General features: G+C 41.6%; 1 protein-coding gene, 1 long non-coding RNA gene and 1 pseudogene across 2 annotated transcripts; all 3 read right to left on the bottom strand.

The window, feature by feature from the left end:
• Positions 1-20,779: 20,779 nt before the first annotated feature.
• On the bottom strand, positions 20,780-25,390 carry PPP1R3C (protein phosphatase 1 regulatory subunit 3C). The gene is made up of 2 exons (XM_057737517.1): positions 25,291-25,390; positions 20,780-23,248 (listed from the first exon to the last, which is right to left on the bottom strand). The coding sequence occupies exons 1-2, from the start codon at positions 25,302-25,304 to the stop codon at positions 22,309-22,311; spliced, it is 954 nt and encodes a 317-aa protein (XP_057593500.1). The 5' UTR covers positions 25,305-25,390; the 3' UTR covers positions 20,780-22,308.
• An 18,270-nt stretch (positions 25,391-43,660) lies between these two features.
• LOC130854376 (la-related protein 1B-like) lies at positions 43,661-44,802 on the bottom strand (annotated as a pseudogene).
• A 7,782-nt stretch (positions 44,803-52,584) lies between these two features.
• Positions 52,585-71,569, bottom strand: LOC130853930 (uncharacterized). Its single transcript, XR_009053912.1, has 4 exons — positions 71,437-71,569; positions 70,094-70,175; positions 66,432-66,539; positions 52,585-52,688 (listed from the first exon to the last, which is right to left on the bottom strand). It is a non-coding gene; the product is annotated as an uncharacterized LOC130853930 (long non-coding RNA).
• Positions 71,570-72,089: the final 520 nt, after the last annotated feature.

Here is a 72,089-nt window from a genome sequence, read left to right as displayed (position 1 = left end):
ATATTTTTTGTATTATTTTCCATTATAGTTTATTACAAAATATTGAATATAGTTCCCTGTGCTATACAGTGGGACTCTGTTATCTATTTTGTATATAGCACTGTGTATCGGCGATTCCCAAACTCCTAATTTATCCCTCCCCAACCCCTTTACCCCTTGGGTAACCATAAGTTTGTTTCCTAAGTCTGTGAATCTGTTTCTGTTTCATAAATAAGCTCATTTGTATCATATTTTAGATTCCACATGTAAGTGATATCATATATTTGTCTTTCTCTTTCTGACTTCTTTCACTTAGTATGATAAAGTCTAGGTCCATCCATGTTGCTGCAAATGGCATTATTTGATTCTTTTCTATGGCTGAGTAATAGTCCATTATATACGTACATATAATCACATCTTCTTTATCCATTCCTCTGTTGATGGACATTTAGGTTGCTTCCATGTCTTGGCTATTGTAAATTGTGCTGCTATGAACATTGAAGTGCATGTATCTTTTTGAATTAGTTTTCTCTGGATATATGCTCAGGAGTAGGACTGCTGGATCATATTGTAGCTCTCTTTTTAGTTTTTTAAGGAACCTCCATACAGTTTTCCATAATGGCTGCACCAATTTACATTTCCACCAAGAGCGTAGGAGGGTTCCTTTTCTCCACACCCTCTCCAGCATTTACTGTTTGTAGGCTTTCTGATGATGGCCATTCTAACCAGTGTGAGGTGATACCTCATTGTAGTTTTGATTTGCATTTCTCTAATAATTAGTGATGTTGAGCAGCTTTGCATGCGCCTATTGGCCAGCTGTATGTCTTCTTTGGATAAATGTCTATTTAGGCCTTCTGCCCATTTTTTATTAGATTGATTTTTTTTTGTTGCTGAGTTGTATGAGCTGTTTGTATATTTTGGAAATTAAGCCTCATCAGTTGCATTGTTTGCAAATATCTTCTTCCAGTCTGTAGGTTGTCTTTTTACTTTGCTTATGGTTTCCTTTGCTGTGCAAAAGCTTATATGTTTTAAGTCCCATTTGTTTATTTTTGTCATAGTCTGTACTTCTAATTGAATCATGCGACAACATTTTGATCTTGTTTTCTTTTTCAGTGGTCTCTGTTTCCCTCATCTCAAGTTTCCCGTTGGTCTCAGTGCCTTTGATCTCTTTGTTGCTGAAAGTTCTCCTGCAATTCTTCTAGAGTTCTTATACACAGTTCAGCCATTTTTATAGTTCCTAAAACTTATCAACTTTCTCATTAATTATGCAAAGGAAAAATTCTTTAAGGCAGTCACAAGCTGATGTAATCTGCCAGCCTTAATCAATAAACACAGTTTTGTCACCATAACTAGACATGCCATGAGAACTTAGGGGAAGTATAAAAGCATTTTACATGTATGTAGACTAACAACTCATTTACCTGCATCTAGGAAGCAAACTTCCTCATTCAGGAATTTCCAAAAACCTTCTAGCACTAAAACTGAAATTTGGGCTTCCCTGATGGAACAGTGGTTAAGAATCCACCTGCCAATGCCGGGGACACAGATTCGATCCCTGGTCCGGGAAGATCCCACATGCCGAGGAAAAACTAAGCCCGTGTGCCACAACTACTGAGCCTGCACTCTAGAGCCCTCGAGCCACAACTGTTGAGGCCACATGCCACAACTACTGAAGCCCACACGCCCGGAGCCTATGTTCCACAACAAGAGAAGCCACTGCAATGAGAAGCCCCCGCACCACAATGAAGAGTCGCCCCCGCTCCCCGCAACTAGAGAAAGCCCGCACACAGCAACGAAGACCCAATGCAGCCAATAAATAAATAAATAAAATATAAAAACAAAAGTTTAAAAAAAAACCCTGAAATTTAACCACTTAGATCAGGAATCTCACAGTGGTAGCTGGCTGGCTAATTTAGCTGACATGTGTTTTAATTGGCACTGACAGCATTTTTTATTGAGATGTAATTGACACACAACACTGCAATAGTTTTAGGTGTACAACATAGTGATTTGATATATAAGTACGCTGCGAAATGCTCAGCACACTGTTTAGTCAACATTTATCACCACACACCCAGCTACAAATTCTTTTTGTGTGGGACGACCACCACTTCTCCCCACACACACATACACAAACACAAAAAACTCTTTGGACATACACAAACCATTTCTAACCCTCACTGTTCTGTGGGCTAATATCCAAGAAGGTAATTTAATTAGAACTGCGTGCAAAGTAGTAATAAATAGGCTTGAGTCAGGACGTCTTTAAGGAAGATGCCTTTTTATAATAGATAAACTTCAGTGCAAGCTCTTCATTCTGACTGTTCAGAAATCATCAGCATTCAGTTACAGGCTCTTTAAAGAAGGCTGATAAATATATGTCTCCTGTCTAGCGGAAGAGTTTGCAATGGAAATTCTAAGAATTGGCTTTCCCATGAAGAATCAAAAACTCACTAAGTCAAATAGAAAGCATGCCCACTGACCTTCAACTCTTGACATTCACTGCCAACTACAAAACAAACAACTAGAAACAAACAGCTGCAGATGTCACGCCCCTCCTTGAGTTGATTAGTGGCACCAAGAGCGTTTTTGCACTGCAGCATATGTCACTTGTGTGAGCAGAAAGCCATTCGTCATTAACTAGACAGTGATGGCCAAGACAGCCCACCCGAGAGTCTCTTCTCGTTCTGCACTCAGAGGCCACAGAAACAGCTCTCTCAGACGGGCTGGGGCTGCCTCGCTCCCCTCACATCCAATCAGGCTCACCGCCCACCCTAGCCTAGGTTTTTGTCCCTCCTCGCCTGGGCTGTTACAATGACTCCCCCAACTACACTTCTGCTTCCCATCTCTCTGCCTGAGCCACCCTCATCAGACTTTGTAACCTTCTACTCTCATCACATTGTTTCCAAGTAAAGACAAACTTCAGTCTATCTTCCTCTTACCTGAAGGAAAAAAGATGACTTTCTTCAGTCTCCATCATTCACTATACCTCACCTTACCGCAGCGCCTAGCCCTGTGACCCAGCACGTTTATCTCTTTGCTTTCCCACCAGCCCATGTTATTACCACTTCCTGCCTCTGCTCTTGGTGTGCTTCCAGAACACCATCTCTATTCCTCTCTGTCTGTCTAAATTCCAGCCAGACTTCATGTCTCTATTCAAGAAGCCATTCCCAACCACTCCACTCCTTCGGGGTTTCATTTCGCTTTCATTCAACTCCATGCAATTCCCAATATTTTAAGCCTTTCTCTTTTTCTCCCACTGTCCTGGGCATAAGCCCTGAAGTAGAGCAGAGGTCCTAACCTGAAACTTCTTTGGTGGCTCCTGATCAATTTCCATCTCTCTAAACATAACACGTTCAATGAACACAACTGACCTTGTAAATAAAGACCCTGAGAAGGGGTAGGTTTCTGTTTGGAGAAACTGCAGCATCTCTCGCACAATGATACACTGCCCTTCAAGTTTCATGGAGAAAGTGCAGATGGGCTAGGTTCCCAGATAGCTGGCAAAGAAAGGGCAAGTCAACCTCCTTCCCTCCCCCAACTACCCCACTCTTGCCAAACAGCGTTTACAATGCACTTCAGGGTGTCCATCTTTTCATTTGGAAAGGAAACAAGTCGATGTTCTGTTTCTCCCATTTCATTAAGGACAGAGGTCATCCCAGGGAGGAGAAGAGTAGTTTCCAAAACAGAGCTTGTGAGGGAGCGGGGAGGGATCTCCCTCATCCCTTCTCTTTAGCCTGCTTCACCCTTTGAAGAGAACAAGCCTAGCTTTCAGAGTGAATTATTTTCAACACAGCCTCTGCCAGGACCAGGCTCTCCCTGGCTGGCTGAGGCAATACCCGGAAGGATTGAGTGATAGCTCAAGGTCAGACAGGGTGTCCAGACAGGACTGGCTGGAGGAGATGGCAATGAGACAGCTGGGAGAAGAGGGATTGCAGAGGGGACAAGGGAGAAGGCAGAGTGAACGTGTTAAATGAAAGCCCAGAAGTTTCCCTTCTCTCTTTCTCTCTCTCTCTCTCACACACACACACACACTCCTGCACAGAAACACATTCTTTGCTTTCCCTCCCTTCCTCTCCCTCCCCAAGGCATTTCTATAAATAAATAATAAGCCCCTGAGCCTGCCCGGGGCCCATTATTAGCTCTTGCTGTGTTCAGACTGTAAGTGTATAAATCCTCACACTTTTCCCCACTTCAGGGTGTGCAAAGCCCTTTCCCACATGTAATCTTCACCTGATTCCTGCATCACACACCTTAAAGGGTCCCATAAGCCCTGTGCACAGAAACATGGGCACCCAACACGCCCACTCTCCAAGTTCTGAGCCCTAATACGACAAGCTTCAGGTTGTGCTACTCAAAAGAATCCTACGGTTCAGCCCACATATTTCTTACACCATTATTTGCACACCCCTAATCATCACAGCCATGATCTATTAAACATCTGCTCTGTTGCAGGCCCTGCACTAAGTGGTTGACATGCACGATCTCCTTTAAATTCTATAGATCCTGAGTTGTCAATACGACGGGGCATTTTGTCGATGAGCGAAGGGAAGCGCTGTTATGTTCCTTGCCTGAGATCGTAACTGGAGAGTGTGGGTGCTGAGTTCTGAACCCAGATTTCTATGACTATAACTCACATGTTCTCAGTCCCTGCCCTGAGGTCCTCTTGTTAAGAGTCCTTTTGCATCTAAGCTTTCAGAGCATCTACTGGGGGAGTCTAGTCAGTCATCTGGAATGCCAGGATCAATAACCAATTAAACTGCCCCAGGCCTCCAGTGACATCTTTTACGTTTCACTTCAACGCACATTTCTTTGCCAGACTCTGTCCTAGGTATGGTGAATAGAGCAGTGATTACAACAGACAGTCCTACCCTCATAAAGCTTACAGTCTAGTTAGGGGAGACAGTCCATAGATGAGCACACAGTTAAATGCATATACTAGTTCACCAGGAAGTCCCAAACCAACAAAGAAGAAACACGATGTAGTTTTCATTTTTTCCAAACACTGTTCTCAACTGTGCCAAATGATCTCCCTCCACCTTTGCTCCCCTTAAAACATCTCAGACAGATTCCACTACTTCCTCTCATTTTCAGTTACTGAAATTTAGTCCGGGTGAATTGATACTCCCATATCATATCTGATCTAAAGCGCTCTGCCCTCCCTGAGTGACCAAGACTTGCTGCTGGAGGAGGGCAGGGGGCCTTGAGCTTGTCCTCCCCGCACCCTGGCCCTTGCCACCTATAGGCCACCTCACAGACCCTTGTTGCTAGAGGTGCCCCCATCCAGAGGGTGGCCTTCTTGGCTTCCTGGTGTCCTTCTGACCCATGGGAATGTCCAGCATCCTGCCAAGCCCTGGGAGAGACTCTGCGCATTGCCATCCTTTCTTTCAGCCCTGCCTTCTTCCTTCAATGGTTTTTTTCCACTGGGACACAAACAGACACAGGGAGCAGTGCTGCGGCCCGAGCGGAGGTCCAGCCAGGAAATGTGACACTAGTGATTCCCAAAGCACAGCCCCATCTCTCTCTTGGCTCTGAGGAGGGAGGAGGCACCCTCTTGCTTGACCCAGGAAGGGATTTTCTCAGCAGGAGCTCTGCTTTCCCTCAAGCTGGCTTTGAGTTTGCCTACCCCTCCTCCAGCTCAGCCTTCTCCTCGTAGACCTGGGATAGGGGCAGAGTGGGTGGTGCTGGGGCTAGTTCTGCCACCTCAATTCATGAAGACTGGTTGGGAGTTCTCTTCAGAAACAGACAGAGCTTAGGACCTTTGGTGTCACCTGTGGGCCTTGGCAGCCCTTCCAAGACAACAGTAAAGGTCTCACTCAACATCCTGTTACAGGTAAAATCATAATTGTGAGACATGCGATGAAGGAAGAGAAGAGGGTACCATAAGAGGAAATGTACATGTGCTAGAATCAGACTTCTTGGGTTCAAATCCCAGCTCTGCCCCTTACTAACTGTGTGCCCTTGGGCAGGTTACTTAACCTCTCTGTGCCTCAGCTTCTTTACATGCAAAATGATGATGCTAGTAGTACCCACCTCACAGGGTTAGGTAAGAAAATGTAAGTAACATTCTTAACAGTGCCTGGCACATTAATAAGTGCTCAATAAATATAAATTCCATAAGGGCATGGATCAAGGGATGCAAACACTTCACAGACACTCCACAGCAGCTGATGAAGTAATGAATGTGGGAGAATACACGGGAATACCTATCTGAGACTGGGTAGTCAGAGAGACCACACAGGAGGGGACGCTTAAACATTGACACGAAGGATGAGGGGGCCATCAACCAAAAAGCCAATGGAAAGCAAAAGGAACAATGGGATTAGTTACTTTATCCTCCTTATGGTAAAATTTCTCCCAAGTCCAATTTAGGCAGGTTGTACTTGTATCACATCACATAACAGACCTAGAAAAGTTGCCTTAGACGTTTAATACACTGCATGCATATAGAGTTATAAGATGCTAATTCCCTCAGAATCAAAAGTTGTCATTAACTCTCAGGAGCTAAAGCCCTCCAGGCGCTCTGTCCCCGTCACAGCAGCTCTAACAGTGCGGTTAGTAGTGCCAGCTTTCCCTCTACAGGTGTCTGGTCAGGAGTCTTCCAGGAGCCCCCAGCTTCTCCAGGACACACTGCTTGTCTGCCAAGGACTCTGAGACCAAAGGTCTCCACTTTCTCTGCAATATCACCCGAGGACAGGGTCCCTGCTCCCCAGCCAAGGCAAACCTGTAAAACTCCATGGAGGTTGGCCTTGATCCACGGCCCCATGACTTCCTTCCTGCTCCCCCGCATAACTGACAGCATCCTGCCCAACCCCACCTCCTAAGAGATAAGTTGGAGGGCATCTGGAACAAAGAACCAGGGTGAGGAAGGGAGTGGGAGCAAAGACAGGTAGAAAAGACATGACTGGGTTTGCCCTGTCACAGGGCACACAGCTGAGCACTCTCTCCGCAGCAGGCACACAGGAAAAGAGCAGTGAATAAACGTCAAAAGGAGGTTGCAGACAGTTCTCAAGGAACTGAAGGGCTGTGGAAGAGTAGGTGGAGTTAAAGTCTTTCAAGATTCACAGGGCCCTGGGGCAAGGATGCAATTGGAGACCCCTTCTCTTCCCATCCTGACTTCATCCTGTAACTGGGGACCTCGTCCTCAGGCAGTGGACACTCCAACCTGCAAGCCTTGTTCACATGAACTCCCCCACCCCATCTTCCAAACAGCCACCTCCCAGGACCAAGGGTGCAGCCACTGGTGGTGTAGACCACCCTCAGAAAGACACACTCAGAGCAGAGGCCAGCACGGGCCCTGGAGATGGGCTAAGTTGGGGAAGCCATTCTAGGGTCCAGGGGTGCCATGAGCATAGTCTGGAAGGAGCGTGTGCAAAGGCTCCAGGTGGGCACATCCCCTTGGCCTCATCGATTCCTCACTCCACGGGAAGAGGTATAGCTAGAAGAGGCTCAGAGAAGGACCTTCTAAGGTACAGGGGCTGAGGGCAGACGGGCCGAAGGTGGTATCATGCACTTGTTAGTGGAGAACCAGAAAGTAGACCTGGGACAAGTGGATAGGAGTTAGAAGGAAGATATTCCCTAGGGAACTTGCTTCCTTTCTCCACAAACTTGTGTGTCCAGCTCTAAACTCCTCCATAAAATAATTTTCCGTGGATTCACTGTCACCTCTAACTCAGTAAATGCAAAAATACAATCCTCACAAAATTCCCCACCGGGCCGGGGGGTACCATCATTTTCCCATGTTCTAGTAAGCTAAAATAACAGAATCTTCTTCTCTGCCCTCTCCACCTTCCTCAGTACCTGGTTTGTCTCTGTCTGAGGCTTCTAAGCTAAAATTTAATAATAATAATAATAATAATTATATATATGTGTAAAAATGAAACCTGTTTTGGGATGAGAGGTCAGACTTTGGAAACTGGAAAAACGAGAAGAGCATTTGAGAAATAAGAGAATCTACCTTCCTGTTGTTTCTTAAATCACAGGCATCCAATGACAGCACCCACCTGCAGTGGCCCCATAAGCATAATGACAGCTCAAAGGGCGTTTAAATAACACACTTCCAACAGAAAGCTCTAAGAAGAAAAGCAATTTTATGACAATGACAGTTGTCATGAAAAGAGTTTAAATGTGCACGTAGAATATTTGTTGTCTGCTACCAACACGGTTGCTTTTGGGATTTATTTCCACTTTTTTCAGTTGCCAGCCAAGACTTTGGTAGCAACAAAATGACGATTCCAGCTCTATGCGAGGCTTGATTCCATGTGACCTAAATGGTCAGAGCCCAGAGTATCAGGTTCCCCAGGGAAGGGAGTGCATCATAAATCTCCAAATGGACGTGTGAACAAGCAGTTTATAGACTATTAACTGGGGTATACCCAAAGATTAATTTTGAAAGTTGCATCATCTAACAGTGTACACACTGAACATTTACGTCTTTGCGTGTCTCTGGTTGCAGTCATTTTTAGTTACTGTGAATCTGGTCAGCATTATAAATGGCCAGGATAAAATATCTGCTGGAGAAGCAGGTATAAGCATATGACTCACCAGTTCCTCTAACTCAGTGGACACATGCCAGTCAGGAGCTGTAGATCCAGTAACAGAGCCTGAGTGGGGCAAAGGGGCTATGAGAAGTTTTAACAGCAAATAGCCAGGAGCCCCTGCGGCTATCTTAATGACTGTATCCTTAAGTGATATGTAGCACCTGTATCTTCTGTTGCTATAATGGTAAGTTTGGGGTATAGGTGATCATTGTTTCCAAGCACACTGAAACTAGATGGTGATATAACACAGTCGGAATGTATCCCAAGATGGGAGTTGCCTCTCTCTACCAGAGTTTGACGCACTCTTAACATAGATAAATAAGGGCTGGGAGACTGTGCAAGGAATCAGAAAGGCACAGTGGTGCAGGTGCCTATAGTTGCAGGTGGTGGTACCAGCAAGGGTGCCATTGAGAATGTTAAGGGAGGGTGGTTACCATGTTAAATAGGACCGGCCTTTCTGTCACCTAGAAGCCCAGGTGTGAGCACCTGTAACCTAGAGAATAGCTGGTCCTTAACAGAAACGCCTAAGGATTTAGCTTTTATTTTCATTTCTGCAGCAGCAATGAGAAGGCAAAGAAAACTTCTACTCAACTTGACACAATCTGGCATCTCAAAAGTTTAGGAAAAAATATATAAAAATGGCCCTTTGTCATGGATTCAAACCACACCCTAAAGGCTGACAGAACAATGCTTTCAAAGCCCAGATGTTCCCAAACAATTTATTATTCTCAAGGGTTACGTAGGGAAGAGATCATCATTAACCCCCCCCCAAAACTGAAAAGAAAATAAAAGTTCTATTTAGCATACAAATGCGAAAGTTCCTAGTGTGCTTATAGGTGCTAACAAACCTTGTTTACAGTGTTTATTATAAAGTATTATTTACATATGAAATAGGTAATGTGTATACAAGAAATTTTTGCTTAAGAAATAAAACATTAACAATATTTTTGAATCCTTCTTTGTACACCACCCCAACTCCTATTAACTTCCTCCCCAAGAAGTAACCACTATGTCAAATTCTACTTATTATTCCTATGCTTTCCCTTATTAGATATAGGTATCAATTTGATATGGATTTGTAAAACATCCATATATTCAGTTGTGTGTAGTCTTGAAACTTATGTACATGAATCAGACTGCAGGTATTTTTTGTAACCTGCTTTTTTGCTCAACTTCATGTTTGTGGGATTCATTTGTGTTGGTAGGGGTAGCTGCCATTCATTTTCACCTAAATAATAGAATTTATTTATCCAGGCTACCCTCAATGGATATTTGTGTTGGTTTTAATTTTTGCTTTTACGAATAATACTGTTATAAGCATACTTAACTATCTCCTGATACACTCAAGAGTTTCTCTGTAGGATATGTACACATAGAAGTGGAATTGCTATGCATCGCCGACTTTACAATCCTAACTTGTTTCCCAAGTGGTCATACCAGTTTATAATCTCGCCAGCAGGGTAAAGAAGTCCACCGTCCACAAGCTCACCAACATTTGCTGTTTACAATGTTTTCATTTTTGCCATTCAGGTGGATATGAAATAATATCTTGGTTTTAATTCGCATTTTCCTGATCATTAATGAAGTTGATTATCTTTTCATATGTTTACTGACCATTCATGTTTCCTTCTCTGTGAAATACCTATTCAAGTCTTTTTGCCTGATTTTCCTATAGGTTTTTTTCCTTACTAGGTATCAGAGTTCTGTGCGTATTCTAGATATTAATCCTTTGTCAGTTACACCTTCTCCCACTTGGTAGCCCATCTTTTCACTTTTATTATGTTGTCTTTGGACTTTAAAAATTCTAAACTTTAATGTGGTTAAATTTATCAGTTGTTTCCTTTGGGTTTGTGTTTCTTTATCTTAGAAATATTTTCCAACTCCAAGGCCCTAAAAGCCTTCTATATTTTCTTCAAAAAATTTTAAAAGCTTTTCCTTTCCCTTTTAATTATTTAACCCCCTGGAACTGCTTTTGGTGCAGGGCATGAGGAAGGGTCCTACTTTCATGTTTTTCCATGTGATTAACCATTTGTTCCAGCATCATTTATTGTGAAGCCCATTCTCTTCCCACTTAGCATCATTCCCAGCTCTGTCCTGAGTCAAGTCTTCACATATGTGTGGGCTGATTTCTAGGTGCTCTATTTTGTTCCACTGGAAATTTGTCCATCCCTGAGCTTATACCCCTCACTGTTAGTTACTATAATCTTATAAGACAACTAGGCATTTGCTGCAGCAAGTTCCCCACCCACTCCCCCATCATATTCTTTTTCTTCAGGACATTCTTGACTCTCCTCGAGGCTCTTTTACTTCCACACAAATTTTAAAAGCAATTTGTCTATTTCCTTAAAAAAAACAAAAAAACAAAAAACTATTGGTATCTTGTTTTTGATTGGCATTGCTTAAAATAGTAGACAAATATCTTCTTGGTATTACGCATTCCTAACAAAGAATATGGAATAGTTACTCACTTGTACATCTCTTTACTGCCTTTCAAAATATATTTCTAATTTTCTCCATGAACATGCAGAAACTTCTGTTATGTTTACTCCAAGGAATTCCAAGGAATTTTTTATATTATTGCTGCTATTGTAAAATATTCCTTTTTTAAGAATTGCATTTTCTTTTTATTGCTTTATCTGTAGATATTCAGTTCACTTTTAGATGTTGATCATTGCTGAGTAACAAATTACCCCACGCTTAATGGCTTAAAACCGCAAACATTTATTATCTAGTAGTTTCTGTAAGTCAATAATTTAGGAGGAACTTAGCTGGGCAGCTTTGGCTCAGGGTCTCTCATAAACAAGATGTCAGCCAGGAGTGCAGTCCCCTGAAGCTTGGGACTGCAGGATCCGTTTCCAAGGTCACTCACATGGCTGTTATTCAAAGACCTCTGTTCTCTACCATGTGGGCCTACCCAGGAAGGATGTCCACAACAAGGCAACTGGCTTCTTCCAGCACAAGTTATTCAAGGGGGGGGGGGGGGGGGAGGAGAGGGGAGAAAGAGAGAGAAGAGGGGAAGAGGGAGGAGAAGGGGGGGAGAGGGAGGCAAAGAGGGAAGGAGAGAAAGGGGAGGCAAAGAAAGGGAAGAGGAAGGGGAAGAGGGAGAAGGAAGGAGAGAAAGGGGAAGGGGAGGGAGAGAAAGGGAGAGAAAGAGAGAGAGAGAGAGAGGATAGCTAAGATGAAACCGACAGTGTCTTTTATAACCTAATCTTGGAAGTAACATACCATAATTTCTGCGATGTTCTATTGGTCACACAGAGCAACTCTGGCACAATGTGGGAGGAGACTACCAGAGTGTGCATCTCAGAAGGCAAGAATCACTGGCGCTGTCTTGTAGGCTAACTACCACAATCTTATATCCAACAACTGCTAAATTCTCATACTTATTCTAATAATTTATTAGTAGATTCTCTGAATTGTCTATGCAGGCAAACACAGCATCTGTAAATAATGACACTTTTCTTTCTTTCCTTCCAATCCCATTTTTATTTTTTGTTTTATTTCACTGACTCACATTTCTGGCACAATGTTTGAAAGAAGTGGTGATAGAGGATCTTACCTTAAAAGTAGTGTCAACATTTGCCATAGTGTGATGTTTGTGATAGGTTTTAATTGTTTTTATTTTTAGTCAATATCCTTTTTTCAAATTAAGGAAGTTTCCCTTTATTCCTAGTTTGCATAGCTTTTTTTTTCACTAATGGTATAAAATTTTATAAACACTTTTTGGTATCTATTGAGTTGATCATGTTTTTATTCCTTTAATTTGTTTATGTGGCAAATTATACCAATTTTCGTTCTACTGTTGAACCAGTCTTACATTCTTAGAATATCCCCAACTTGCTATAACACATTACCTTCTTATATTTTTTGGATTTATTTTAATAATTTATTGTCTACAAATTTTTGCATCTATTCAAGATCTATAAGTGAAATTAGTATCCTATTCTATATTGTCTTTGTAAGGTTTAAGTGTCAAGGTTATGCTAACTTATATAGGAGTCAGGGAATGTTCATTCTTTTTTTATATACTGCATAATATTTTATATACGATTAGAAATATTTGATCCTTGAATGTTTGATACAACCCACCTATAAAAAATATCTGGGCCAGTTATTTTGCTTATGAGTGGATTTTAAACTATCAATTTTAAACTTCTAATCGTAAATGTTTATAGGACTAGCCAGGTTTTCTATTTCTTCTTGAGATCATTTTGAAATAATACATTTTTCTAGAAATGCATCTATTTAATCTGTTTTAAGATTTATTAGTATAATGCCCTTATATTAATTTTTTAATTATGCATTACCTATTCTTATGACATTTTTTTAAGTCCCAAATTTTTCTAGTTTTCTCAATTTTATCTTCATGAATCTTGTCAAACATTTGTCTTTTTATTTCACTGGGTATGAACCCATGTTTGATGAAAAGTCTTTGAGGCTTTATGTTGAAGGTACACTCTTTCACAGAGCATTTATATTTGTTTCTACCAAAAACCTGTGGGTACTGCAACCAGGAGGCATTTTAAATAAATTTTCTGCTTGAGGTTTTTCAGAACACGGAAATGTGAATCCAGATTGCAAATCCATGTGAGGGCCAGATTGTGGTTATGAGTTTTAAGAGGAGGTTTTTTCCCCTCTACCCAGAGGTGGAGGCATCTTTCTTAGTTAAATTTCTTTGTAAGAGGGTTTTATCCTTTTCTTACCAAGGGTGTATCTTTTCTTGGTTCTGTTTATGCTAGATATTTGCTGTGACCCCACCCCCACCACAACTTTAATGCATCTTCTGTTCTCATAGCAGTCGTAAATGTTAAAAAAACAATGTTGGTCACCTGGGAATTAACAAGCGACTTCAGCACAGGTACCAACCATTTACCTCGCTAGAGTTCTGCTTTTGCTTTAAGGCCAGCCTTACTTTCTTCCCAGCTTAGCAATGCTTTTATAAATATAACTAGAAAATATTTTATCTAGCAATTTTAGGTTTTTTGTACTGGGAGAGTTTTGGTGGGGAATAATCTAGGCTTTATATTTATTTTTTACATTTTCAAGGCCATTATCACCTTGGCATGTTGTACAGGGTATAACTTTGGGGCTGCTATGAAGTACTTCTTTAGGTATTAGAACAATCCCTGAAATGCTGCTAGAGGACAAAGGTGAAATAGCTTTCTATCCAGGCTAGGATCCTGGTTATACTCTTTAATTTTCACAATAACAAAGTATATTTATGCCTTCTCCTTAGACTTCTAGAAGAAATTCACATAGGATGAGTCAATGAACTATATAAAGTTAGGAGAGAAGAGCTTGCAGTAAACTAATACTCCTGATGAGAACAACTAGAAAAGCCATATAAAATACATGACAACAAAAAGTTTGAAAGCATTCAGCTGTTGCTGAGACAACCAGGGACTTGAAATAAGGAGAGCCTGTACAAAGAGAATCAAAGATCAGATAGATCACCACTCCTGAATATGATAGAGTAGCTTGAGGCAGACCAGTACTAACATGAAGATCAACAAAAAAATCTAGGGGAAAATACCAACAAATTGTTTAAAAGCATTGGAAAGTTACTAAAACAACCAGACTTTATGGCTAAGGTGAGCTAACACACTGCAGCTGTTTGTACCTGGATGTGTTTGCTGATTCTGGACAAGGACAAGAAGTTGAAAATCTGAACTTTGCCTTGGAAGAAGACCAATGGCATTGACAGAGGTACTGATGGCCTCAAGAAATCGGAAAAAAAGAAAATTTAAGAGTTCAGACGTCAATATTCTGGTAAGAGGGTGTGCAGAAAACTGAACCTGACATTCAGTTCATTTTCCACTCAAGATATTTGCCAGATTTCAAAGCTGCAAAAGGCAGGAGGCTAAACAACTTACCAAAAGAGCAGAGTGGAGATTTTGGCAGTCTAGGGGTGCTGAGAAAACAAGGATTAGAGTTTAAAACCTGCCAGGAGGAGGAATCCTGGTGTATACACCAAACTCTCAGCCTCGGAGGGCCACAACTTAAGAGTAGGGGTGAACAAAAGATAAAAAAGCTTTAACACAACTGCAGCCCTGCCTTCATTCAGCTCAGTTCCTGAATGGATTGAGATGATTGGTCCTAACCCTATATGTCTAGCGGAGGAAAGGGTGAATACTCTCTGGAGGAAGATTATATATCCAGTGAAATTCCCTTTCATCTAATTTCTCCACCTTTTCCTCTATGTTTAAAAAACTATTAATAATATCTATTTTTTGTACTCAATACTTGTCAGTCAATCCAAAGTTACTAGGAAGTCAAAAGAAAAGACCACATGAATAAAAACCAAGATGAAAGTAGATAATAATATCAGACCCACAGGAGACTCAGATATTAGAATTAGCAGACAGGTACTTTAAAGTAACTGTCAATATTTTCAAGAAAAATAGAGGAATGGGTAGAAAAATAAATGAAAAGATGGAGAAGTTCACAGGGAATTGGAAACTATCAACAATAATTAAATGGAAATTTTAGAACTGAAAAATATAATAACTGAAATAAAAATGTAAGAATGGATTTAAAAGCAGGGTTTAACACAGCAAAAGAAGGCTTAAGTGAATTAGGGAATAGAAAATATGTGGAGTAAGACCCAGAGAGAAAAATAGTGGGAAATAGAGAAAAGAGGATGAAACACATGGGGCAGAGTGAAAAGGTATAACATAAGTGCAATTGGAGTCCCAGAAAGAGAAGAGATAGCAAACAAGACAGAAGAAATATTTAAAGAGATAATTAGAAGATGATTTTCTAAACCCTACCTAGACCCCTGGCTAGAAGTCTACACATAGTGAAACTATCTTTCAAAAATGAAAGCTAAAGATGTTTTCAACAAACAAAAAGAGAGAATTCTTCACCAATAAATATACTAAAAGAAATACTAAAAGGGCTTTCCCCAAGCCTGAAGGAGAAGTGATCCAAGTTGGAAACACAGAAATACAAGAAGAGAAGAACATCAGCAAGTGTAAGTAAATGGACAAATATAAAATAACTGAACAAAACAATGATGATAAAATCTCATGGGGTTTAAAATATATTTAGAATTAAAATGCATAATAGCAATGCAAAGCTATTAGGATGGCAAAGTATTTTAAGGTCCTAGCTTTATTTTTTTTTTAAAGTGGTAAAAATAATAATGTGTGTTGTAGTTACCAGGGTAACCACCAAAAGAACAATAAACATATTATTAACCGTTTCCAGTTAATAAACTGGCGAAAAAATGGAATCATTAAAAAATAAATTAGGGAATTTCCCAGCAGTCCAGTGGTTAGGACTCTGCTCTTCCACTGCAGGGGACATAGGTTCGATCCCTGGTCAGGGAACTAAGGTTCCACCTGCCACATGGTGCAGCCAAAAAACAAATAAATAAAATAAATTATAAATTAATTAATTAATTAATTAATTAATAGATTAATCCCAAAAAAGATAATAAATAAATGAAAAATAACATAAAACAAGAGGGTCTAATAGAAAACAATAAAATGGTAGACATAAACTCAACTTTATCAAAAGTTGTATTAAATAGAAATGGACAAAATAACTAAAAGTCATATTGTGAATAAAAAGTTTTGAGAAGCAGTATAGTGTAGAAATGATGACCATGGACTCAAGTCTAGGCTCCAATCTTAGCTTCAGTACTTACTATTTGACTTTGGGAAAGTCACAAACCTTGTCTGTGCCTCAGTTTCCTCCTCTGTAAAATGAAACTAAGGAGAAAACCACCTGATACAACAGTTGTGAAAATTAAATGAGTTAATATATATGTAAAGTACCCAGAACAATGTTTGGCATACAGTAACCGCTATATAAGTGTTGGCCATTATTATTATTATTTGTCTCACTACAACACTGCAAATAGTTAATTCATTTCACACAGAATTCAGTTGAGGCTAGGATGATAGTGCAACGTGCCCAAGACTACCCAGCCGGGGTGTCACTGCAAAATTATAGAGTCGAGATGTGTAAATGTCTCCAGCACTCAGGCTCTGTGAAAGCAGCAGTCGTGTCGGTCACGTTCATCAGTGTATACTCCATGCCAAGCTCATAGTCTGTGCTCTAGAAGTATTTTTTGGATGGGGAGTGACTCTTACTACTTACTATACCAAGCTCTTTCAGATACTCTCAACCAGGAACACAGAATACTGATGTTAGTACCAGCAGCCCTTATGCGAGAAAAGAATCTCAAAACCCTGATATTTCCATCTTCAGTAACAAACACACTGTGAACGAATATTTGTGAGAAAACGTTTTACCATTGGGCATTGATTTTAGTAACAACTTACATTTATTTACCACATATCACTATTAAGTACTTCATCCGTATGATCTCATTTTATTCTCACCACCACTTTGTGAGGTTTGAATGTTATCCCCATTTTAAAGATGAGGACGATGACACCTGGAGATAAGTTGCCACTGAAACACTGGGCCTCAACCATTTAGGAAAGGCTGTGCCAAGGGGACCCATGTGTGGAAGTTCCAGTATCCCCTTCCTCTGTACAGCTTCGAGTTTCAGAAGCTGCACCTCCTCCCGTTCCTGGTTGGAAGGGGTCGGGGGAGGGGGTTGAAAGATGGGGAGGATTCCTCACTTCTCTGAGCCAGTCACAGAATCCCATTCCCCTGTCCAGGGACTGGCTTCTGCACAGGCCTGTGCCTTACTTCTAGTCAGTGAAACACAGGGGACGGGAGCCTTTGGTGGAGGGTGAGATGAACTCCTGGGAAAAGTTTATTTGCTCATAAAAAAAATTGACACGAGAAAGAGATGGGCTGCTGCTTCTACTCAGTGGGGTTGTGTCTGCATATGATGCCTGGAAACTGTGGCAGCCTTCTTATAATCAAGAAGCAAGTTAGCACAGGCACAATCAAAAGTAACGAGGGTAGGAGGACAAAAAAGAAAATAGAAATAAGCTGAGTTTAAAGCTACTAAATTAACCAACGTTGAAAACACCCTACCTTGAGACTCGTATTACAAGATCATAAATTTTCTTTATTGTTTTTTTTTATTGGAATATCATTGCTTTACACTCTTGTACCAGTTTTTGAGGTACACCAAGGTCACTCATCTGTATTTATACACATATCCCCGTATCCCCTCCCTCCCTCGACTCCCCCCCACCCTCCCCATCCCAGTCCTCCAAGGCATCATCCATCCTCAAGTTGAACTCCCTTTGTTATACAGCAACTTCCCACTGGCTGTCTATTTTACAGTTGGTAGTATATATATGTCTTTGCTACTCTCTCACTTCATCCCAGCTTCCCCTTCACCCCCCGGCCCCCCAAACCTCGTTCTTTATTGTTTAAGCTTGACTCAGAGGATCACGTCCCTTGCAACCAAGGCCTCCTCGTTAACATACCACCACGTACAAAAGATCAAAGACGAGAAAAGAGAGAGGAAAGTTTGGTAAAACTAAAAAGTTCAGGGTGTTGGCAGGAGAGGATATGGGCAGGGGTGAGGGTGTTGGGAGAAGGGGTCAGGGGGTCAGGCTGTACTATTTCTGTAACTGTCAGCAAGTCTGAACCACTCTAGGCCTCCATTTCATCATCTGTAAATAGAGTGAGTGGACGAATCCTCTGAAACACATATGACTTTCTCTGAAATGGAGAAGTTGGAGACACTTCACGTCTTGATGCATATCGGAAACACCTGGGAAGCCCTCAAAACTATCCAAGACCGAGGCCACAACCCAGACTGATGAACACAGAATCTGGGATGGGCGGAGGGAGGCAGACATATCTTCGTAAAGCTCTCTAGGTGATTCTGATAGGAAGCCAAGGTTGAGGACCACAGGCGTAGAGGGATCCTGTAAACCCAGTAGTGGGTGTCTGCTGATTAGCAGAAAGAGGGGCAGGTCTAGAGGCAGGAAATCAGCAAAACTGCACACAAGGTACTGCTCTGACTTTGGGATGCTTGCCCATGATCAAGAGGGTCTGTTCAGGCCACAACACCCAGAAGCTGCTAAAACAAAACAAACAAAAAACCTCTATGAGGAACCTGGCAATGAAAGCTGAGAAGGAGACACTCACTTTGGGGATTGGAGGACCACCCAGACTTGGGCAGCTCTTTGGGACTCAGAATGGTGAAGATGCACAGTCTGCTAACTGCACTAAGGATTTCCAGCCCTTCAGTGTGGAGATAAACTAAAAGGAAAGCCATAAATCTAGAAGAGAACAGAGTCCTTCCTTAAATAACTAAAATAAGCCTTATTTCTTTGGAATAAAATATCATGCACCCCAAATTCAAGCCATTCTCCATGCTAAATTTTAAAAGCAGTGTTGCTTCTGCTGTTAGGTGAGGTATCAGGATGTGAAATATGGATGATTCTGTTCAATAGGAAACACTCAGGACCAGCTTGCTCTTTGACCAGGCTTTCCTCCTTCAGTTCACGTGCAACCCAGGGATGAGCCAGTGTTGGGTGGAGTTGGCATAGGTGACCAGAAAAAGCTGACCAGAGTCATGCCTGCCTGGCAGTCCCTCCCTCTTTAAGAAAGACAAATATCATATGATATTGCTTATATGCGGAATCTAAAATAATTGTACAAAAGAACTTATTTATAAAACAGAAATAGAGTCAAATATGTAAAAAACAAACATGGTTACCAGGTGGGAAAGGGGTGGGGAGGGATAAATTGGGAGATTAGGATTGGCATATATACACTGCAATATATAAAACAGATAACTAATAAGGACCTACTGTATAGCACAGGAACTCTACTCAATACTCTCTAATGACCTATATTGGAAAAGAATCTAAAAAAGAGTGAATATGTGTATATATAGAACTGATTCACTTTGCTGCACAGCAGAAACTAACACAACATTGTAAACCAGCTATACTTCAATAACATTTTTTTAAATTTTTTTAAAAAGGGGGGCAGCTAGGAAAGGAAGCTCACCAAGGGAGACTTCAAGGAAGAAGTGGGAAGGAAAACACTAGGTAAAAAGTCACTGTCCACAAAAACAAAAACTTTTATTTAAAAAAAGCAAAAGAATAAAAAATAATTTTAAAAAGAAAAAAAAAACAGTCACTGTCCAGCCTGGAGGTCACTGTTGCACGCCAACTCAGTCTGCCACGGGACCTTGAAAAAGTCACTTTCCCTCTCTGAATGTGAGTTTCTTTTATAAAGGTAGACATTTGCATCCTACGGTCTTCAAGGTCCCCGTCAGACCCATATTTAATCTTCTCCATCCTATGGGAAGAGGGTTCTCTTCACCCAACCATCGGCATGAATAGAGAGCCAGGGGAAATAAAATAAGGGTAATGAACTCCCACGCCTACAGAGGTCGGGCAGACTGCACAAGAGAATGAAGCAGGGGTGACAAAACAAGCAAGTACAGCCCATCTAAAGGAGGCAGCTGCTACTCAACTCCAGATAACTGTAACCATGAGGAAAGACCTTGAAAGCTTTTGAGGAAAAAGGAAATCTAGATTTTTTTTTAATGTAGCCTGCTGATGATCTGCTCTTGGCAACAAAAGAAGAAAGGAAGGAAGGAAGGGAGGGAGGAAAGAGAAAGGAAGAGAAGAAAAGAAAAGAAAAGGAAAGGAAAAGGAAAGGGAGAGAGAAACAAACAAAAAAAAAGTATCCAAAAAAAGAAAAAAGAAAATCTGCAGCCAGATACAGCCTGTAGGTGTGCAGTTTACAACGTCTCATGAAGAGGATGTTATATGGTAAAATTTGTTTTTCATAATTGGTCCTTTCTAGAACGTTGGTTATTTCCCCTTAAGTTACACTGTACAGAAGCCCTTTCTGGAATTTTAGGCAAGACCTGAAACTACGACTTTGGTTCCTAGCCCTGTTGCCTTTCATCCCGAGGAGCTGAGCTTTCCCTCCGTCTGGGACCGATGCCTGCTGCCCCCTCCCTATGCCCTCCTCCAGCTCCTTTGGGAAGGAGGGAGCTTAGAAGGTAGGAGCCACTCCAGCAGAGCCCACACCATCCCCTCCCCCATTTCGAGCCAAGAAGTGGCCCCCAAGATAAACCTGACCCAGCAGAGAGTGTGTGTGATGAGCAGCCAGCACAGGTGCGGACAGCCAGAGGTACAGTCTCAGCAGCTCAAGTCACTGCCCGCGGACCCCAGCCCCAGGGGTCAGGAGGTAGAAATTCTCACTAATGAGACTGGGACCATGTGAATACCTTCAGGTGGATCCAATTCTTAATCCAGATGAACCTTGCTCAGTTTTTCTTAAAACAGGAGAATCTCAGTTGATGGTTTCTTATTTACCTAACTGTGGCTTTAAGAAAACATACTCAGATCTTATATCAAACACTTTTATTTTTAAAGTGAGAAGTTCACAGAGGACAGCTATAGGATAGTGAAATATTTAGAGTAGAAAAATCGTGGGTGCTAGCCAAACCTCAAATACTGTCATAGCAGAGTTATTCCAATACTACTCTTCCAGCATGGCAGATCACACGTGTTAAAATTAACTGCATTCTCAGAACACCTCTCAATGGACATGCACAATGACAGAAGCGCACATTCACAGGCTCCTATTCTGAAGACCTTACAGGATGGATTTATGAACACTTGAAAATAAGTATATTACAACACACCCAAAACAATTCACATCCATTAAAATAAAGTGTTGACCTTAGAGAGATTGGTAGAAAGACTAAAAATAACAAGAAGAATGTAGGCAAGAGACAGAAATGGCTACTTTTACGTGCAAGGTACTGGATTCTTGAATTGAGAATCAGTGTCAGTCCTCACTTCCAACATCACATCGAGAAAGTATGGCAGAAAAATGAGTCACCTTCAATATGAAGGATGCGAGTTGTGCACACTGACAACACTCTTGAAGATACAACAGTGTTGCAGGAGGAATGCCAGCATACATAGTGGGCCTTCTTTTGAGGCCAAACTTTCATGAGTTATCAGATGACCCTTCAGACACCTGGGTTAAGCAACTATAACATTCTTGTTTAATCAAAGCACTTGCAAAGAGTGACCCCTGACATGACATAGAGTCCCTACAAGTTGTTGGCTAATGATGATGGCATGGTTTTTTTGGTCAGGCAGCATCTATACTGAGAACCCAAGCATGATACCTTGATCACAAGCAAGGTCACTTATCCCATTAGGGCTGCAAAGCCAGATTTGCTTAAGCTTTTCCCAAATCATGATTTTTTGATAAGTCACGTTTGAACAGAAAGGCGTCATGTAAAACCTTGATTCTCCAGAGTTATAATTCACCTTTCCCCAATACCACCCAACACTCCTATAGTTTGTTTGGGTTTTCCACCACAAGAATACACAGAATGGATTTTTTTCTCCTGGCTACAAATTACTTCCCCAGGAGAGAACTATAAAACCAACTGAAAAGCACAAAATAACCTTACATTTTCTCACCGACAGTTAAGTATCAGACCTCTCACTCCCACTCTGACCTGAGCTGCAGAGCCCTTTGTGAATACTTCTCAGACATTCCTCGTACCATTAACACAGCTTTCCGTCATCATCCACTGTCCTTCCTCAACCTTTCCTTGCCCAATGTGAAAGTCAGTGAATTGAGAGGGAAGGAGAAAAGGGCACTGACAACCTATGACTTCTATAAAAATAGGGTTTCCAGGCTTTCACTTGATCCTCCACAGCAAAACTGGGCAGCAGCATCCACAGAGACCCCCACACTAAATTCTCAAGGGGCTATCTTTTTTTGTAGCCAGGTCTCAAAAGCTCCAGCCTAAACCTACTGAAGGAAAGTAGCAACACCTTCCTAATACTGAGCAACACAGACCCAGAATTACACGGGGAGTAAGGTCAAGACCAGCCGCCAGGTTGCTTCTTCATCGGTAAGAGGCCAAGTTCTCCATCCTCCCCCAGCTCTGCCACTCTGGGAACAGCCCGCTGGCCAGCCTCGGGCTGCCAAAGACTGTCGACTCCAGCTCAGCCTTGGGGGGCGCCTGGCGGAAGGTACAGTCCTGGGCTGTCATCTGCGTCTGCACTCCATCAGGTTTCCACTGCGCGTGGACAATTCTGTAATTCTGACCCTCATTGTTGTCCCAGAAGACCTGCCCATTAGCGTGGTACGAGATGCAGAACTCAATTTTCTCCTTCGTTGGGATGACGGAGGGTAGGTCAATGGCAAACGAGAAGGTGTCACTGTCCGAGCCGCCGTACACGTTTTTCATGTAGACACAGTCCACATCCGTGTAGCTCTGCCAGGTATCAAAAGTGATCCGGATCTGAACCTTCTTCTCAAAGCTCATGTTTTTCACCTTCACAGTCCCTGACACCGTTCGCTCCTGCAAAGAGCAGCTCTCCAGGCAGACAGAGTTCTTCTGGAAGTGGTTCCGAAAACCTAAGTAATCAGCTGAAGGCTGAGGGAAATCTAAAATCAAGTTTTTCTCCTCGTGGAGTTTTAAGCCTGAGGAGATATCATTCAGGTCCAAGAGGTCAAACTGGAGGTCCCACACTGGCTCTTCCGGAAGGTCTGAGAAGACATGTATGGCGGTGAGGGAGAGCCCCTTGGAGTCCGCGAACACCACCCGCTTCTTGGCTTGGTTGTGGGAAGGTTCCCAGTCATTCTGTGTTTTGGCTTCCTGTTTTATATTAAGACATGGTTTCAGAGGCTTTAATTTGTTCACGAAATTTCTTCGTTGGAAGTCATCGTAAGGGCCCAGGAAGCTCTTCAGAGGTGGGGAGTGAGCCAAGCAGAGCCTCACAGCCACATCCACCGGCATGACTGAACTTGTCAAAGGCCGTGGATCTAAAACCTGGATCATTCTGGAATACAAAAAGAGGACGGGTTATCATCTGCACCTGCAATGCACTTCCCCTGGTCCCAAATGTATCTGTACTGTTTTTGTTGGCTAAGCTATAGCCAGCACAGTACATTTCAAGGAGATGCTCTCACATGTAGTAAAGGAATACAATAATAGGTTACAAGAGCTGCATCTTATGTTTGGCTCTACCCTTGACTGGCTAAAGGCCATGGGTTAAAACACTTGGGGGTCTCAGTTTCTCCATCTGAGAATAAAAGATTTGGATAGGATCATCTCTAATACAGCTTTAAAGTAATTTGTTCTGTTCTGGACCAGTGGTTCTCAAACCTGTCTGTTCACAAGGGCCTAGGGAGTTGGTTTTCTTCCTTTTTCTTTAGTGCAGAATCCTAGGACTTAGAGGCACTAATGCAGGACCTCTGGGGATGGGGACAAGGAGGTATAGATGTCCTTAAAGCTTCCCAGCTGATCTAATGACCAGACAGGGTCTAGAACCAAAGTTCCAGATGGTGTTCCCTCAACTGTGCTCCCTCAGCTGCTTTGATGATTTTCTCATTGAACTGACTATACTTCTCTGGAACAGTAACCCACTAGAAAAGAAAAAAACAGCAATAAAAATTCTCATGGAATGACTTTGAGAGTGAGAGACTAGAAAGAGTGAATCAGAGGATTATCTTTGCATGTTCATTTTCATGCTCTTCCTCATTTTATACAAACGAGCCACTGAAGTGCAAGTCAACAGTCCGTGAACGTAAAAAAAAAAAAAAACAACTTCGATCTGTATTTCACAAAGAAAGACATCTGTGTCAAGTCCATGTTTAAGTGGGAAAAGTTGATGACCTGAAAATGGGGCTGTTTTCAATATATGCTATATATATGAACTTATAAATGTTGAAAAGTTAATAGGAAACACAACAAAAAGTTAACAATTATCTCTGGGTGATAGCTGATCTATTTTTGCCTTTGTACTTTTTTGGTATTTTCTAGTGTTTTGGCCATGGATATTTATAACCAGAAAGATAATAAAGCTGTTTAAAATTTAAACATAACTGTGCTCCACAATATGAAATCAAGAAGTGTCCATCAAGGATATTTTTTCTGGCCTTTAGCCCTGGGTATATACTGCCAAGCTTATGGACATTTTTCCCCTATCCTAGCCTTCAGATAAGAGGTGTGTGTATACTGTAAGTGACATTTCTCAGTCTGGCTTTAGTAAGTGTCTTCCCAGCGGCTCGAAGCACATAGCCAAACGGTCATTATCATAAGATGGATAATAAAAGAACATTCAGAGAATTTACTTTAATAGCCCTGGGATTTTTCTGGAAGATCTACAAACTTAGAACAAACAAATGAAAGAGAAAGCTATATTTGTGGGTCTAATAATAGTTAACAGGCAGGATTTTTAGAGACGTCTTCTGCTAAGTTATGTCTAGAGAAGCTATTTAAGTAGTTTTGTGGGAGGTTTTTTGTTTGGGGGTGTTGTTTTGTATGTTCAGATTTTGCACTTATAGAAAGACAGTTTTAGGATATGGCGATCTCCCTGGAATTTTAAGTCCCGCTAGAGTTTTAAAATAGTCATTTGCTCAAACTCTGAGACTGCGTTTGCTATGGCAAACCGTCATAAGAAGAATGGAAGAAGACCAAGGAATGCGAACATCGTCCTGCAGTTTTCCCAAAGCTAAACTACCTAACCAGCCATCTCAGAGTGCTGTTCCCAAGAGTTAAGCGGCCCGAGTCCTTGAGACATTTGTGCAGGACCAAGAGATACGGCCGGAATCCACGAGGGAATCAGAACTAAAGCTGACTCACGTTAAGACAGTTTCTGGTTTAAGATGCCGTTTACCAAAATCAGCTCTGCCTAAGAAGCACAAAGCAAATCTCCACACCTCCGAGGCCTCCCCAGTGCCAGATTCAAGTCAGCAGCCAGTCAACCCGCCCTCCCCTGGGGTCTTCATGTGCGGTGACGACAGAAGGAACGTGCAGCCCAACCTCCCGGCCGCTGCGCGCTCCCTGTGCTCCGGGGCGGAGGGTCTGCAGGGAACCTACCTGGTGCAGCTCATCGGGCAGAGGGGCGGCGGCGCTCGGCTGCCCGCGCGACTTCCCACCCGGATCCCTGCAGTCCCGGCTTGGCGACAGCCCGGGCCGATTGCGGGTGCGGCGCCGGAGAGACCGCTTATCTGTTTGGGAACCACGTGAGCCGAGGGCTGGGACCAATCGCCGGGCCGCGGGCTCGACGGCGCGACCAACCGGCGCTCAGCTGGGGCGCGAGCCCTCGCGGAGGACGTGACTGCCGTGTTGCGGGATGCGCGGGGCGCCGGGGGCGCTCGGGGACCCCCGGCCAGCTGGCCTGAGTCGCGTAACGCGAACCCCGGGCGAGGGGCAGTGGAAGCAGCACCGTAGCGCAAGTCGGGGTGCGGGCCAGGAGGGAAAGCAGCAGACCTGCCCTAGGCCGGGCGCCGACACAGCGGGGCTGCTGGGAAGGAGATGCCTTTCACTTCTGGAGGCTTCTGGACACAGTTAATCTGAGAGCAGAACGTTGTGGCTCGTTCCAAGTGTGTGTGTATGTATATACACAAAGATACACAAATATATTTCAAATATATGCATTTTAAATGTTTATCTTGTTCAGTGCTTGGTGCATCGGCTCATATCCTCCCTTTCCTTTCCCTGAGCAATCAGAAGTCGGCTGCGTCCTATTTTGGAGTTAGGGTGAACCCACAAATGCACCACACAGCAGACTACTTCTCTAATGTTGTTAAGAAACCATGTTAGCCCTATTGTAAGACAGTGAGAAGGCATTTAATTAAAAGGCACTTTGTATTTCGATCTATTCTTTAGTTTTTCTCTCTAGAAGAGAAAACTTAAAGCCAGAAATGAAATGGCGTTTTTTTGTTTGTGTGGCAGGTCAGCCACAGAGCCAGTGGTCAACCCAAATCCCTCGACTCAGTTCTGACGTCCTCTGGCAGTGATGTGAAAACCAAAATGTTAAAATATCACTATAAGTTTCATGACTCTCCGGGGCCAGTTACCCTTGCTGAGGTTTTGTAATTTTGTTCAGTTTGGGGAGTTTTTAGACCATCAGTTACAACCATAAAATTAAATTTCTAAGTCGAGTATAAATTATTTTTGTAAAACCCATGTGCTTGTTCTGCTCTCAACTTAGTTATCCAGTAGTCCATTAAAATGTACAAAATGTATAATGTAAAATGTACAAAAATCCCCGTGTCTTTTAAATCACTGTCAAACAGTGGAATTGTTAAAATGGTGTGATTAAAGAAAAAGAAACTCACACTGAATATCACTGGGGAAGGTACTTAACATTGGGCTTGGTTTTTTTAAAGGAAACATCCAACTAAAAGCAAATCTTCTAGTCTCTCAGCCCAACCAAAACTAGCTAAAAGGGTTCTGACACTTTCAAATTTAGGCAAGTTCTAGCCTCAACTTCCTCATCTGTGAAAAGGAGATAGTGAAGTTGTTCTGCGGACTAAATGAAATTGCGCAGATGAGAAAACTCAGCGTAGTGCCCAGTATGTGTTCAACGATCCTATGTTGAGCTAAAGAATGGATATTGCTAATTAAAGTTGTGGAGAAACATAAAATAAGAAGAATACATTGTGACCCCATTTTAGGGGTAAGATGTGCATGCACAGAAAAAAAGAATATGCTCGACCAAAATGTTAACAGCGCTTAATTTTGGATGGTGATACTGTGAGTAATTAAAATTTTGTCTGTCTTTTTGCTTCTCTGTATTTTTTACTTTTTCTACAAAGAACATGGACTTTTTCTGTCATTGAGAAATCATCTTTAAATGACTTAAGACTTTCAGATTCAACTAACATGTATAGCCTACCTACTACGTGCCAAGAACTGTGTTGGAGTCTGACATGCTTGTGCTAGTCACAGTCCTTTTGAGTTTGGACTTCTTTCCATTCAATCTGCTTTCTCTTCTGCCCCCTGGTGCTGACTGATGCCATAAAAGCCAACTCTCTGAACTCCTTAAAATAGAAATCACGATATAGGGCTCTCTCCAAAGAGTCAACCCTCCATAAACTTCTCAACTGGATGATTCAGGCCTCCCACTTCCTTCCCCACCCCCACCCCCAATTTATTGAGATGTAATTAATATATAATATTATGTAGGTTTAGCGTGTACAAGGTATTGATTTGATATATTGCAAAATGACTCCCATCATAGCACTAGCTAAAGCCTCCATCAAGTCACAATTACCATTTCCTTTTTATGGTGAGAACATTTAAGATATATTCTTAGCAACTTTCAAGTGTATAATAATACAGTATTATTAACCATGTTGTACATTAGGTCCCTAGAAGTTTATACTCTTTGACCATCTCCCCATTTTCCCCACACCATTCTACTCTTTCTTTCTGCAAGTCCAGCTTTTTTAGATTCCATACATATGTGAGATCATATAGTATTTGTCTTTCTCTGTCTGATTTATTTCACCTAGCAGAAGCAGGCCCCTCGTTTCTATCTCCTTCCTGACATACTGCCTTCAGTATGGGATGAGAGGGACTGGAATGGAATCAGGGTTATTAGTCATGAGTTGCACGAATGAAGACAAAGTAGATTAGGAATCGTGGGGAGTTTTATTACTATTTGTAGGCTTTCTCCAACTGTGGTTTAACAGCATTCAAGCATTGCTTTGTCCTACCCATCTTAACAATAAATCTACCAATGAGGGATTCGTGATCTGCGCGGTGTTTCTAGCCATGCCAAGAGTTACAAGGACTCAGAAACCACAGCCCCTTGACCTTGAGAATGCTACAATATTTATAATAGAAAACCAAATTTAAACTCATGAAATACCCAGGGAACATTTTAAGGTGCTACAAAGCCAGGGGCTGATGATGTGTGGCTTACACAAATGGGTCTCTTCCAGCATCTGTCCAACACATTCCCACCACATATGCCCTTGTGGGAAAAATACCCTGGGGGCAGGGAGTCCCAGCTTGTCAACTCATTTTCTCCAACCTTGCCCTTTTTTTCAGCACCCAACCAAGAAAGTGCTTGAATATTTAACTTTACAGTTATTAATATTAAAATGTCAGTACCCAGTAGTAACAGGATAAACCTCATAACTGATCTTCAAGCCCTGCCCTGTAGAGATAGTGAGGTTGAGAACTGCTCATTTTGACGAAAAGAACTGATATTTCTATTTTTGAAATAAAGAGAGGAGCCAGTTCACATATCTCCATGAATACTAAGCTCTCTCTTATAATAACTCCTCTGCCTTCTTTAGCCACGTTGGATGGGAACACCAATATTAGATGGAATGTAATTTTTTTTAAAAACAAAGACACTTGTATAAGCTTTCTTTGGGTCAGGCGCTGTTTTAAGCACTTTACAAATAAATATTAACTCACGGTATATTTATAAGAATCCAAGGAGGTCGAAACCATGATGATTATCCACATTTCACGATGAGGAAACTGAGGAGGTCTGGGGAGTTTCAGTAACTTGTCCAAGATCATGTAGCTAGTAGATGGCAAAACCAGGTTTCAAAACCCTCTAGAGTCCACACTCCAAGTGTATGTGTTGCTCTGAAAAAGACAAGCACCACACTGGTACCAAGACCAAAAAGGTGATCTGCAGAAGGTCAGGGAGATTCAGAAAGGGGAGGACTCCCTGAGGAATGTCTGTGGAAGCTTGAAGGAGGAAGTGAGACTTGGGAAATGGGGCAAATTTAGCTGTGGTGGAGTATCATCTTTACGGCATTTAGATGATGAGAATCCAGCTGTGCAGCTCAACCAAGTAAATGAGATCACAATTGAAATGGTACCAGTAGCCCACCATTCTGTTCAAAGAACCGTATTCCCAGAGGCTAAGAGAAGGAATTAAAACTGTTGCTGAGTAGACTATTCTATTGGCCATTCTGTTTGCACTAAAAGGATTTTCAAGTATCATTTTCACTGCCTGGATTTTTTTAGTTTAAAAAATCTCTGCTTTTAAAACATCCATATAAGAGAACAATCGGACACAGTTGTGATTGCACAGTTGTTGCTACCAAGAATAAGAGGTTAAAGAAAGTGCAAGACGGCACCTGAGACATGTGGGGTATCAGGTGAGGTGAAGAAGAAGGAGAGGGGAAGGGGAACAAAAGAGGATGATGCACTTAACCTCTCTAATAATCTACTGGGAAGAAGGAGATAGAGGTAAAAAGGCCAGTAACCACACCAGGTTGGCTGAGTGGCAAATGGGTAGAGTGAACGTAATGCACCTTTGCAACGTGTGCTTTGGGACTTTAGAGAAAGGAGAGGCCTCCAGGGTCCAGGATGGCCAACGAGGACCAGGACATGCAGGGTAACAGCAAAGAGAGCAATTTGCTCAAGGTGAGGATTCTAGCTGGGGGAATTGTGAGGAAGCATCAAAGGAGAGACACCCGTTAAGATTACATTTTTTTTTAATCCCCTGGACTATCTTGAACAAAATTGGAGATCTGAGTGGTACAAAATGAAATTAGCAAAGAATTAAATAATAATCTGACTGTGCGGAGACAAATCATTTTCTCACATTGCTAGTTACATCTTCAAGTTTCTGAAGTTTCTCCACATTCATTGAAGGATTAGGGTGAAGAAAAATAGAAGCTAGAAAGGACTTATAGGGACTTCCCTGGTGGTGCAGTGGTTAAGAATCCACCTGCCAATGCAGGGGACACAGTTTCGAGCCCTAGTCCAGGAAGATCCCACATGCCTTGCAGAGCCTGTATGCCACAACTACTGAGCCTGCGCTCTAGAGCCCATGAGCCACAACTGTTGAGCCTGCGAGCCACAATTACCAAAGCCCACATGCCTAGAGCCCCTGCTCTACAACAAAAGAAGCCACCTCAATGAGAAGCCCGCACACCACAACAAAGAGTAGCCCCCGCTCGCTGCAACTAGAGAAAGCCCATGTGCAGCAACGAAGACCCAAGGCAGCCAATAAATAAATAAATAGAATTTTTTAAATTTCTTATAAAAAATTAAAAAAATAAAATTCACAGGAAATATCAGCATAGGAAACATCAAATTGGGAAAAAGGAATCTTTTGAAAAATAATAATGAGGATGTAGTAGCCCTATCAGCTTAAAATTTATTATAAATTTAGAGTGTTTAACAAAATTAGTATTGGTGTATGGATAAAGAATCAGATCAGCGAGATCAGAGTCCATGCATAGACCTACTTACATACGAGATTTTAATATATGATATAGGTGGGCATGTCTAATAAGGGAAGAGGAAAAAATGGATTATTTAATAAATGGGCAACTGGCTGTCCACAGAGGGTGTGGAATGGAAAGATGTGTACAAGAAATGTTTTCAATTCATGCCTCTGTGGAGAGGGATGAAAGTGCATTGATGACATGGCAACGTACACCAATAGGCACCTCCATTGGGAATTCTGCAGGGGGACTGCTGGTTCAACATGCTCTGGGCACTGTAATTCTTGTGACTTGGAGAGTTTTCTTTTTAACTTGGGGCTTATGGGGAAGACAAAAAGTATTGGGACAATCAGTAAACTCAGTCACTAAGAGAGAAATGACACAACAAACACTCTAAAATTCTGTCCTTCTCCATCTCCAGTTCCTCCTCTCTGGAGAAGACCTTCCTGGGCGTGGCTGACCGGGTTTGTTGTGTCAGGTTGGTCTGATGCTGTGTGCTTATTCTCATTGAAATATGTGGGCCAAAATATCCTCCTTTAGCTTCAGTCCCATATTTGGCTAAATCTTAGCATACTGAATCATTGTGAGTTTGCCTTCTGATACTTTGTTGCAAACTTAAAGCCTATGAGATGCAGCTACTCTCTATCTAACGGCTCAACTCACCAGGCTAATTGGTCTAAAGACAGGTATTTTTCTACTCTGTAAACTGGTTTTTGGACTCCACTGCCATCTATGGCTATTAGAGGAGTTTTGGCAGAAAGAAACCAAACTGAAAACAGATCCCTCATTTAAAAGGTACCACAACACTTCCTTTCTTAGGTGACAAAATTAAATTTCTCTACCCATCCACTCCCCACGCATACACACAAACACATCACATCACCCCCACCCCCAACTCTGAACATAATTATTCATAACTACTTGTTCCAATAGATGTCCAAAACTCTTCAGACCCCCTTTTTTTTAATTGGGATATAGTTGTTTTACAATGTTGTATTAGTTTCTACTGTACAGCAAAGTGGAGTTCCCTATGCTACACAGCAGGTTCTCATTATTTATCCATTTTATACACATTAGTGTACATATGTTAATCCCACTCTCCCAATTCATCCCACCCTCCCAATTCATCCCACCACCACCCTTTCCCCTCTTGGGGTCCATACGTTTGTTCTCTATATCTGTGTCTCTATTTCTGCCTTGCAAACCCAGTTCATCTGCACCAGTTTTCTACATTTCACAAATATGTGTTAATATATGATACTTGTTTTTCTCTTTCTACTTACCTCATTCTGTATGACAGTCTCTAGGTCTATCCTCATCTCTGCAAATGACCCAATTTCATTCCTTTTTATGGCTGAGTAATATTCCATTGTGTATATGTAACACATCTTCTTTATCCATTCATCTGTCAATGGACATTTAGGTTGCTTCCATGACCTGGCTATCATAAATAGTGCTGCTATGAAATTGAGGTGCATGTGTCTTTTTGAATTATGGTTTTCTCTAGGCATATGCCCAATAGTGGGATTGCTGGGTCATATGATAACTATTTTTAGTTTTTTAGGGAACCTCCATACTGTTCTCCATAGTGCCTACATCAATTTACATTCCCACCAACAGTGCAAGAGGTTTCCCTTTTCTCCACACCCTCTCCAGACCCTTCTTTTAAGCCATGCTGTATTATCTCCTTGAACCACAGAGAGAAAAAGCAGATTCAGTCTAAGACACAGATGACTTGTGTCTATCAGAGAACTCTTTCTGTTTAGCTGCTACGTGCCCTCTCGGACTTGGTGGAAAGTCCCAACTGGGGGAAGTTGGGGAAGATGAATAATTTCCTACATCCTACTGAGACAACTTATTTCACTTAGGGCTTTAATGTTTTGCCTGAAGTATAGTAAATCCTCTAGAATGCCAACCACAGCTTTAAAAACACATTTCAAAGCCAACTCTCCAATCCTTGTTTACTCTCTGTTAGTAAGGTATTAACATTTTTTAAATGAACAGCTGTGAAACATTTAAGTCACTCAGTAAAATTGGCAATTATTTGAGATCATCAATAGGAGGACAAAAGACTTCAAAATTCCCTCATTTCTCCTATCAATAAACCACCTCCTGTAGTGGAAAGTGATAATGTTGGGCAAGAAAGCATCAGGTCTTGCTTTCCTGCACACAAAACTGAGCTCTTGTGTCAACGAGTTTTGGAGCCCAGACAATTCATGATTAAAAGAGAAGTTTTTTCTTTCAGAAGTGACAGAAAAAAAGAAAATCAAGGTTATTAAGAAGAGGGACTTCCTCGGTGGTGCAGTAGTTAAGAATCCGCCTGTCAATGCAGGGGACGTGGGTTCGACCCCTGGTCCAGGAAGATCCCACATGCCACAGAGCAACTAAGCCCGTGCGCCACAACTACTGAAGCCTGCAGCCTAGAGCCCATGCTCCACAACAAGAGAAGCCACTGCAATGAGAATCCTACGCACTGCAACGAAGAGTAGCCCCTGCTCGCAGCAACTAGAGAAAGCCGGCGCTCCACAGCAAAGACCAAATGCAGCCAATAAATAAATAAATAAATTTATTTATTTTTAAAAAAAGATTATTAAGAACAAACTATGTATTCAATACTCTTAGATCCATTCATATGTTTTATGGTATGATCACTGGCTACAATATTGTTACAATATAATGCATCTTTTTTTTTTAAAAGAATAAGCACTTATTTATTTATTTATTTAGCTGCGCCATGCAGCTTGCAGAATGTTAGTTCCCTGACCAGCAATCAAACCTATGCTCCCTGCACAGAGTTCTAACCACTGGAAGGCCAGGAATTCCCTATAAGGCATCTTTTAAATTAAGTGCTATTAAAAAGAAAAACAGAGGACTATGGCTTAAAAGAGGACAAAAGATGATTGCTTCCCTCCTGCCCTAACCCCAAATCCAAAGTTTTGACACTATTTATGGAATTAGTCTTCTCTATGGTTGATTTTGGAAGAGGTTCTAAATTTGCGAACTACAAACAGAAATCCAAGATTTGATTGGTAAAGATCACAGGGGCAGCATTTGAGCAATAACATTTTGCATGTGAGTCATCCTTTCAACTTTTTAAATGCCTTCACATCCTTTATGTCATTTAATCCTCATTAAAACCCTGTGAAGCCAACCTTATTATTATTCTATCTAACAGACGGGGAAACTGAGACTCAGGAAGACTGAATGACTGCAGTAGGGTTCGCAGCTATCAAATCAGGCTTTAATGCCAAGATCTAGCCTTATCTGAGTCATTGGCTGGTTCATTCACAGGTGTTAAATTAACTAGGATCTGAACTTGAGAACTCTGTAGGACACTTCTCTCTTCCTCACTCATATTTCATCAGTCACCAAGTCCTGCCTGCTTTTACCTTCTCGGTGTATCTCAAGAGCCACATTCTCTTCCCCACTCCCTTGCCACCCATCATTCTCACTTGGATTGTTGTAAGAGCCTTCTAACCGACCTTTCCCACCCTATATTGTCTCTCTCAAATGCTTGTCACCCAGCAAGATGCCTACAATGGAGCTCTGATCACAAAATTCTATAATGGCCGCCTATAATCTAAATCCACCAAAAACAAACAAACTGCTGGCATTCACAGCCCTCCCTGTCCCTACCTATCTCACCCACTCTATAGCCATGCTAGGCAGCCCTGGCCTCAGGAACAGAAACTGTTTTTTAACCACACAGGCTAGTTGTGTTTTATCAACAGGATGCCTCAAAGGCGGGCAACAAAACCAGACTGAACAGGCTAGATCCAAGAAGGTGGGGAAAGTAGGCTAAAGGTCACCGATTTCCTAGCCTTGATTTATCTCTGTGTTTCCATACCAACCCCTGAGAGCTGAAGGACACTTTCCCTGATTTATTTCTGTGTTTGTTTCAAAAGTACTACCTGGTGTTTGGCAGAGATGCTTTGCAGCTGTACTTTGAGAGAGAAATGCTTTCAGAGCTGTGTAGTGGTCAATCACCCAGAACCAGCTCTGACTTGACCACGGGAACGTGCCTGTGGGCAGATGAGACCTCAAGGTGTCCAAGAGTTACCTCTGCTTCATTGCCATGCTAAGATCTCCACCCAAAGTGGGGATTTGTACTCTGCTAGGCACAACGTGTGCTGTGTGCAAAACAGCGTGGAAGGCTGCACGTGACCCGGCTGTCCCTGAAAATCTCCGCCCCTTTCCTAGAGCCCTGGTGACCTGTCTGCCTCCTGATCCTTAAAATTCCCTTACTCCCCTCCTTTCGGGGAGAAGTTTTTAGAGCTTGAGCTCCGCTTCTCCATTCTCTCTCCATTCTCTTGCTTGCACCAAACTCGGTTTCTTTATTGGCAGCACCAAGTTGAGCAGGAAGGGATTCCCTGACTGAGCCATGGAGGGCTTAGGTTCAGTGAGGGCCCCAGGAGGGGGGCCTCGCATCTAATGCAGTAACAATTCCATTCCCACTTGTCATTCCCTAGCTCTGTGCTCATACGCTGTCCATCTGCCTGGACTGCCCTCCCTCCATTCACCTTTCCTTGACAAATGTCTATTCCTCTTTTGAGGTTCAACTCAAATACCATCTCCCCAAGATACTATCCATGCCCTCCCTCCAGCCTGCCTTAGGGACCCTCCTCTGTATTCCCATAAGACCCTGTGATTATCATTTCACTTGCCATATACTTTTATTTAAAAAGTGTTTGGTCTGGTTTGGTTTGGTCTGGTTGGCAATAACCTATAGAAAGAGATCTCTAAACTGTCTGCATTATGTTGACAATGTTTATTTTTTAAGTAATGATTATTATCCTTAGAATATTAAAAATTGCCTATGGTACAAGAATCCAAGAAAGAGAAGAGATCCCATTCTTTTTCAAAATATCAGTGGAATAATGACTTCTTAATTTCTATATTTATTATCTAAGAGGAGAAACGTTGCCTATCACAGATGTCTATAGAAGACTAAGGAAGAATGATCTCATGGAAACTCTGACGGTTATTTTGAGAATGAAAAATCACCAAATCTCACAATGTTTTTAAAAGGAGAAATATGTGCTAAGTGGAAGAACATTAGGGGAGATTTTTAAAAATTAAGAAAATTTGAAACCTATAGCAAAATACCCGAAAAAATTGACATAGTTTTTCTTTTTCTTTTCTTTTCTTCTCTTGTAATTAATTTTCTTCTTTATTTTTATTGAGATGTAACTGATGTGCAGGTTTAAGGTGCACAACGTGTTGCTCTGATACATTTATATATTGTAATGTGATTACCACCATCACATTAACACCTATATCACATTACAAAATTATCGTTTCTTTTCTGTGTTAGGAACAATTAAGATCTAGGCTCTTAGTACCATAAAAATCAATTTTGCATTTGTCTCCTCTGATAGACGGTAAGCTGCTTGAAGGCCAGGAGAATTTTTTATTTATCTCTGTATCTCCTGCACTTGGCCTAATATCTGGCACAAACAACACATGCCCATTGGGTCCATTGGATACCTTAATTAAGAAAAATGGTTGCTGAGTTTGGAATTCTGCACAAATAGAGAAAATGAGAAGATGGCATTGAAACAATGTGAATTTGGTGAATCAGCAGGTGGCAAGAATATGAATCGTCAAAAGATGTTTTCAGAAACAGCCTAGAGAGAAGTTGCTGACAAAAATACTAATGAAGATAGTGTACTATTAAGTTGGTAGTCGGGGGAAATGTTATTTTAAAAGTACCAAGACCAGTGCTAACCAAATCACCCAAAGCTCCAGCCTTAGGAGCCTTAGCAAAAGCACACGTTGTCCTGGAACACGACAGATTTGTTTTCAGATCACGAGTCAGACATCAGGACAAGGATGGGCATAGACTTCAGGTTTTTAAAGCAGTAACTCCTCAGAAATTCTTTTACTATCTGTAAAACCATTTGTCATCCTTCAGTTCTCCCTCACTCCTTCTGGCTGTTGTCCAACTTGTCCTGTTCTTCATGGGCTTCCAAATCTCTCCTTCCAAATCTCTCCTTCCTCCTCTGCCTTTCAATGTCTCCTTGCTTTCGTCCCTCACTGTGTTACTTGTATAAGATGAGCATTTAATTTAAAATGTCCTGGAAAATGCTGCTGACTATGGTACGCCTCTAATCGTGGAAAGGACCTGCAAGTCCCTGCCTTGATGTGCCACATTCCCTGTTTGTTCCTGCTGTTCCCTCTACCTGGAACTCCTTCCCTTGGCCAAACCTTATTCATCCTTCAAGTTCCAGTTCAAACGTCCAATGTTAAATTTCCCCCAACCCTAAAGACAGAAACGGAAAACCCTGTTCTCTGCTCTGTGCTCTGGAGAAAAACTTGCTTAGACAGCTAGAATAGCTTTTGTAACACTATTTAATATTTATTTGTTTATAGTACTGTTTCCCCTCTTAGACTATGAACTCCTGAGGACAGGTACCAAATGTTACCCATGTCTGTACCCTTTACACTTATCAATGCTTAGAACATTGCAGCTACTTGAAAGATATTTGTTAAAATATCCTGTCATCTTATCGGTCCATTAAGATGACAGGTTCACACGTAACATTAGCAAGACTTATTCTTATCAAAATTGGGTGACATACGAGGAGAAATTTGAAGACTGGACAAGTAATCAATTATTCAACAAATTTTTATCGGGCTTCTACTGTGGAGCCCACTGTACTCAGGGCTGGAGATACTGTGAGAAAAAAAGACTTCTATTTTCTCAAGCTAACAGAGACTTCTTAACCAAATAGTTTTACAATTAATTATTATGCAATTTTAATATGCATATCAAAAGATAGCTAGAGGGTGCTATGAGAGCATGTGATAAAGGGACCTGCCCTAAACTGGTATAAATCAAGAAAGGCTTCTTCCCTGAGTAAGTGATACTCAGACTCAGAGTAGAAGGAAGAGCAGGCATTGGCTAGGTGCAGGTGTGGGCATGAGGAGACAGAAGGAAACAGCATATTTGAGTTACAACTTTCCCTAGAAAACTATACAGAGACTTCTGGTTGCCCCCCCAGGTGCACTTGCCACACTCTTGCAACCTACTTGGTGCCTAGAGAAGCTCACCTATAGGGACTACACCAATGGGCTTTGGTGCCCTCTGGCTTAAGATTGGGTTTGATCGAGGAGAGGCACTGGCAACAGAGCGGAGGGTGAGAGGAGAATGAAGTAATTTATTCCCCCAACTTCCATCCTGACAGTTGACTGTGGTTGGCGTCAACCCTCTACCTGGGGCCATGACTTCCATCAGGCCACCTTTCCATGGAGCTATTCCATCAGCTCTGCAAGGGCCCTCTCTACACCTCTCCTTCAGACCTAGAGGTGTAACAGTTCCCAAAGTTACTACCCTTAGAGGACTGCACTGTCTCTTGTTAGTTTCTTCAAATCCTGTCCACACCTTTGTAAATAGCCTCTTTATTAAACACTCATCAAATTACCCACTTTAATTTACCCATTTTTCTGCCAGAAGGCTGACTGATAGAAAGGGTAAATGAGAGGCTAGATCACACACAGGGTTTTTAATTATGATAAGGGCTTAAGATTTTGTCCTAAATGCCCTAACAGTCATTGAGGGGATTTAAGCAGCTGAGATAGGTGATCAAGTTTGCATTTTTAAAAATCACTCTACAGCTGCTGTGTAGAGAACAGATGAGAAGAGTTGCAAGAGTAGAAGCAAGGAGTCTGGTTAGGAGGCAAGTGCAGCCATGAAGAGGGCAAATGATGGGCCGCGGTGGAATAATTTGAGACTGTCTGCAGAGATAGGACACAGAACTAGGAGGAACTAGGGATTAGCAAAAGTCGAGCAAGATCTTTAACACAGTGCATGTTAATGTGACTGCATGGCCCCATTGACTAGAGGATAGACCCCAGACTCCTTATTCTGGCTGCCAAGACCACCGGGCTCTGGTCACTGATCTCCTTTCTTCCCTTCACCCACTTTCTATGGCCCAGCCGAAGTGACAGTGTACCTTGCACCTGGTATACTCTATCTGGCATGTTCTTGCTGTCACTCAAATCCTACCTATCTTGCAAAACCCAGCTCAGAAGATAATAAGTAATCACAGCTCACAATGTCTGAGAACTTACTCTTTTCCAGGCGCTATGTTACCAGCATGAGCTCATGTAATCCACCTACCTATGAAGCAGGGCTATCATTCACCCCCATTTTATAGATGAGGAACCTGAAGCTCAGAGAAATTAAGTGCCCACAGCCATATCACATTGGACTTGAACCCAGGCCTGCATGACTTCAAAACCCCTGTGTTTGATCCCAATCTAACAATGCTGCTTAAATAATAATCATTAACTTTATTAGTAACATTAAATGAAAGGCCATGGGCTAAGCACTCCTTTGAATTGTTCAATTCTTATAACAACCCTATGAGTTAAAAACCAATTTTACTATCACCTTTAGAGTGTGAAACTAAAGCAGAGAAAATAAGATACTTGCTAAAATGCAAACTTCTCCACAAAACTTTGCCAGATTCCCCACACTCTTGAAAACAATTTCTCCCTCCTCTGACATTTGAGGCACTGAAATACATCTCCAATAGCATCACTGCCCTCTGTTTCATATTATTGCTGGTTAGCACGTGTCATCTTTTTTATAATAGACTACAAGGGCAACCTGGGTCTGATTCACTGTCAATTATCCCAAAGCACCTGCCCATAGTTCCCCCACAGCCATCTCCTAACAGGTCCTTGCTCCAAGTAAGCATTTACAAAATGTTAAACAAATGAACACCAGAATGCCTACAGCCTGCCACCAAGGAACTCAGTCAGTGCTGGGGAGTGACAAAGTATCCATCAATGTTTGCTTAGACCAGGTGGCTGGGCTCTCCAGCCAGGGTAGAGCCAGTTATCTCTCAGCAAACAGACGTTCTGGATCACATTTGACTTAAAACACAGGGACTATGTACACTGCAGGACAGAAAAAAACAAAGGAATTAGATTTCTGTTTATTATAACTAGCTTTTTGGGTAGTAAAAATAATCATAGTGGTGGAGGGTCGTGCATGTGGAAGCCGTCACACTCAGCTCTGCTCGTTACTGCTCTGTAACCTTGAGTCCATTAACCATAACAGACTCCTTATCTGTAAAATAAAAGTTGTGAGAACTGTCTGCATGGGACATTGTGAGGATTAAATGAGAAGATGCATGGAAAGCATCCATAGTAAGGTGCCTGAGCAGGAAATGGCAGCTATGATTAAGTGTGGAAGTTTTAATTAAGTGTACTATATGGCACCCACTACGTTTTAGGAGGATCGTTGCCAACCAGAAAATCTAAAAGAGGACAAGAAGATTGTTCCACACGCTGTTCAAGGAGCTGGAGGCGTTTGACCTGGGAAGACTCAGAGAATGCACAAGACACATTTTTGTTTAATCTGTGAAGTTCACATGTAGAAGAGAGTGAAGACCTTTCTGTTGCTCCAAAGCTGAAATAGGACCAGTGGTGACTTTATCATATCACAGTGATAAAGTCACAAATTTTGGTTCAATATAAGAGAACCCTTTCGGACAACTATGTTATCCAACAATAGACTGGAAAACTAGTGAGAGTTTGCTCACTGGACGTGCTCAGGCAAAATCTAGAAGATGTGTCAGGGATGCTGAAGACAGCATGCTTTGTGCGGGAGGCTGGATTCAACCCAAGGAAGTTCCAATGCAAAGATTCTGTCATTCTATTGTCCAGAAACTCAAATACACGTTGGAAAACTGGATAAGGAAAGATCTCAGGATTTTGTGCACTGGATTATTAATTCTGGAATGGTACAAATTAACCCTTCAGCTGCAATGATTTTGTTCCACTCATTCATGTAAGCTTCTATCCCTGAATACCTACAAAGATGATTCGGGGCTGTCATTCTGGCATCTCTCCAGACAATAGACTCAGTTTCCTAAAGTCAGATGGAACCTGAGAGGTATTCTAATCCAACTTCTGATCAAATACCTTTGGTCAGGAGAGTAATCTCCCACTCCTTAGTCGATTAGCAATGCACACACACACGCAAAAAAATCCTAAACAGCGGAGAGAAACATGAAAGCTGATAGCCATGAACACCCAAACTTCAAGCATCCCCACACCAAGCACAAACTCTCTTTAATCCATTCATTCATAAAACATTTTAGCCCCTAATCTGGGCAGACTAAGGGCCAGGGTTGACTGTGTATTCAAAATGAGCTATACTCAGCTCCTACCCTTTAGACTCTCACAGAGCTATGTATATAAATTAATAAATTAAAAATTAGAAAGTAGGGATACCATAAGAGAGATACAGATAGAGTGATCTGAGAATATGGGGGCTTTTCCCTTTCCCTAGGCAAAGGGAAAAGCCTTCCTAAAAAGTGAGACCCAGGTCATGGAGGAAGGCTAAGACTTGGCAGAGATGGGAAAGGAGGATATTCAGGCAGAGGGACCAGAGGAATTTAAGGCACAAAGGTGGAGAATGTATGTGTTTGTATTAAGGAATTCTGTTGAAGTAAGGGAGGAGAGTGGAGGTGAAATCAGATTACCAAGGATTCTTAAAAGCTGCATAAAGAAGTGTGAACTTTCTGCTGTGGACAATAATATGCCTTGAGCAGGAAGTGTGTACATATTAACTCACATGTATATTAACTCATTTAATCCTTACAACAACCCTATGAGCAGGTGTTAACCATAGTCCCATTTTACAGGTAGGGTTCAAACTCATTCTCTATGCCAAGTACATGTCATGACGACTTGCTAAACATAAGGACAAAGTGCACCAGATCCACGAGGCCAAATCGCAAATTAAACAGCAGGATTATTTTATAGAGAACAATTTTTGACCGTACGTTTGAGATGCAGATCATGTGAAAGATCATGGTGTACATAATTCAACTAGAAATGGGGTTGGTGTTTGCGAAAAGGAGGTGGTAGTCCTTGAGGGGTTCTCCTTAGGACAGCATCTTACTTCAATACCAGCCAGTGTCCCACGTGCCCACTCCAAGGCCAGATCAAATGATCAAGGGGTCAGTTTTGCCCTCAAGTGGGCTCTCCCTCCTCACCTAAAGGATCATGTGGGCAGAATGGCCAAAGCCTTGTTTGGGATGAGTTCCAAGAACAGGATTGGTCCTTAATGGTTTTCACAACCACCTTTTGTGAGAGACTCAAGCTAATAGCCTGCATTTTGTCTTCTGATTGTCCACTTGGGGTGCCTTGCTGTATATGATCAATAAGAAGCACAGTAACCAGTTTTTCACATTTCACGTTTTGTGAATTGCCTCAGGAAAGTTTAAATAGGGACCCATCTCCTGGGCCACTCAGAGTTCACTCCTAGATGATGCCATGCCACAGCTCATGTGCCTGTGCTCAGTGAGTTCAAATTTCTACAACTGGAAGTTCTGATGAAATGTAAAGGAAGCTTGAGTCTGTGAGCTGCTTTGCCCACAGTGTCTGCTTGCATCAGTTACATTAAGTGGGACTCCCAGGAAATGAAGTCCAACCGTGTCAATGAATGGAATTCAGGTGCACGTAGGCATAGACAGTGGACATCACGGGGAGCGGGCTGAGGAGTCGCAGGGACCCACAGGGGCCAAATCACGATAAGAGAGGGGAATTGTGGGGTCCCCTGGAGAAAATCCACCGTAAGAAAAGAAAGAGTCTAGTTTCATGTGTTGGTCTTGGCGACAGGACCTGAGGGGAGAGGGGAGAAATTGTTGCAGGCATGAAATGGCTTCATCGTGGCAGCTGTTACTTGAACCCACTCCTCCCCAGCGCTATGTATGATACTAAAAGAGATGTGACACCAAGATGCCTTGCTATGCGACCCCTCTAACAGAACCTAAATCCAAAGAGAAGTCATTTCCTAGTCCATCCATCTTCAAGTGAAACTGTGAGAGCCTGCCCTGCACTAGAGAGCAAGGGTGGCCAGGCCCTGTGGGTGACCGCCTAGGGTTTCCAGAGCAAGGCTTCAGGATGCGGGCAGCAGAGACACCAGCCCCAGGAGAGCAGGCAGCAGGCCACGGGCAGGTCACATCAAGGGCATGAGTCACAGCCCAAGTGTGAGTGACGTGGACCCCTCGGGCAGTGCGTATGAATCAGAGAATACTAGGATCCAATGAGCCAGCCTGTGGGTGCTATGAGACACACTTGTAACTCCCCTAGCTTCCACAAAGGAAAGGGAATCACAAAAGAAGTGGAGAAGCAAAAACAGGTGACCTTGTCTGTACCTACATACCATTCAGTATGCAGGTTGCTGTACCTTTGTAGATGCCATGTCCTTGTTCTGAAGTCCACTTTGTCTGATAGTGATATTGATATAGCCACTCAAGCTTTCTTATGACTAGTTTTTTTCATGGTATATCTTTTTCAATCATTTTACTTTTTTTTTTTTTTTGGTACAAACGTGATTTTATTCTTGTAATTTTATTAACAATGCAAAAATGGTTAATGGGCAGGCATCACCAACTTGACTCACCTATCTTAGCTACCCTGTGGAAAAAAGTATTTTCTATTTTACAACTGACCTAATGCCTGTTCGTAAGAAGGTTAAAAATGTCATCTTGGACCCCAAGTTTACACAATAAATTAATCTAAATTATACAATCAGACATTATATTCTTTTTTAAAAAACCTTTAAAAAGGCTCCTGAAGTTCTTCAACTTTTAAAACACCTGTCCAAGTTGCTTGCTAGGTGAAGAGGCACAGAGGGCTGACATTCAAAGAAACAATAAAAATATCTGTGAGACTGTCCATCAGTGCTTTATTGATGGCAGGTCTCTATACTGGTATATCAAAAATACATTTTGAAGAGTTAAAAAAAAATACTCTTGTTCATTTCTTAAGTTTCTTATCCCTTAGTGTCCACATTAATAAAATCTTATAGTCCATGTGAAATATTATGACAAGTGAATTATACAATGTACACTATACTGAAGAGCAAATCAAATAGCCAAGGACCTAACAATCTGGGAAATTTCACTCAAGCCTATTTTTGCTTTATTGATCTGGACACAAGTACATAAGTCTGGAAGGAAAAGACAGACTCTTGCAATATTTCCAGAATGATAATTCATTCCCACCGTGAATAAAAGTAGCGCATGCAGCCCAGGCTAATTACACACAAATGGGCAGTTCCTATAAAAACAACAGCAGTCCTCTGGTCTGTCTTTCATCATCATCACAAAGGTGTTTATCTCCATTGTAGTGCTGGCTCAACCTCCTCCACAAGGAGTTGGGAGTGGACATTCTTGCACAGAAGTCTGGCCGCTTTCATTTCTGCAGCACGATTTGTTCCCATGTTTATAATGATATTTCAGTGTCACCTATTCCTCTGCATATTCCGATCAAATGACATCCAAGAATATCAGCAGATCATCACCCTGACTGCATGTGAATCAGAGGCTTGGCCTGGTACAAACTCCGGGCAATCAATCAACTGAGAGAAGTCTGTCTGGCACACTACGTGGAGGAGGGCCCGGAATTGGCCATTTTTCTGGTTCTATCTTTTTTCTCATTTTCTCGTCCACAATTTCCACTTCTGTGCTATCTTTCAGTGCCTCCAAAATGCGATTAAGGTTTGTAGTGAGAACCTGAACACGGTGGAAACCAGCAGTCAGGGAAATAGGCAAGAAACCTTGCTCATCCATCTTTCTCCTGAGAAAGAAGTCCTGTTCCAAATTTTCTATACTGAAGTAATATTCAATTTGGCGCTTAATATACTCTTTAAGCAATGCTTCTTCCACAGGATACACCTGTACGCCTGTACCATCATCATAGTAATACATCATGCTGGTATTAAGTTCTGTTTGAAATGGCTGATCAGTCCTTTCACCATGTTCTCGATAACCATAGGAATAATCAAAGTTCAATCGATTTCCTCTGCCTCGGCCTTTTCCCCGTCCTCGGCCTCTTCCTCGGCCTCTAAAGGAACCTCAGGTATTACCACCCTCACTTCTCACACTGGAAACTTCATCTTGATTATCTCTCTTTTCTCTTTCACATCTCCAACTTCGTGTGTCATTTCTCCTATTATTATGTGAGGATTTATTTGCTTCAGGTTGACATCATAAGCTATTCCGGGACCCTGGTCTTTCTCGATTGTCTGGTCTTACATCATCTAAGTGGAGTGGTACCCACTTGTGCTTATTAGCTCTCTTTCGTTGATTACTTGACTGAGCCTCATCCTCACTGACATTCTCACCAGGACCATCTACTTTTGTTTCCGGGCTTTGCTTGCTTTGCTTTCACTGTTAGTTCTCTTTTCAACCTTGTCTTCTCTTTCTTTTCTATTTTGTGGCTTCTTATTTCCTTGGCTGACGACACTCTGACATTCAGTGCTCACTAATTCACTTGGTGTTGGCCAGTTCGCCATATCACTGAAATCACCGGCCTTGTTGGACTTCTTTGTCTTGGGTTTTCCTGCTTTTATAATTTGGGGGGAACGGAGCTCGGCTCCTGCCCTGGCCAGGCCGCCGCCCGCGGTGGTTGACAGACGAGCCCGCCTGGGTACCACCCTGCTTGAGGGCCGGCCCCGCCCCAGCGGCCCGCCGAGGCGGAGGGCGACCAGGGCGGGTCCCCGGCTCGCGGGCTACGGCGGGCCCCTCTGCGAGCGCAGGGGCGGGGCGCGCACGGGGCCTCTGGGGCTCCACTCATTGTACTTTTAACCTGTGTCTTTTTTTTTTTTTTTTTAATTACTGAAGTATAATTGACCTATAGAACACTTTGTTCGTTCCAGGCACATAACATAATGATTCGATGTTTGTTTACATTACAAAATAATCCCCACGATAAATCTAGTTACCTTCTGTCACTATGCAAAGTTCTTACACGAGTATTGATTATATTCGCTATGCTGTGCATGTAGTCCCTGTGCCTCATTTATTTTGACTGGAAGTTTGTCCCTCATCTCCCTCTCCTGTTTTACTTCTCCTCCTCACCCACCTCTTTAACCACCACCTGTTTGTTCTCTGTATACACGGTCTTTTTCTGTTTCATTATGTTTCCTCACTTGTTCTGTGTTTTAGATTCTACCTATGAGTGAAATCATACGGCATTTGTCTTTCTCTCTCTGACATTTCACTCAGCATAATACCCTCAAGGTCTATCCTTGTTGTTGCAAATGCCAAGGTTTCATTCTTTTTCTTTTACGGAGAATAGTATGCAATTCATAAAAAGAATGATATCTTGGCTATTCTACATAATGTTGCAATGAACATAGGGGTGCACATATCTTTTTGAATTCGTGTTTTTGTTTTCTTCAGAAAAACACTCAGAAGTGGAATTGCTGGATTGTACAGTAGTTCTATTTTTAATTTTCCAAGGAACCTCTAAACTGTTTTCCATACTGGCTGCACTAATTTATATTCCAGCAGTGCACAAGGGTTCTCTTTTCTCCACAGCCTCACCAACACTTAATCACTTAAGTGATTATCTTTTCTTCTGCAACGTTTAACCTGTTGTTAATCCCATTTAGTGAATTTTTCATTTCAGGTATCATATTTTTCATCTCTAGAAGTTCCATTTTGGGGGGTTTATTTATTTTTTTGCACCTTCAGTTTCTCTCCTCACTGTCTTCATGTTTTCCTTTAAATATTTGAACAAAATTACAGCAGCTGTTTTAAAATCCTTGTCTGCTAATTTTATCATCTGTATCATTTCTGGATATATTTCTATTGACCTTTTTTTTTCCTGGTTACAGGTCACATTTTCCTTCTTCTTGGCATGCCTAGTAGTTTTTTATTGGATGCTAGATATTATAATTTTAAGTTTCATGTGACTAGATTTCACTGTCTTCCTTTAAAGAGTGTCAGACTTTGTTCTGATAAGCAGAATATCATGTTCTAAAGTCATACAGTTTGTAGGCTTTTGTGGTTTTATCACTCTACATAGTGCTTTTGAAATTCATCCATGTTGTTGTATATATCAGTAGTTTGTTTCTTCTTATTGCAGAATAGTATTCCATTGTATGCGTGTACCACAATCTGTTTATCCATTCACCAGAAAATGGACTTTTAGACTTTTTATTTCCAGGTTTGGTCTATCATGAGTAAATATGCTATAAAAATTTAGGTATAGGCCTTTGTGTGGACACTTTCAGTCCCTTGAGTAAATTTCTAGGTATGAAACTGCTGAATCATATGATAATTGTATGTTTAAGTCTATAAAACTGCCAAACTGTTTTCCAAAGTTGCTGTACTATTTTGCATTCCCACCAGGAATATGTGAGAGCTCCAGCTGCTCCACATCTTTGTCAGCTTTTGGTATTGCCAATGCATTCTTTGACTTATTACTGAGCTGAAAGAGTTATTTATATATTCTGGAGACAAGTTCTTTATTATATAGTTTGCAAATATTCTTCCTCCCAGTGTGTGCCTTGCTTTTCATTTTCTTAATGTTGTCTTTCAAAGGGCAGAAGTTTTTTATTTTGACAAAACCCATTTTATCAATTGTTTTCTTTTATGGTTCATGTTTTTTAAATCCTATTTAAGAAATCTTTACTTAACCCAAGATTATAAAGATTTTCTCCTATGTTTCTGTGTTTTCTTCCAGAAGTTTTATCGCTTTAGCTTACATTTTTTTGTCTATAATCCATTTCAGTTTGATATCTTTGTAGATGTGAGGTGAGGGTCAAGTTTTTGTTGTCATTATTCTTGTTACTCTTTTGGTTTTGTTTTCATATACAGACATCCAGTTGCTCCAGCCCCGTTTATTTAAAGGGTAATCCTTTCTCCACTGAATTTCCTTTGCACCTTTGTCAAAATTCAGTTGATCGTTTAGGTCTATTTCCAGAGTTCCTATTCTGTTTCATTATTCTGTAAGACTATTCTCTTGCCATTATCACACTTTCTTGATTATAGTGACTTTATGGTAAGTCTGAAATCAAGTAGTGTGAGTCATCAACTTTGTTCTTATCTTTCAAATGGATGTACTAAAGTTTTATTTAAATTTTTCATGTATAGTCATAAATTGAACTACAGAAGCATTTTGTGCTATATTTTGCAGATTTTAGTATTAAAGTTATGCTTATTTCTTATCAATTGAGGAATTTTCCGTACTCATCTGGGGTCTGAAATAATTTGATTAACATAGAAATTAACTTTTCTTTGAAGCTTAGAGGAATTCAGTTGTAAACCAATTTAAGGAGGTTTTTTTTTTTCTTAAAGGGAAAGTTTAACAATCTTTTCCATCTCTCCTATCATTTTTGGTTTTCTGTATCTTCTTGCACCAATTTTGCTCATTTATATTTTGCCAGAAAATCCTTTACATTGTTAATGTCCAAGATCACACAGGTAATAAGTAGTAGAGCCAGAATTTGAACCTAAGATGTCAGGCTCCAGAGTCCCTGCATTAACCACTAGATATCAGGAGATACTCATATATAGTGACCTTTAAATTCAGGAAATAATTTGATAAAGTCTTTCATGATATCCTTGTGAACAAAATGAAGAAACTTGAGCTACAAAACGTGCTGAACAACATTACCCTTAAAGAGTCCATCTTTAGCTCTCTTTTTCAAACCCATCAAGAAAGAAAATACTAAAGGGCTTAATATAGATCCAAAGACGTGGATGAGAACATAAAACATGATTCCTGAATTTGCAAATGATGCAAAAGAGCATCTGAGATCTTAATGGCAAAACAGAGCTCAAAAAATCTTCCCCACTGCAACCTAGTCAATCAAACAAGTATAAATTGAACAGATTGTAGGCCCCATAAGAGCAAAGACCAAATGTGTTTTATTCATCCATGTAAACAGAGCTCCCAGCAGAACTGTAGATGCTTAGTAAATATTCTTTACATTTACTGGAAGAAAAATATATACATTACTGATCTTCAACAACTACACAAGTTTGAATGAAGATGACATGATTAAACATTGAGACAAGTGGAAGATACAAGTTTTGGTTTGTGACAAACTCAGTATAACTCAATAGTGTGATGGTGCAGATTGGGCATCAGAAAATTTAAACTCATAGCAAAATAAAGCTAATAATAATCTAAAAGACTGTTTTGAGGGTAAGATCATTCATGTGAAATTTTTTTTGCAAATTAAAAATGTCCATTATTAAGTACGCATTATTATTATTAGATTATAAATCCCTACATTGTTAAGAAGCACTTTGAGCTTATCTGTAATTTTTCAATTTGGGAGAGGGGGTAAGATTAAGAGATGGTAGATATGAAGTCCTAACTAGATGTCTGAAGCGTAGTAAACATTTAATAAATCTCAGCATAAATGCGTTATCCTTTCACACATAGGAAACTGTATATAAGTATATATGTGATCATTTATACACATATATTTATATATATGGAAGGGTATATATCAAAATGTAAAGAGGTTTTCCCTAATTATCCCCGTCACTATTCTAGATACTGGAGACACAATGAAGAATTAAATAAACAAAATACTGCCCTCAATTTTTTGTTATTTACTTCTTTCCAACTTCTCTCCCATGTACAAGAATCACTTTCTTATTATAGAAGAAAAACCAAACTATAAGGACAATAAAAATATAGTGGTTGCCGGGGTTTGGTGGGGGGGGAGGAGGGGGAGGAGTAGCAGGAGCACAAGGGATTTTTAGGGCAGTGAATTATCATTTGGCAAAACCTATAGACTGTACAACACAGAGTGAACACTAATGTAAATGGTGCATTTTAGTTACTAACAATACATCAATATTGGTTCATCAATTTTTACAAATGTACCACATCAATGCAAGATGTTAGTAAAGGAAACTGAGAAGAGGGGGATGTGGGAACACCATACTTTCTGCACAATTTTTCTGTAAACCTAAAACTGCCTCCAAAAATAAAGTCTATTAATTAAAAACAAAAAAATCTCTAAAAAAAAAAGAAAAGAAAAAGAAAAATCAATGAAACCTCTGGTTTGCTTAAGTGAACACTTTCCAAATGCTGAATTGCAATTGCATTACTATTCCTGGCAGCAAAAAACTAATGGCCTTTTATCCTTTTATGGCAAGAAGTCTTCAGCTGCATTTCTCTTTTTGCCCCAAGTCTACTGAAAAATAACAATGAAGTGCCTGGTCAGGTATAGAAAAACCTCCTTGTTACCAATTTTTTCTTTATTATATGTGCTTTTATATTTTTTGATTATAAGCAATTAGCAGTTGCTTGGCCACAAAGTTTGGGGCTGTCTTCCAGGTAGAGGTGAGTCGTCTAAATAAAGCACCTATTGTCTTCAGTGCTGGGTTTCCAAAGCCACCCCCGCATAACCAGTTGTGGAATTCTTCTTTGATTGAATGACACTCACATCTGGCTCAGTTCTTTTCATATTCATTCATTCAACAAATATTTAACAAGTATCTACTGTGCTGGTCACCACGCTAGGTTCTGGAGATAGAGTGGAGAATAAAGTGGAAAATGTCCCTGTCCTCAAGTAGGTTGCATTCTAGTAGGAAGTGGGAGGATAAACAGTTAAATATAATTTTTCAGGGAATTCCCTGGTGGTCCAGCGGTTAGGACTCAGTGCTCTCACCACCAAGGACCCAGTTTCAGTCCCTGATCAGGGAACTAAAATCCCACAAGCCGTGCAACGAGGGCTAAAAAAAATTTTTTTTCCAATTATAACACAGGCAAAGCTGAAGATGAGTGCTGTGAAGAAAAGAGAAGTAGGATAAGGAGATATAAAAAGTTTGGAAGAAAGTTTCACTTTGTTCGTTTTATGAGTGGTTGGTGAAGGTCTCTCTGAGGAGGTGATAGTTGAAGACAGCTGAATGAAGTGGGGGGGGAGAGAGCATACCATAGACAGGGCATTCTCTTAGGGAGAAAGTCAGAATACCATAGAACTTGGCCTGACAGTAAAAGAAACTATGATACAGTTAATTTTCAGGATTGAGCTGCAGATGGTTTAATACTTTTCATACATTTGTCTGATGATTAATTTTATTTATTTTGAACTAGGCATAAAGTTATATGTTTTCTTAATAGAGAAGCCCCATCCTTCCAGGCCTGATTGTTTATTGATAATAAGGAACCAGCAATTAAAATTTTAACCGGAAGTAAAATGGCCCTAAGAAAAAAATCAGCCAGCCACCACTCAATTTTCCCCTCTTCTACTAAGTTTTTTACAGAGAAATTAAGCCTTAAGTTACCCTAGTCTGATCTTTGTCCCTCTTTGAAGATGAGAAACTTCCATTTTAAAGAGAGTGGGGGCTATTTTCTATTCAAAGCTAAACCTTGTTAACATTTTGGTGTTTATTATTCTGAGGGTTTTTTTCTATACATAGTATAGAAATTTTTTTAAACTTAAAATATTAGGATTATCATATACATTTTACACATGTCTTTCTTACTTATGTCTTTCTTACTTAATATGCGGTAGCCATGATTCCTTGTCATTAAATATTCCTCTAAGACATCATTTTTAATAATAGAAATATTTGAGGATCTACTGTTTCCCATTCTCACCTACACTAGATTTTATCTTTTCATTAACCCTTTGCTAATTTGGAGGATGAAAAGATATTTCCATTTTCATACTGTGATTACTAATGAAGTTGAATTTTTCATGCTAATTGGTCCTTTTTCTATTGTTTTTTCTTCTGTCTCTTCTGCCAAAGTACTTTCATTGATTTATAAAAGCTTTTTATCTGTTAGAGTTATTAACATTTTTGTCACATGTTACAAATACATTTCCCCAAATAATATTTATTCCAGATTTTTAATTTTGTTAATAAAATTTTTACTCACAAAAGTTTGACATACAATTTTGGGGGTTTTTATCTATTGTTTCTTTACCATGATGCCTTGAAAAAGGCCTAGAGAGATTGTGAGAAAAAAACAAACAAAAACAAAAAGAACCTAGCTTGACTGGAGAGGCCTGAGGAAGGGAAGGGGAAAATGTATTAAGTGTTTCAAGAAGGAGCAGACAGACCTGGTCTTAATTCCACCTCAGTATAATTGGACAAACGTAAATCTCTCAGAACTAGTCTCCTCTTTTGTAGATTGAGAATGATCCTTTCCCAGCAGAGTTATTGTGAGGACTAGATTTTTAAAATTTAAAGTACCTCCCTTGAGAGATAGTGGGTTCCCAATAAGTTGTAACTATTACTAACAGGAAAGGCGTCCCAAACCAGTACTTCTCAGATGTTAATGTCCATATGAATCACGGGGCATCTTGTTGAGTGCAGATTCTGATTCAGTACACCTGAGGCAGAGCCTGAGGGTCTGCATTTCTAATAAGCTCCCAGATGATGCTGATGCTGGTTTAAGGTTCTAGAGTCTTCCAACAACGGGAATCCCGGAAGGGGAATATTTAAGAACCAATTTAACAACTGATGTCTATTTTCAAAAGAATGGTGACTCTTAGAACTACACAGCATTTGCAAGATAGAAGAGAATGCTATCCCTTAGAGGATGAAACTTGAATCTAAAATTATCTTAACCAGTTCCATGTTTCACCAGATGAAATTTAATTACAGTCCCTGTTGCTATCCAGGGAAGCCAAATCTCAAATAGATAGAACAGTGTGCCTAAAGAATAAAGCAGGGATTTCCTAGGTGGTGCAATGGTTAAGAATTCGCCTGCCAATGTAGAGGACACAGGTTCAATCCCTGGTTGGGGAAGATGCCACATGCCGCAGAGCAACTAAGCCCATGTGCCACAACTACTGAGCCTGTGCTCTAGAGCCCATGAGCCACAACAATTGAGCCTGTGTGCTGCAACTGCTGAAGCCCATGTGCCTAGAGCCTGTGCTCCACAACGAGAAGCCACCACAATGAGGATCCCACGCACCACAACGAAAAGTAGACCCCACTCGCTGCAACTAGAGAAAGCCCGTGTGCAGCAATGAAGACCCAACGCAGCCAATAAACAAATTAAATGTTTTTTTTTTTTTTAAAGTATAAAGTAAAAGATCTAGTGGTCAAGTTCTCTCAGTGACCTCCTTCCCAAAGGCCCACCCAAAACATCCATCAAAAGGAAATGACAAAAAAAAAAAAAAAGGAAATGACAAAAAAAAATTGAGGTCTTTAGAGGAAATAGAGTATTCTGCATGCATCTTTCCACAATGCAGTGTTTTCCAGCCTCCATCAGGAGCACCACCTGGGGCATTTATTCCCACTCCCAGCACCTCAGAGAGTTCATAGAAGTGGGGGAAGAACCCCAAGCATTTGTATTTCTAAGCAGAAATGGTTTGGGAACCCCTGCATTACTGCATTCATCTCCTTTCTTTGCAGTTTAGACTTTATAGCAAAGAGGAGTTCACTGGACACAGTGAACAAAGGTTCTTCTGTGAAAAGAACTGGATGACAGTCACCGTGTAACCTTGAGCAGTTTACGCATCCTCCTTGAGTCTGAGTTTTTTCTCATCTGTAAAACAAAAATAATGAAAGCATCTACATAAGGTCATTACAGAGACCAGATAAAGTAATGGACATGACCGCCACTTATAAACTGAACGCAAGTGTGACTTCCATAAATGCATGCATTGTGTCAAATCTTCACTGAACGAAGCCGTTAAGATTGTTCCTTGAGGGTTTTAGTGTGGGATTTTATCCCCTTAGCAAGAAGTCAGTAAACTAAACGTCAAGTTGAAATAAAACCTGGCTATAAACCCAACTTTGCCTTTTCTTGTTTGAGCCACTCAGGAAAAGATGGCAAACTTCCAGATCTGTTATCTCAACTGTAAAATGGGAGGATGATTAACTCTTTGCTCCCCTCTCAAAGAGGTGGAATACTTTGTAAATGATGAAATTTGGAGGTGTCTTGTAAACTCTAAAACTCCATGCACATTGTTTGATGCCTGCCTGTGCAGGAGCTGGAAAGGGCAAAGCATCAGTTGTCAGATCCAGGAATATCCCAGCCCTGCCCCACAGGACAAGAAGATCTGCTGACAGGAGGGCCTGCATCTAAGCCATGACTTTCCATCCGCGGTTCAAGGAACACCAAGAGTTCCTGAGGCAGAGGTCAGTCCCATGATGTGGAGTTGAGGGGCCGCTGCTCCGCAAACAAAGAGGTTAGCCCACTGCCTGCGTGCCTGGCATCTTCGCAGTTTCCCAAGAGTTCCGTGACGGAAGTGGCCACACGTTCTCCTCAGTGCCGCTGGCTGAAACTGTCATTACGCCTCGGATTTCAAGAGAGAACCATAGAATCTGTGCCTTGGAAAAAGAGCGGGGTTCGGACCCTTGAAGAGTGGAGCACAGACTTCTATATGGGACTAGCAGTGGGGAAAAGCCTGACAAGGTGAAACTGCTCACAGTGATTAAAAGTGGGGAAGTGAGGACAGCTGGCTGGGAAGATAAAGCACGCCACTCAGAGATGGGAGTCAGGATGCAGGGGATGAGAAGTGGCGAGCAGAGACTGCGAGCGGGCAGGAGGACCAGGCGAGGACCAGCACTAGTAGTGGTGCGTGGACAGATCAGCTGCTCCCAGCGTGAACATTTCTGGAGAGGAATTCTAGAGAACCAAGGAGCAGGGCTCAGCAGTGAGGTTTGGAAGGGAAACTTATACCCTTAAAGAACAGCCTCCAGATGCTTATATGTTTCAGATTTTTTTTCAAAGCTCTTTTTCCTACCAAATTTTATTCACTCAGAAACCAGCAAGAAATGTGGTACCACATTTATTTACAAACACAAAGGTAGCAATTCCTGCATACTTTCCCTTTAATGACATGTTACATTAAACAGGATGAGCCTTAAAAAAAGAATAAAAAAACAATTAAAGTAATTGTTTTCTTTATTATTTGTAAGATTTTATTGCCTATTCAAGAGATTAATTCCTTTCATTTGGGCAGTACAAATATCTTCTCCCCAATTTCACTTTTTACATATATTTGTTGAATGGGTACAAAGTTTCAGTTGTGCTAGACAAGTAAGTTCTAGAGATCTGCTCTGTTAACTACAGTGTCTGTAGTTAATACAGTGTTGTGCACTTCAAAATGTGTTAAGAAGGTAGATCTCATCTCAAAACACAAAGGGACACCAGAGAACTTTGGGAGGTGTTGGGTGTCTGTCACCTTGATCATGGTGATGGTATCATGGACATTTCCATGTGTTCAAACTCATGGAATTGCACACATTAAATATGCACAGTTCTTTGTCTATCAATTATTTCTCAATAAAGCTGTTAAAAATGAAGAGAACTCATTAAAATTTATAGTTAAATTCAAAAAGGAAAAAAAAAACTACTGGGTACATCTTAGGGAGATGAAGACCTATTTGTCAAGAAAACTATCGCTTTAAATTAATGGTTCTCAAACTTTAGCTAACATCAGAATCATCTGGAGGGCTTGCTAAAACACCAAGTGCTGGGCTGCACCCCCAGTTTCTGATTCATTAGGTCTGTGGTGAGGCCTGAGAATTTACACCTCTGACAAGTTCCTAGGGGATGCCAAGGCTGCAGGTCTGAAGACCATACTTTGAGAGCCACTGCCCTAGTTAACTGGGGATCTCTGACAGGGAGAAAAATAAAAATGCAAAGTGTCTCTATTGGCAAATGCATTCCCTCATCATTATTTGCCTTCCATTCTTTTCAGCTGAAGTTCAGAAATGTCACCCCTCCCAAGCACATCACTTGGCTAACTACTCAAGTTTCTCATCATGTGGAAATAGTCATAGAAACGCTAAGGATCATCCAAAAATGGAATCACAGTGGTTCACTGAACTAGAATCATAGCATGAGGTGGAGGTCACTTGAATGCGCTTAGGGGGTGATGACATTAAGATCTACTCCCTATGGGGACAGTTTGTCAAGGGCAAGGAATACAGAACCCCCTCCCTTGGATGACGCTTCCAGGTATGGTACCAAAATCTTGCTCTCTGAACCCCATGTTAGAGAATTCATCATTCACTTAATCATTCAGGAAACAATCCCCCTCAGTACTATATAGAATCTCCTTTCTGAGGAGACTCTTAGATCTGGGACATTCCAGATCATTGCTTCCAATAGAAAAATAAATTTTAAAAGTAAAACAAAGCAGATGAGGGCAATTTTAATAATACATTTAATCAAATCACAAATATCACTTCATGTAGGCCCTGTAAAAAAAAAATTGAGATTTTTACATTCTTTTCTTACACTATCTTGGCTGTCCAGTGTGTATATTACAGCACATCTCAGTTTAGATTAGCTGCATCTCAAATGCTCAGTACTCATATATGACTGGTCGCTACCTCGTTGGACAGAGCAATTCCAGATATTTTCTTGTTAATCGGATTTGCCTTTGATCTTATCAGCACCAACTACTTTTTTTTTTTTCCACATTTTTTTTATTTTTTGGGGGGTACACCAGGTTCAATCATTTGTTTTTATACACATATCCCCGTATTCCCTCCCTTCCTTGACTCCCCCCGCCCTGAGTCCCCCCCACCCTCCCCGCCCCAGTCCTCTAAGGCATCTTCCATCCTCGAGTTGGACTCCCTTTGTTATACAACAACTTCCCACTGACTATTTTACAGTTGGTAGTATATATATGTCTGTGCTACTCTCTCGCTTCGTCTCAGTTTCCCCTTCACCCCCCGCCCCCTCCCATACCTCGAGTTCTCCAGTCCATTCTTTGGATCTGCATCCTTGTTCTGGTCACTGAGTTCATCAGTACCATTTTTAGATTCCGTATATGTGAGTTAGCATACAATATTTGTCCTTCTCTTTCTGACTTACTTCACTCTGTATGACAGATTGTAGTTCTATCCACCTCATTACATATAGCTCCATCTCATCCCTTTTTATAGCTGAGTAATATTCCATTGTATATATATGCCACATCTTCTGTATCCATTCATTTGTTGATGGGCATTTCGGTTGCTTCCATGTCCTGGCTATTGTAAATAGTGCTGCAATAAACATTATGGTACAAGTTTCTTTTGGGATTATGGTTTTCTTTGGGTATATGCCCAGGAGTGGGATTACTGGATCATATGGTAGTTCTATTTGTAGTTTTTGAAGGAACCTCCAAATTGTTTTCCATAGTGGCTGTACCAACTTACAGTCCCACCAACAGTGCAGGAGAGTTCCCTTTTCTCCACACCCCCTCCAACATTTGTGGTTTCCAGATTTTGTGATGATGGCCATTCTGATTGGTGTGAGGTGATACCTCATTGTGGCTTTGACTTGCATTTCTCTGATGATGAGTGATGTTGAGCATCTTTTCATGTGTTTGTTGGCCATCTGTATGTCTTCTTTGGAGAAATGTCTATTTAGGTCTTCTGCCCATTTGTGGATTGGGTTATTTGCTTTTTTGGTATTAAGCTTCATGAGCTGCTTGTATATTTTGGAGGTTAATCCTTTGTCCGTTGTTTCATAGGCAATTATTTTTTCCCATTCTGAGGGCTGCCTTTTAGTCTTGTTTATGGTTTCTTTTGCTGTGCAAAAGCTTTTAAGTTTCTTGAGGTCCCATTTGTTTATTCTTGATTTTATTTCCCTGATTCTAGGAGGTGGGTCAAAAAGGATGTTGCTTTGATGTATGTCAAAGAGTGTTCTGCCTATGTTTTCCTCTAGGAGTTTGATAGTGTCTGGCCTTACATGTAGGTCTTTAATCCATTTGGAGTTTATTTTTGTGTATGGTGTTAGGAAGTGTTCGAATTTCATTCTTTTACACGTTGCTGTCCAATTTTCCCAGCACCACTTATTGAAGAGGCTGTCTTTTTTCCATTGTATACTCGTGCCTCCCTTGTCAAAGATAAGGGGCCCATATGTGTTTGGGCTTACTTCTGAGTTCTCTATTCTATTCCATTGATCTTCCTTTCTATTTTTGTGCCAGTACCATACTGTCTTGATCACTATGGCCTTGTAGTATAGTTTGAAGTCAGGAAGCCTGATTCCACCAACTCCATTTTTCCTTCTCAAGATTGCTTTGGCTATTCGGGGTCTTTTGCATTTCCATACAAATCGTAAGATTTCTTGCTCTAGTTCTGTGAAAAATGCCATTGGTAATTTGATGGGGATTGCATTGAATCTGTAAATTGCTTTGGGTAGTACAGTCATTTTCACGATGTTGATTCTTCCAATCCAGGAACATGGTATGTCTCTCCATCTGTTTGTGTCATCTTTGATTTCTTTCAGCAATGTCTTAAAGTTTTCTGCATACAGATCTTTTGCCTCCTTAGGCAGGTTTATTCCTAGGTATTTTATTCTTTTTGTTGCAATGGTGAATGGGAGAGTTTCCTTAATTTCTCTTTCTGCTCTTCCGTTGTTAGTGTATAGGAATGCAAGAGATTTCTGTGCATTAATTTTGTATCCTGCTACTTTACTAAACTCATCAATGAGTGCTAGCAGTTTTCTGATAGAGTCTTTAGGGTTTTCTATATATAATATCATGTCATCTGCAAAGAGTGACAATTTTACTTCTTCTTTTCCAATTTGGATTCCTTTGATTTCTTTTTCTTCTCTGATTGCTGTGGCTAAAACTTCCAAAACTATGTTGAATAATAGTGGTGAGAGTGGACACCCTTGTCTTGTTCCTGTTCTTAGAGGGAATTCTTCCAGTTTTTCCCCATTGAGAACAATGTTGGCTTTTGGTTTTTCATATATGGCTTTTATTATGTTGAGGTAATTTCCTTCTATGCCCATTTTCTGGAGAGCTTTTATCATAAATGGATGTTGAACTTTGTCAAAAGCTTTTTCTGCATCTATTGAGATGATCATATGGTTTTTATCCTTCAATTAGCTGATATGATGTATCACGTTGATTGATTTGCGTCTATTGAAGAATCCTTGCATCCCAGGGATAAACCCCACTTGATCATGGTGTATGATGTTTTTAATGTGCTGTTGCAGTCTGTTAGCTAGTATTTTGTTGAGGATTTTTGCATCTATATTCATCAGTGATATTGGTCTATAGTTTTCTTTTTTTGTGACATCTTTGCCTGGTTTTGGTATCAGGGTGATGGTAGCCTCGTAGAATGAGTTTGGGAGTGTTCCGCCTTCTGCAATATTTTGGAAGAGTTTGAGAAGGATAGGTGTTAACTCTTCTCGAAATGTTTGATAGAATTCGCCCGTGAACCCATCTGGTCCTGGGCTTTTGTGTGTTGGGAGATTTTTAATCACTGCCTCAATTTCCGTACTTGTGATTGGTCTGTTCATGGTTTCTATTTCTTCCTGGTTCCGTCTTGGAAGATTGTATTTTTCTAAGAATGTATCCATTTCTTCCAGCTTATCCAATTGATTGGCATATAGTTGTTTGTAGTACTCTCTCATGATGTTTTGTATTTCTGAGGTGTCCGTTGTGACTTCTCCTTTTTCATTTCTAATTCTGTTGATTTGCATCTTCTCCCTTTTTTTCTTGATGAGTCTGGCTAATGGTTTATCAATTTTGTTAATCTTCTCAAAGAACCAGCTTTTAGTTTTATTTATTTTTCTTATGGTTTCTTTCCTTTCTTTTTCATTTATTTCTGCTCTGATCTTTATGATTTCTTTCCTTCTGCTCACTTTGGGGTTTCTTTGTTCTTCTTTCTCTAGTTGTTTTAGGTGTAGGGTTAGGTTGTTTATTGGATCATTTTCTTGTTTCTTAAGGTAGGACTGTATTGCTATAAACTTCCCTCTTAGAACTGCTTTTGCTGCATCCCATAGGTTTTGGGTTGTTGTGTTTTCATTGTCATTTGTTTCTAGATATTTTTTGCTTTCCACTTTGATTTCTTTAGTGATTCCTTGGTTGTTTAAGAGTGAATTGTTTAGCCTCCATGAGTTCATATTTTTTGCAGTTTTTTTCCTGTAATTGATATCTAGTCTCATGGCGTTGTGGTCTGAGAAGATGCTTGATATGATTTCAATTTTCTTGAATTTGCTGAGGTTTGATTTGTGACCCAAGATGTGATCTATCCTGGAAAATGTTCCGTGTGCACTTGAGAAGAAAGTGTAGTCTGTCATTTTTGGATGGCATGTCCTATAAATATCAATTAAGTCGAGATGGTCTAATGTGTCATTTAAAGCTTGTGTGTCTTTATTTATTTTCTGTTTGGATGATCTGTCCATTGATGTAAGTGGGGTGTTCAAGTCTCCCACTATTATTGTGTTACTGTCGATGTCCCCTTTTATGGCTGTTAGCATTTGCCTTATGTATGGAGGTGCTCCTATATTGGGGGCATAGATATTTACCATTGTGATATGTTCTTCTTGAATGGATCCCTTGATCATTATGGAGTGTCCTTCCTTGTCTCTTGTAATAGTCTTTACTTTCAAGTCTAATTTGTCTGATATGAGGATTGCTACTCCAGCTTTCTTTTGACTTCCATTTGCATGGAATATCTTTTTCCATCCCTTTACTTTCAGTCTATATGTATCCCTTGGTCTGAAGTGGGTTTCTTGTAGGCAGCATATAGAAGGGTCTTGTTTTTGTATCCATTCAGCCAGTCTGTGTCTTTAGGTTGGAGCATTTAATCCATTTACATTTAAAGTGATTATTGACATGTGTGTTCCAATTACCATTTTCTGAATTGTTTTGGGTTTGTATTTGTAGGTGTTTTCCTTTGCTTGTGTTTCCTACTTAGAGAAGTTCCTTTAGCACTTGTTGTAAGGCTGGTGTGGTGGTGCTGAATTCTCTTCACTTGTGCTTGTCTGGAAAGCTTTTGATTTCTCCCTCAAATCTGAATGAGATTCTTGCTGGGTAGAGTATTCTTGGCTGTAGGTTTCTCTCTTTCAGGACTTTCAGTATATCCTGCCATTCCCTTCTGGCCTGCAGAGTTTCTGTGGAAAGGTCAGCTGTTATCCTGATGGGTTTTCCCTTATATGTTGTTTGTTGCTTTTCTCTTGCTGCTTTTAATATTTTTTCTTTGTGTTTAATTGTCATTAGTTTGATTAATATGTGCCTTGGTGTATTTCTCCTTGGGTTTATTCTGTATGGGACTCTCTGTGCTTCTTGGACTTGGTTCATTATTTCCTTTCCCATGTTGGGGAAGTTTTCCACTAGAACCTCTTCAAATATTTTCTCAGACCCTTTCTTGTTTTCTTCTTCTCCTGGGATGCCTATAATTTGAATGTTGGTACGTTTAATGTTATCACTGAGGTCTCTGAGACTGTCTTCTATTCTTTTTATTCTTTTTTCTTTTTCCTGCTCTGTGGCGTTTATTTCCCCCATTCTATCATCCAACTCACTTATTCGTTCTTCTGCCTCAGTCATTCTGCTGGTTATAGCATCTAGAGTATTTTTAATTTCAGTTATTTTGTTATCCATTGCTGTTTGTTTTTCTGAGTTCTTATGAACTGTTTCTTGTACTTTATTTTGTTATCGAGATTTTGTATCATTTTTACTATCATTACTCTAAATTCTTTTTCAGGCATTTTTCCTATTTCCTCCTCATTTATTTGGTCTTGTGGGTTTTTTCCTGCTCCTTTGCCTGCATGGTGTTTCTTTGTTTCCTCATGGTTGTCCAAACTTTTGGGGTTGCTTGTCCTGGCGATAGAGGTGTTTATAGAAGACTGTCCAAGCCTCAGACTAATGTCCAAGTATTGGATTAAACGAATATTAAGTCTAGGAAACACATACATGTATAAGACACACAATTACTGAATCCATTAGGACATAAGGCTCTAGAAAGACCTGACAGAACCCCAGTGTGCTATCAGATATTCAAAGAGAAACCCAACAGAAATTGACAACTGAAACAGAACAAATCAGAGACAAAAGCAAAAGCAAACAAACAAACAAATAACACCCTACACGTACAAACCTTAACCCAGGGAGATTTTGGAAGCTAGGATCAAATATAGAAAAGAGCCAGAGTACCACCAGAGAGAATGGAGATTCTCAGAATGTAATTAGACAACTGTACTAAGAACTAAGATAAAGACAAAAGCCTAATATTAAATACCAAGGCAGTGCGTCATCTGGAGAATAGAGCAAGGAGTCTGAGCAGACCGATAGTGTTGCTTATAAGTATGTTAAGATAAAATAAACTTAAAATGGCTGGAAGAAAGGGGAACAGAAGAGCATAATGTGGTTGGAAATATGCAAATAAAAAGAAAGGAATAGAAATGTATAAAAGATAGGGATGAAAGGAAAGTATGAGAGATATATTGTCCGTACTACCGAAAACTTAGCTAGATATAGAAGTATATAAAAAGGCAAAAAAAAAAAAAAAAAAGAATAAAAAATATCATTAAAAAATTATGTTATAAAACTTGTAGATCCCTTAGGGCTAAGATCATATTTAATAAAGAAAAAAAAAAGAGAGAGAGAGAAAGAGAAAGAAAAAAAAAAATCCGGAACTGATCCCAGAATGGACCTGTTCAATAGGTATTGAAACTACTATTTCTGTTTCCTTAGCGTCTCAGCTGTAAGTGTCCTTCTCCTTGCCTTGGGTTTTTTTGCATTATTCTGTGATCAGCAGAGGTTCCTTTATTGTTTGTCTGTAAGTGACGGTGTGTGGGGAGGGAGAGGGTACAATAGTGGCTCCTTCTCCTGGGAGTGAGTGAGCAGTGGCGCACTGTTGTTTCAGTCGGGCTTGGAGGTGCCTGTTGCAGAGGGACGCCGGTGGCTCAGGCGTAAACAGAAACTCTTAGAGTTGGGCCTCTCTCGGGTTTTTTTTGTTGTTGTTGTTGCTGTTGTTGTTTTTTTTTTTTTTTTTCTCTCGGCAGCCTCCCTGCTGCTGGCGTTGCAAGGGGTTTTAATCTAGCCCCGCCCGAGTGCCTGAGAGTGCTTGTTATCCCTGAGCGCCTTAGGTGGCCCGCAGGGCGTCTCTCCACTGCCTGTTGCAGAGGCACCGAAAGAGAGAGAGGCTATGCGCGCGGCTCCTCCCCCCCCCCCCCCCCCCCCCCCCGCCCGGGAGCCTGCAGCCTCCAGCCGCCATCATGGCCGGGCAGCTCTCAGGGACGGGCACTCCTCTCCGCGGACCTCCTCCCTCCTGTCCTCTCGGTCCGTCACCCTACCAGCAACAATGTTTCTCACCCTGAACCAGCTCTCCGGTTCCCACGCTCCCGCTCCTGGACTCTCCATTCAGCTGCGGAGCGACGTCTCGGTCCGGGAACGCTGAGCTGCGCTGCGGACCCTCCGTATGTTTCTCACTCCCTCCCATCTGCCACAGCTCCGCCGCTTCACCCTCTTTGAGCCCTCGTAGATGCCTCCCTACCAGCTATGTCGGGCTCCCCGCAGCCCTTTCTGGTGTCCGAGGCCGTCTGCTGGTGTTCAGCTGGTTCTCTGTGGGGATGACTGCGTCCTTCCGTGCATTCCCAAGGCATCTGTGGAGAGGGATGCACTCCACGTCTCTCTACTTCGCTGCCATCTTTTCTCTCCTCCCAACTGCTTTTAATAATTATTTTCCCCTGTGCCGTCAAGCTCCCTCAGGCTCCCAAGACTCTCCAATCCGGCTGCCCCTAAGAGTGGCTCTCTGCCCAGAGAATAATTGCTCCCAAGTGTCCATTCCCCACCTCTTCCACAGAGATGGCAACTTTAGCTGGACATGTGGCTACCCAGAATAAACACTGCACTTTCCCTTGCAGCTGAGTGAAGCCCTGAAACTACTTTTTAGTCAATGAAATGTAAACCTAAATTCATGCAGCACCTTCCAGGAACTTTCTTGAAGAAAGAGCTGGGATCACCCTTTTCCCATCTCAGCCTCCTTCTTCCTCATGGCTGGAATGAAAATGAGATGTCTGGAATTACTGTCACCATCTCATACCATGAGGTGGCCTTGGAAATGGAGGCTACACAATGGTCTGGGAGCCCAGCTCCTGAGGATTTCGTAGAGCAGAGCCTATGTTCTGACTTTAAAGTGAGAGAGAAATGAACTTCTACCGCGTTTAAGCCAATATTGTTTACCCAGTTGTTACAGCTGAACTTAACTCCTCATACCTAACTCACATGCCCACCCATTCATCCCTGGCATGTAAACCAGGTGGAGAGTCCTGGGAAAGAGAAGTTAATAGATGCAGTGTGCATTTTTAGCACAAAATAAAACTAATAATAGAGTGCTGACTTTAACAGGCCTTATATTAAATATTTATTCCTTTTAATGCTTACAACAATCCCCATGTATAAATAAGGAAATCTAAAAGATGTTAAGTGACTTGTCCAAGATCACACTGCTGGAAAATGGTGAAGCCAGGATCTGAATCCAGGTCTGGATGGCTTCATAAACCATGTTCTTTGCTAGAGGTGTCCTCATTGGTCGAGTCTGGTCCACACAACAGGAGAGAGAATGGGACATAAGTCTGGTTTTACGAAGTCAGCAGAAGTACTGAATTTAATCTCGAATTCACACTTTTATCCCAGCAAGTTTCAATCAGTAAAAATGTGAGTCAGCTGTGCTTAGCACTCTGTAAAGCACTTGAGGGGAATGAGGAACATCCCTTTAAGCCAATTCTCCTAAAATTCAATTCCCTTTGAGGGTTCTCACACCTGTCCAGCTATTCTTTTTGTCATCCCCTTAGCATGCTAAGGATTTAAAAATGGATCTACCTAGGGTAAAACATCTGATTTATTGCATTACTAATAAGTCTATATTAAATAAGCATCATTTTTAAGAATGATGTGTTTGAGATTGCCTTTGGGTGGCAGGGAGTGGGAGGAAACTTTTAGAAGAACAATCTTGAGCCAGAAGTGGGAAGAATTTTCTTTTTATCAGTCTCAACTCTTTTTCAGACTATGGAGAACACAAAAGGCAAGGAGCAAAACTACATAGAGAAGTTGGAGGAAGAATACAAGATCCTCAAATTCGAACCTATTGTCAGCAAAAGCTGGAGAGAAATATCTGGCTTCAAGCAAGCCAGTGCCTCAATTTCCCCAAGAATCTCAGCAAAGGGTTGGACCAAAGGAGAACCATCTGTGAAGGCTGGCAAGGCTCCTGTCCACAAGAGAACGCTACATGCAACAAAAGCCTAAAACCTCCGAAGAAGATACCTCGTCCTCTATTACCCTCTAAACTGCCACCAATCAGCCTGCTTCCCTGAGACGTGTGTGGGCCTGGCATCAGTGACAGCTGAGCAGAGGTCGGACACATTATAAGCAACTCTCTGTGCTTCCCCAAATGAAAAGAATATTCTTATCACAGCAAAGGATCCAGACACTCATAAAGAAAATCAAAGGACTAAGGGGAAACATCTCTAGAAAGGTCTAAGAAAAAGAGGTGATCTGAGGGGACCGATACTCTGGCAGTCACTCCTGCCCCTGAGGAGGCGAGCCCGCATTTGTTTTAAACATCGAGATGAGCTGTAACACAGCAATATTCTCCTGTCCTCAGAGACTCCTGTAGAGGCAGTGCTTCCTGTGGCGAAATAAGTCTATTGCAGGATGTGCCTGGTGGATATTTTTAAGTTGGGAAAAAAGATGCACATGAATCCTTTGCAGTACCAATTCAAGCAGGAGCCAGGACTGGAGCTGAGAAGAGGTGAAGTCTCAGGACTGGGGATTAGGGCTCAGTGTCAGTATGGTATCAGCTAGATGGCTGCAGAGACCAAGGACCCAGCAAGTGCTGCACTCACCTTATAAGATTCCTCTGAGGGAATTCTCTTCATATTTGAGCATTATCTGCACAGTTCAGGGGGTTTCCAGGGCATGGAACCGAGGTTGGACCCCCGGTGGGTCCAGGACTAATGAAGAAGCCCCTGTACCTTCCCTCACCACCTACACCAGCCAAAGCTGGTCCATCCTCAGCAATCCCGTGCCTCCTTTTACTAAGTAAAGAGCAGAAAGCCAGGTGTCAGGCAAGGACTGAGTCTACTTTGTTCACAGTTGCATCCTCAGAGCCTAGTATAGTACTGACTCAGCACATGGTAGGTTCTCAAGAAATATTTATGAAATAAACAAATGTCAGTTAATTATACTTTTGCATATATAATATTAGTAAATGTATCATGTTAACCATATGTTCTAAGCATTTTACAAGTATTTTATCCTTAAAACATTATAAGGGATGTACCATTATCCCCTTTTTACAGATGAGAAAAATTAGGCACAGTGACTTGCCTAAGATCACACAGCTGTAAGTAGAGACTCTGTAGCAACAAAAAGAAATTAGTATTTGTTCAGTGAACACTAGTATTTCTGGTTCCTTTGAGACCCCATTTGTTTTTTTCAGTTTGGGGTACTTGTAGGTTTTGGTTGTTGATAAGGTAGCATTATTAACAGAAAGATAAACTTGCTCATCTTTTGGATGTGAATTGCAGTTCAAACACTGAAAGAAGGGAACGAGACAAGCAGGCATAGGGTAACTGGCTAGCAGCGGATGGTACAAGCCAGCATCCCAGAAGGCTCTGGTAAAAAGTCTGCTCACAGCCATCAGAATGACTTGGACTCTTTCGCTGAAAATAAACTCCTTCCTTTCATTTGCACTTCATGCTTCAAGCTCCCAAGGTTCCACGTCCCCTGCTGCTGGGGGGAGAGTGGCAGAGATTTTTGTAGCCATCCTCCCCGGCAGCACAGGCCCGGAAGTGCCAAGCAGCCACCCCCACACCTCTGCATGGTGACTGCCACCTCACTGCCTCTAGGCAAGAGATCATTGATGGCGCTGGAACACGGCCAAGATTCAGAAGGATGCAGAACAGGCATCTAGCACAAGGCCCTGGTGCCAGCATTTGAGCCCTGATCATGGGGGCATGGTTGCCAGGGTCACCACACAGCTCAGCGTGACCTTAGAGGTCGGGGCATTGTGCCCCCACTCGCGCAGCTTCCATGCCACGTGGACACCGCCCTTCCTACATGCCGGCCTCTTGCTATGGCAGCAATAGGAAGGTGTTCGGTGACATTAAATCCTATACGGTATGTAGGTAGTGACTGCACGTCACCCACAAGTTGGAGGGTGACAGTCGCAACTATAATTAGGGACGGAGATTAGTACAGCCCTCTGCGGATACTGCAAGTACTGGCACCAGGGCTCTTTGCATTGTGCCAGCGAGCTTATTAGCTGTGTAGAACTCATTCTGTGCCAACTGGGAAAGCAATCGCTTTAATTTGAGGCAGGGAGAGCACAGCATCCGCTGTTTCAAGAGCCACACCTCGCGGTCAGCCAAACAATTGGTTAATTGAATCCAGCGACCTCTGCGTCCGCGTCTTTTGTGGAAAGTTGCCCCACCGCCCCACCCTCAGTCCCTCAGTTGTGACTGTGGAAGCCGAGTGACAGCCCTAGTCCTGCGGCTGGATGTGTGCCACAGGGGATGGGGAGGGAAGGTTGTAAGTGGGGCACCTACCACTCTCAGAAGCAGAAGCAGGCATCCCATTTCACAAGGGGCAACAAGAGACCAGCTAGCCCAGGCCTCCGTTCACAAAGTTCCTCAAACGTCGACTTTTGAGATGATCTGCAAAAGAAATCATATATGCCGTCAGTGAGATCGGCTGACAAGAGTGAAATAAAATGATACTCAGGATGAAATGTTGAATTAGCCTCCTCTTACTAGATGACGCTGCATGGAGTGCAGCAAGGTAAGAACAACAACAATAATGGTGACTGACATATGTAAAGCATAGTGTTCTGAGAGCTAGGTACTCGTGTAGGACTTAAATTTCCCCCTCGCAAAAACCCTGAAAGGAGGTAACACTATGCCCATTTTATAGACTAGAACTGAGGAATAGAAAGACTGAGTAACATGCCCAAGGTCACACAAGCTTGTAAGAGCACGCATAGTGTAGGATTTGAAACCAAGCCATCTGAGCTCCAGGGTCCCTATACATCACGCCTATGCTATGGAGTAATTGTTTTTAGAAATAAATCCTTGGTAATATCACAATCACGTTGCCATTGTGTGGGTGAATCACATTGGCATTCACCTCTTAGCATGGAAACGCTTGGCATTTCACTGTTTTTTAATCCCAAGACTCTCTAAAAATGGAAGAACCCCGGGCTCTCTAAAAGGCCTCAGGTCAGGCCAACAACAGCCTGCCTTCTTCATGAGAATTGCTCCTACTCAAGAGAAAAGTGATACAAGCTCTGGGTGAGGATGTTAGAGGCCCCGTGAGTGGGCCTTTCTCTATGCTGCAGAATCACATTTTCTGTGGTCATGTCAGTGCCTCAACTCAAAGCTCTCAAATTAGGGATCAAGAGAGCGTTTCTGTACCTAATAACTGGTGATGCCAAGGCCCCCAAGGGCTCCGATTCTGTCCCAGCCTCTCCAATGGAGTGGCAGCAACCAGGGGGCCATGCCAGGCAGCCAGCCAAGGTGCCGGGAGGTGTTGCCCAATGTGAGCTCTAACTAACCTACACAATGGAAAGGTGGCAGTTGAATTGGGAAATCTCTCGGAAACAGAGTCCCAAGTCTGCTGGAGGGGACTGCTGCGTACAATTAGTATTTGGTGAATGGACGGTACGATGTATTCACTCAAACCCGTCACTAACCCTCCCTGGGAGGGCCCTGTGGGACTGGACACTGTGGGAATGGAGATGAATGAGACACGAGAGTCCGGAACAGGGGCCATGAACACGCAAACAAATCATTATTTCAGTGTGGTTCGTGAAGCAGACCATGGTGTGTATGCACACTGGGCGAGCCCTGAAGAGGGCATGTTTCATCCTGCAGAGAGAATTTGTGGAAGGCTCCATTACGGGAGCTGACATTTGCAGGCAGCCTCTAAGGATGAGAAGGTGTTGACTTAGCCAAGCAGAGAAAGCTGAGTGAAGGACAAAGGGAGGCAGTGGAGACACAGGAGTAAAGGCAGGACCCCTAAATGCCATCCAGCCTGTTAACCTCTTCCTGCCTTTGAGCAAACTTCCTGCTAATTAATTGATTTAACGAGTATTTACTGAGAACCTACTATGGGATTCATAATGCTTGAAAATTTGGGGGCACTACCTGGAATTCTTAATAAATGTTTGAAAAAGGTAAAGAACTAGGTGTTTCTGAACTAATTCTAATGCATGTTTATCTTCAGAAACTAAAGTCAGCAGGAGCCATAGGACAAATGCAGAATTGCAGCTGTGCGTGCGTGTGCACGCACACACACACAAACGCACGCACACGCACACACATGCTCACACACACACACCCCTTCTTGTGAGGATGGAGACTGTGGAGGGATTTTAGAGCATTGTCACCTTCACACTTGATTCCCTTCTTACTCTGACTTATTAGATTATATCTGCTGGGTTGACATCCTTTTTCAGGTACTGTTAGCAACAGGTCACACTCCCAGCAGGGCCTTAAGACACGCCTGTCCCCCAGGGGTCATGATCAGAGACAAATGCCTACGTGAACAAGCACAGTGAAGCTGTCATGCCATCTTTAGGGATTTCCAGTGCCAAGCTGATGCCTATTGCCCTCAAATACTTTAGAAAAAAAAAATCTGCTTCCAAAAAGAAGCCAACCATGCCCTACCCCACACTAACCCTTCCAGGCCTGGTATAGGCTGGAGCTCCAGAAAGAACTTTGAATGAAATTTCGAGTTTTAATTAATACCTATGACTAGATACTTTTTATTCTTTTTTTAAATTTATTTTATTGAAGTACAGTTGATTTATAATGTTATGTTTAATTTCTGCTGTATGGAAAAGTGATTTAGTTATACATATATATACGTTCTTTTTCATATTCTTTTCCATTATAGTTTATCACGGGATATTAAATATAGTTCCCTGTGCTATACAGGAGGACCTTGTTGTTTATCCATTCTATATATAATAGTTTGCATCTGCTAATCCCCAATTCCCACTCCATCCCTCTCCCACCTCCCCTCCCCCTTGGCAACCACAAGTCTGTTCTCTATGTCTGTGACCTGTTTCTGTTTCATAGATACGTTCATTTGTGTCATATTTCAGATTCCACATATAAGTGATATCATATGGTATTTATCTTTCTCTTTCTGACTTACTTCACTTAGTATGATAATCTCTAGGTCCATCCACGTTGCTGCAAATGGCATTATTTCATTCTTTTTTTATGGCTGAGTAGTATTCCATTGTATATATGTACCATATCTTCTTTATCCATTCATCTGTTGATTAATCAAAGCGACATTTAAGTCGCTTCCATGTCTTGGTTATTGTGAATAGTGCTGCAATGAACATAGGGCCTCATGTATCTTTTTGAACTAAAGTTTTGTCTTGATATATGCCCAGGAGTGGAATTGCTGTATCATGTGTCAACTCTGTTTTTATGAATAATTTTATTCTTGAAGTGATGTCATATTTGTGACAACAAGTAACTGGAAAACATTTCATTATCTACAGATGACCAGAAAAGTCAGGGGACCTGACCTACACACACTCGAGGGGCAGATGGGAACTAACTCAACAGGGCAGGTTCAAGCAAGTGGTGGGAAAGAATTGTCTTCTCCTCTTTGTACTCTCCAAAGTTCTGCTCTTAAAATATGATGTTCACCTAGTTTCTCCAGGAATTCTCGATATTCTGCTAGCCCAGCAGGTTGAAAGATGTCATCAATGCAGTGGCTGGCTGGGCTCAAATCCCATTTCTACACTTACAGGTTTGTATAAAATTACCCAGGATGCTTATTCTCTCAATAGTCTCATAGAGCTTAGAACAGAGTCTGGCACATAACAAGCATTCAACCAGTGGAGCCCCATATCATCCTAATCATCGGAGACCTTGAAATTAATCAAAGTTTTGCTCATTAACTGTTAAAGAGAAAAAGGTGAGTGAACATTTGGAATCTCGCTCCAGCCAGAATAAGGCTGATGCCACTCGGTGCGGTGAGTCCCTTACAGGGCAGCCACACCCTTGTTTCCAGATTTCTGCCTCCAGGACCCACCCAGTTCAATCCCTGCTCATAGGCATTACCAAGAAAGGCTTGTTGAGCAAATGGGTGAGGAAGGAATGAATGCCTACTCTGCCTACGCTCTGGCCACCTTGATCTGGTCAGTGTGGGACCAGCTGAGTGGTAAGAATCTCTCATTTTTCCTTACCTTGAATCTACTGGGGCTCTTCAGAAACACTTCACAGCATGAGTCCCTCACTCCAACCTCTGATGGCTGAAAGGGGATTGTCCTAAACAGTGAATATCAAGCTGTAGCATGTATCAGAATCACTTGGAGTGCTTTTTAAAATACAGGTTGCTGGGCCCACCCCAGAATTTCTGGCTTAGTAGGTCTGGTTAGAAATTTGCATTTCTAATAATTTAGTGGTTTCTAGGTTGAAATTTGCATTTCTAACAATTTCTAAGTGATGCTGCTGCTGCCACTCCTGGGACCACACCTTAGGAAATGTTATTCTAAACCATGGATTTGATTGCATCACCCACTGCTTTAAAAAAATCTCAGAGTTCCCTTTAAAAGTCCACTAAAACTAGGGACTTCCTAGGTGGCGCAGTGGTTAAGAACCTGCCTGCAAGTGCAGGGGACACGGGTTCCATCCTGCCCCAGGAAGATACCACATGCCACGGAGCAACTAAGCCTGCAACGCCACAACTATTGAGCTTGCGCTCTAGAGCCCACGAGCTACAACTATTGAGCCTGTGTGCCACAACTCCTGAAGCCCATGCGAGCCCATGCTCTGCAACAAGAGAAGCCACAGCAATGAGGAGCCCACACACCACAATGAAGCATAGCCCCTGCTCTCCGCAACTAGAGAAAGCCCGTGTGCAGCATCAAAGACCCGATGCAGCCAATAAATTAATTAATTAATTAATTTTAAAAAAAAGTCTACAAAGTAAAGCTACTAAATAAAGCCCACATTCCTTAGCTTTGGGCCCTTCCAGCTTAGCCCCAGTCCAACTTTCTGGGCTTGTTTCCTGCCACTGCCCTCATTCTCTAGCCTCACTGAGCTACTCTCTATTTTGTGAACATCCCATGGCCCCACCTTCGCACTGTACCTTCTGCCTGGAATGCCTTTCTCTATTTTGCTGACAAACTCCTGCTCATCCTTGAAGACTTGATTCAAACGTCAGCCTCTGTGTCACCCTCTATGAGCCCTTGTGGGCATACTGTGTGGCTACAGCGCACTGTACATGGCCTTGCTCTCACCCTTGTGCATTGTCTTTTAGGTATCTATTATGTTACTTGACTGCCTGCCCCTCCAGCCATGACCACATATTATTCCTATCTGATGCTTAAAGCCCAGCACAATGCTTGTCAAAAGGAACAGTTTAGTACCTATGCGATAAATAAGTGAGTTCCAGGCTGCGAGTGCCCTCGTTGATATCTGGCCACCCCACAGATGTTTACTGTATTAATCAGCTACGGCTGTAATAATGCTGCATAACAGACACATACACATACACACAGTCTCCAACAACCATTGTTTTTCTCACTCAGGACATCTCTGCTTCAGGCAGCAATTTGGCTGGGCTAGGCCGCAGGCTGCAGGTTGGTTTCAGGCTTGCTGTACACATTTCCTCATTCTGGGACCCAGAGCTCCACAAGACATGTTATTCTCATGGTAGATCACAGGAGCACAAGAGGTCTAGCCAAAACATGCAGGCATATTTATAGACTCTGCACACATCACAGCCGCTAATATTCCATTGGCCAAACCAAGTCATATGGCCAAAACCAACATTAACAGAGTTGTCTGCCACAGTGTCAAAAAAATCATGTGGCCAAGTGTACAGAGGTATAACGCTCTAACAGGAGCCAACTGGGAATTGGGAAGAAAGTATTGAAAGAATAACAATCCAACCTATCAAATATATTTTTCCAACTTGGGGGCCTTAATCATCTTTGTTTATTCTGTTCAGATGACACCAGAGAAGCCCAGACACCCTGTGAGTCTCCACTGCTAAACCTGGACATTAGCTGAGCTATCTCTGGACCTCAACTGCTACATCCATAAAATGGACAGAGCCAAGCAAAGGCCCCGAAAACCTTGGTGGTATCTGGCCTTTTGATAAGAAATAGAAAAGTTACATCTCAGATATTTCCATATTTCTATTACCTTTCTTAAGAAAAGTATTGCCACTGGTTA

The sequence above is a fragment of the Hippopotamus amphibius genome, chromosome 5 (assembly GCF_030028045.1).
Source record: "Hippopotamus amphibius kiboko isolate mHipAmp2 chromosome 5, mHipAmp2.hap2, whole genome shotgun sequence".
In the NCBI taxonomy this organism is placed as follows: Eukaryota; Metazoa; Chordata; class Mammalia; order Artiodactyla; family Hippopotamidae; genus Hippopotamus; species Hippopotamus amphibius.
Note: the sequence above shows the minus strand (reverse complement) of the source record. Positions and strands in the feature narration are given on the sequence as shown.